Source organism: Archocentrus centrarchus, chromosome 17, assembly GCF_007364275.1.
Source record: "Archocentrus centrarchus isolate MPI-CPG fArcCen1 chromosome 17, fArcCen1, whole genome shotgun sequence".
NCBI lineage: Eukaryota > Metazoa > Chordata > Actinopteri > Cichliformes > Cichlidae > Archocentrus > Archocentrus centrarchus.
In genome coordinates this window covers 24,170,005-24,230,952 of record NC_044362.1, presented here as the reverse complement: position 1 = coordinate 24,230,952, position 60,948 = coordinate 24,170,005, and the positions used below count along the sequence as shown (strand labels likewise).

The window sequence follows — 60,948 nt, the reverse complement described above, 5'->3', positions numbered from 1 at the left end:
GGGATACTTAAGCACTTCATCAGGGTGAGCTGAGGCCTGGTTGACACACTTTAGCCAGTGGGTCCCCTTGCAGCAGGATCAGAAAAGCTGTAGAGATTTGCTTTGAAGTTGGCTTCTGCCCAGAGAAGCATGGAAATTTGATTAGCTCTCGCATTTTTTTTTTTTTTTTGACACCACCCCTCTTTGAGGATTTTGGGTGACATTTGGGGCTAAAGCTCAATCCCTTATAAATATCTGAGGCAGAGCAGAGGGGCACTCAGGATCTGGAGGTTGAGGAGCAGATTTGGACTAAAGCCATGGATATACCCCAACCTTTCCTCCTCTGTCTGTGTGTCCTCCACTTGACATGTAAGTACTGTTTGCGTTTTCTATTTCACTGCAGCTGTGATATGTGGAGCAGAAGATATTTGCTGACTTAAACACAAATTTGCAACAAATCTGCTCAAATATACTAATAATTGCCTTTTAAATGCAAGTAGTGGAGGATGTGATGCTGAGTTCATGGAGGGATCAATTCACTTACAATGTAACCACATGTAACCAAATTTTAAAGTTTTTTATGATTGAGAATGATATTTCTTGTAAAAAAAATTTATTAATAATGAGTGTCTTATAATAATTAAAACAAAACTTAGAAGAAAACTGATGACTGTAAATAAGTTTTAACCAAAGTGCAGTTCCACTTTGAATCACCAGGGGAAATGTTATGTGCTACTTCTTGTGTTTTCCAGTGACGGGAGCATTGAGCAAACACACAGACCACAGAAACCTGTTTACACAAAGAGCGTGCTGCAAGAGGCAGAGCCACTTTGTATACATTGGACAAGGCAAGGAAGCACATTCATCTACACGTTCAAGAATCCACTTATTGGGTTCACATGCTTTCCACTGTGCCCTCTATAGAAATTAAAGGTTTCAAGATTTCTTTTGATATTTCATCACACTGATGCTTAACGTGTTAAAACAGGATTAAAAGTTCAATGATGAGGTTAAAGTTTTGTAGTTAAAAGAATAAACGTGTTTCAGCGTCTGCCTTTAAATCTGTTTTCCACTCTTCAGACATTTTAGGGAGTCATGTCAGCGTAGATGTAGGCATGTGCAGATCACATTGTGGGGGCCCAACAACACCACCGTACGAAGCTGGGAGGCAACAATACTCAAAATATTCTTCAATGCTGGACTTTCTCAGGAGCAAAAAAGTAAGTGAACTGTTGCGTCGTAATGAGATCAGCTGCAATGACAACACAGAAAAAGTGATGCTTTGTAAATCTGCGGGGTCACCTTGCATAAACTGTTTAATAAATCCGAGGCTACTTCAAATGCATCAGGTAAAAACACGGGAACGTGTTTCTCCCCGTCTGATTCAAACAATAATTTCTCCTTGACTTCATAAAAGAGGACGATTGGACCCGCTACTTCAGAGAGCGCGGGTCCGCTGAACCAGCTGCCTTCATGCGGCGCGACTCATGTGTGCGAGCCGACTGGGATGCGCGTGGACCGGCTTCTTCTGTTCGAGGGACCCCGAGAGGTGGAGGTCATCGAGGACTGTCATTGTGAGATCAAGTTAACCCAGTGCATACGTGTCCCCGGACTGAGGACTTACTACTCCGAGACACCGTACGAGACAGTCATCGACGTGGGAGGATGCTCCCAGTCGAAAGGCTCGCCAGGTGTGTGTGTGTGTGTGTGTGTGTGTGCGTGCGTGCGTGCGTGTGCGCGCGCGCGCGCCTAATACAAAAGGCTAACAAAGTAAGGAAGACGTGTGTAAGTGAGCATGAAGCAGCCAGTACAATTACAAATGATTGACAGTCGGTTTACTTTGTATTTAGTACATAATAAACCAGTTCGTGGTATTAATATTCATCATCAGCCAGACACAAATCTATACTATTAATAGGTAACCTAACAGGTACAGTTTGATTGGCATTGGCTGTGTACTGCTGAGTTTAAAGGGTTTTCAGAAGCTCTGCAAAACACGTGGTTGATCAAGAGACTTTTCATCATTAATAAACTTATCAAAAAAGAAATATTTCACACATCATAATTAAGTTGTTGTTACTATCAATCGTTCACAGATGGCTTCTCCTGTGTCCCCACAAAGTTTGAATCAGCCTTGGTGGAAACCCCCAACAAAGTGGATCTCATACAGACTGTGGCAGCCTGTGAGCTGAAGGAAAGCTGCTACAGGGTCCGATACGTGGAGTATTATTATGAAGTAGTCTACCATGCAGATGGAGTCAAAGAAGAGAAGCTCAAAGTAAGTGTAATCTAGAAACTCTTACTAAATCTGTTCATTTTTCGGCCCCCTTCAATTTTATTTTTAAAGCCAGCCCTTCACAATAAACAGAGTTTCTTCTCTTTGATTAGCATGACATGGTTAACACAGCAAGAAGGATTCACGCTTGGTTGCAGTTTCACACTACTGTAGTGAGGTCGAGAGGAAATGGCGCTCCACCAGGTGCCAGACAATAATTAAGTATCTTTGTTCACTGTAGACAAGTGGAAGACAGCACTTAATCAAAACAACACACTGCCCAGCTCCGTGCATCCTGGGTGCGAAGTACATCAACATGTTCTGCATGCTATTTATGCACAAGCACAGACTTGAGGCTTTTATTGTAGCAGAAGTAGAGCAGGAATTTCTGGCACAATTTTGATTTCTTTTAAGGCGAATAAGTCTAACCAGGTCAATCCTCTCACAACACTTTATTGTTCAAACACGTTCCATTGCACCACCAAAGATGTTTCCCCTTACAGCTACTTATTTCATTCCCAGCCCTGCTTATAAGATTTGAAAGCACAATTAAATCAAATTTGCACAGTATATTGAAGCCCGTAAGGACTAAACAGGATTCTTCCCTCATCATTTTAAACAATTCACAAAACTTCATCGTAAAAGAAACTTTCCACAAGCTGTATGACTGCAAAGTAAGCCAGTATTTGCGATTTTGACATGTGATTTATCCAATAAATAGTAAGAATTTAAGTTGAAGTATTCAGCTCAGTTTTGGTGGTCTGCTATGTCCCTGAAACAAAGGTGTGAATGGCGCCCCAACACAAATGGCCTTTGCAGGTGTTGAATCAAAGCGGTGCTAAACATGCTAAACAGCAGCTGGAACCCAACGCAACTGGGTAAATATTTGTGAGCAGCTGTGAGCTGATTCCTCTCTCTCTGTGTTGCTAATTTTCCTCAGGAAATAGATGTGGGCAGATGTTTAGGAAGCTGCACTACAGGAAACCGATGTCTTCTCAGGTATGTATGAACACAGCTGCTCCACACTGCCTCATGCACACCTCATGACAATTACTTGTGAGCTCTCACACCTTCTGCTCTCAGCATGTTGGCTTCTGGGTAAATTCCTACACCAAATGTTCTTTTTACACCCTTGGCTTTGTTTTGAGATGCTCGCAGACACCCAGTGTTATTGCCTCATCTTAATGATATCAAAATAAATGAACAGAAATTTTTGTTTCAGTGGTAATTGCTTGATTAATTTCTGAATTCTCGGAGAAGTCCAGTGTGCTTAAGTGAATTTGCCTAATAAGTAGTAATATAATTTTTACTTTTAAACAAGTTTTTGGCAATTTTTTTTAATATATTTGTGTTTTCTTGTTTTTATAACAGATGGTCTAATAAATTAGCTCAGCACTAAATGCAACATGTGTAAAAATTACATATTTGTAAATTAATTTAATTCAATAATTGATTGACTTACAGTTGACTTGTAATGATACTATAATACAAACTATGCAGAGGTCCACATTCTAAATTTATCTTTCAGATTCTTTACTGTATCTTGATTTCACAGATAAGGAAGAAAAATGCTGCACAAACAAAAGCATAAATGCATATATTTTGACAGATTTCATTCTGTATCAGTGGGATTTATTTAACTTGTCTTTAATGTAAATATTGCTATCTTGCATGAATTGCATTGATGTGATGCAAATATAGGCATGTTTATTAGTATCACATACAATGCTTATGCAGGAGTTATCCTTCTGTAACTTCCTTACCATGTTGGTATAACATTGTACCACATACTTGTAGCTGTATAGTTACATTAACAATGATGATACATTAGATACAGAAACTATAGTTTCTGTACATTTTCCTATTTGAAAAAAATGTTTTGAGAGATGAATGAAATGCTGCTTGTAGTAATAAAGTGAATTTAATCTTCTTATGCTTTTATATTTTTTGTTGTAGGAGTCCAACTGATCCAGAAATCTGCCACTTGTGGTCTGAGAGGCATTCCAGTTCCTGTGTTCCTCAGGGATATGAGAGCCACAGCTTCATCAACCAGTATGGGCAGATTCGTACAATCCTGTCCATCACTTCCTGCCATTGTCGAAACTAAACGCAGCGCCCTCTGCTGGAAAATAACTTGAAAGACTTTCAGGGGCTCCCAAAATTTGGCCCATAGTGGCTGTAGCGCATTGTGATAGCGGATTTTAAATGGAACTTGCTGCCCAAAGTATTATTGTATTATATGTAATATATGTAAGATGGTAAATTTGTAAATAAATTTAATACAACAATGTCTGAGGACTTGTGCCACTGTACAAAATTTACTAAGAATGCAAATGAAACATGATGGGAAAACGTTTAAGATTTAGATCTGAGATCCGAGATCTAACATGAAAAATTAAGAAAAATGTGACGTGAGTGTGTGAGCCTTTTTAAATGCGTGTATATTTCACAGAATTAAAAAAAAGAAAACTATGCAAACTAAGAAAACAGTCTTTAGGATTTACTGTAAGTCAATAAATTCAGGAGGAAAAAAAACTGAACTAATGTCATGATCAAATATAAAGATATTTGGGTGTGTGTTTCTCTCCAGATTCATCATAAAACACAAAAATTGAATCTCTTTTTTTAAATGTTTTGACCAGTCTAGACATTTCTACCTCCCCATGCAATAGAATAAAATCACTGCATCGCTGAAGTTTCCATTAAGAAACTTTGAAGAAGGTCTGAAAAGAGGAAAACAAAAAGAAAACCAACTTTGCAAATGTGCCTTTGAAAAAACACGTGCAAGCCTTATTTCGATACCAGCATGTGAACACTTAACTTTGTCATCTAAAGGCACGTTTTATGACTTTCCTGCAAGGTAGAAATACTTTGATCTTTTAAGTGTTTATTACAGTTTGCTTTTTGTGCCTGCTTAATTGTGCATAAAGATCAAAGACAGCAAATGGTTACTTCCGAGTTTTCAAGAAATGGTTTTGAAATATGATTAACGCACGATTTACATACAGGCCTGAATCCATCCATAACTGAAGTATTTAAATAGTATTTCTTTGTGGAAGTGGATGATATTGCTATGATATTATTGTTCCTAAATGTAATATGAGGAAATTTAATTTAATTTCCCTTTTTTATTTAATTTAATGTTAAGGCTCATTTGCCTCACAGTGAGGCGGGAGAGATAAAGAAAAAATAAATAATAACGTTGTAGAGATTAATTAATTTGTGCAAGAGAAAAAAGATTCCGATCGGTGTGATGGGCCCAGCTGGATGCTGTGGTTCTTTCAAAAACTAAACTGCAAATTTGATGATTATCCAGCTGAACCACCGCTTATGTAAATCTCACTGAGTGTTCCCAGCAACACTTGTCTCTTTGTCAAAGTAATGGGTTTCATCTAAGACACTGTGCCCGCTATTCCAAATTAACTGATTCATTTAGGCGCAGTTAGCCTCCCGCTGTGAGAGGATGTCCTCAAGAGATCAGCTCCAAGCTTTTTCTATCTTCAGCTTTACATTTTTGTCTCTTAGAAAAATCATCAAGGCTCCTCATTATTAAATATGATTAACAATAATGCACAGGATTTCACTACAATATGGTCTCGTATCAATAAGAATTTAGATTTTCATAGGCTGATGGTAGTTTATTCGAGGTCCTATTGCCAGACGCAGGCTGTATAGAAAGCCACAGTCATGTTCACACCTTTTAACGCCCCCATTAGACTACGTTTACATTCGCTCATTGGTGATTTACATTTGCGACCAAATAGCATCTTTACTACTGTTTACCGAGGGACTGGCGGCACTGAAGAGGGAACGGGGGCATTAGATATAAAAGTCGTCCTTCCAGGATCCCAGTGTCGCTCCACGCAGCTGCGGAGTTCGGAAACTTTGGCTCACCAGGAATTTACTGACACAACAAATATGCTGAAATTCGTCATCATCGTTGCCACTCTGCTGTGCACGGCTGCTGCACGACCTTCGCTTCACTACCTGGAGAATCCTTTTATCCCCGTGAAAGGGTCAGAGGAAGTCCGCTCAGCTGCCATAAAGAGACTTTTGGAAGTTTTCGGGATGGAGGACCCTCCTGCCTTTCATGGGTACAAACAGCCACCTCAGTACATGCTTGATTTGTACAACGCGGTTGCTGATGTGGACGGTGTGACCAAGGACCCACATCTTCTGGAAGGGAACACTGTGCGCAGCTTCTTTGACAAATGTAAGATCCGATTTGTCACCGCTTGTGTGTGCGAGGAGGGCTGCTATGGAAGACAGAATATACGCCTATTAAGGTCTGTTTTAATCCCTAATTATTCACTTTCCTTTTACAGTGCACAGTGATCAGGTGGAGTTCAGGTTCAATTTGTCCATGGTTGCAAGAACAGAGAAGATTCTCACTGCAGAGCTCCATCTTTATAAACTGAGACCTCAGGCAACCTTGACATTCAACAGGCATCACTTCAGCCAGGTATGTAAACCAACTGTAAACCAGTTATCAAATCTGAATGGCTGAACAGCTGTTTTTAATACCGTCTGCATTCATTCGGCTCTTTCAGGTCAGTGTTTATCAGCTGCTTGACACCAGCAAAAACTTCACACAGAAGAAGCTGCTTTCTTCTCGACTCATCCCAGTCCACTCTTCTGGTTGGGAAGTGTTCACAATCACACAAGCAGTAAGTAACACCTTCTGTTTATAGCCCACAAAACAAAACAAGAAAACTTCCTGAAGCTAACACTGGACAGTGTAGACTGCTGTGTTTTAATTAACTTATGAACTTCTTTTTGAAGGTCCGCTCCTGGATGGTTGATGAGGGTACCAACCTGGGACTTCAGGTGGTGGTTCGGACACTGGGAGGGAGCCAAATGGATAAAAAACTGATCCGCTTTGCTTCAGGACGCCACCACCACCACAGCAAACAGCCCATGTTGGTTCTCTTCACTGATGATGGCCGCTACTCTAATCCTCTCGAGAGCAAAGGTGAGATTTCCACTTTAATGTCAGTTATTCCCAATGATAGTGATATTCCAAGTGCAGATTTTATTTTATTTTATTTTATTTTATGTGGCCTTACTGTTGAAAGTAGCAGTGTGGATAAGAATTATAGTGGTTAAAGTGAAACCAGTCTCGAGTCTCCAGAATCATAAGCACAGTGATAATTCACTGAAGTCAGAGCTTACAATATTTGTACATGCATGCGGCACATCCAGCAGCTTTGTCCATCCTTGCGTGGGTGTATCTGAATGAAATATTCACATGAATGTGGCCTATGGCAGAATGCTCATAATTTAACAGATTGATGAAGCCATTGTTTTGTGTGTCCCATTTCCTGAAAAGGTTTAAAGTGGAATGCTTCACATCAAACTCTGCTATAGCTGCTTGATAGCTTCCTTTTCTGTTTAAGGAACATGTCAAACATTGCATTTTTGAAACCTTGGTGAATTTCTCTCTCCAGATCTAGATGATACCACTGCCACTTCTGACCTGCCCCAGGTCCCAATGTCAGGTCCACCTTCCCGTAGCGCTCGCTCTCTGGGCTCTGATGCAGAAGGTGTGCCCATGCACTGCCAGCGGTTGCCCCTGAATGTAGACTTTGAGGAGATCGGCTGGTCGGGCTGGATTGTATCACCCAAAAGTTACAACGCGTACTACTGCAAAGGCTCCTGCCCCTTCCCTCTGGGTCAGACCATGAAACCAACCAACCACGCCACTGTCCAGTCCATCATCCACGCCTTGAAGCTGGTCAAAGGCGTTGGCACGCCGTGCTGTGTCCCCGACAAGCTCTTTTCCATCAACTTGCTCTTCTTTGATGATGATGAGAATGTGGTGTTAAAACAATATAATGACATGGTGGCTGGAAGCTGTGGGTGCCAATAACATCAACTTGTCACTGGTATCGGACTGTGAAGGTTAAAAAACAAAAAACAAACAAACAAAAAAAAAACAACAGCAACAATGTAAATAGAGTTTGGTCAGCTGACCCTGGAAACGTCAGTTGCAACTAGTGAATACTGTGCCCAGTCCTACATGTGACATTGTAATATATGTAAATATTAATAAATTATAATATATGACAGTAATGGAATGGATATTAAATAATGGAAGGGATATTGAATAAATATGTAAATGTGTATTTTTTATGTTTTGTGTTAAATAGTCTGATTACATATTGTAAATGAAAGTCTTGTTTATTATGGAAGAACAACAATTAAAACGGCCCTTGTATCAATCTCATGCCCTTGTAATCTTCAGTGACCACAGTTTTCACCCCACAGTAAATTGTGGGTTGAAAAGCATAAATGCATTTTTACCATCCTGATCTTGGTTTCCTAACTTTTGTTAGCTTGTTAACTTGTTTTCCCAGGTATGATTACAGTAATTTCTTGTGTTTCTTAGTGTTCACCTTTTTATCCTGCTCTGTCTTTCCTTGCTTATGTCTCTCTCTGTTTTGTCAGTGTGCCTTGTGTTTCTAATACTTCATGTTTTTTTTTGTTTTGTTTTGTTTTGTTTTTTTGGGTGATAAGTCCTTATGTTTTCCAGCTCTGTGGACTTTTGTAAATTTTTCTTATTAGCTTATTAAAGCTCACCTGTTGCCTGTCAGAAGTGTCTCTGTGGTCTGCATTTGGGTCCTCTTTGTCAGAAAAATAATCTCCCAAATTTTGTCTAAAATATTCAAGAAAAAGACTCCAGATCCTGCTCACATTAGACATAACCATAACAACAATTTGATAACCTAGATCGGATCAGAATTTTAACATGCATTGTAACATATACATTTTTTCCCTTAAAACCTTAATTTCCAGTAACTAGAAATTAAAACTTAAAAAATAAAATTAAAAAGGAAGCCAGAGAATAGTGATCCTGGATCTGAAAATTCTCCTGGGTGGAAGCCATGTCATCCTTCTCAAACAATCCATGTCTACATAAATATAGGAATTACTGAGGATGGAGGGACATGAGCATTAGCGAACGAAACCACAGCTTCTTTTAGTTTTTGTTCCTCACAGTATTTCCTTACAGTAGTTTCCCCAAATATAATATATAAAAGCATCTGCAATACTCAGCAGAATGTTGGCAGTGCACATTTTAGACTTCTAAATTCATCAGATAGTAAAATAATGAATATTTAGGTGACAAACTTCTTTAACCTCAGAGCATCATAAAGGACATTTCTCACCCCGGTCGTCATCTTTTTTTAACTTCTGCCCTCAGGGAGGTGATAACAGTCCATACCCTTAATCAGGGATTCTATAACACACTTTACAACTTTATGTCATTATTTGTGCAATATTCTTTTACAATTTGTGCATTTTTTATATTTATTTTAATGGATGTAATGTGTTTTTAATGTCACTACTAGAGCACCCACAGTTTTGCTGTATCACTGGAAACAATGACAATAAAGGCATCTTATCTTTGGATTTATTAAGAGTAAAGTGATGTGACCATGGATATTTTGTTTTTCCATCCATCCATCCATCCATCCATCCATCCATCCATCCATCCATCCATCCATCCATCCATCTTCTTCCACTTATCCTTGTCAATTTTTTAACTCCCTGAATGAAATTGAACTGCACCATCATAACCTCTCACTCATGTACACTGACTATGTTCAGCCTCTTTGAATCACAACTTTTAAAGTGACAGGCATCCACAGTCTCTCTGAACATCTTCCACTTTACCACTAGAGGTCCCTTTTGTCCAGTGGGATCTGGGCTGAGATTGGTTGAGAACAGTTCGGATGAGTACAGTGAGCGTAACCACGAGGGCACTCATTCTGTAGTAGCAAATGTCCTGAAGCCCCGTCTTCCTACAACACATTCTCTTGATTTTTTTTTTTTTGGTATCTATACTTCTTGATATTTGAATGCAATCTAGCACCAGAGCCTGTTAATACAAAGCCCCTCTTGTGAAGGTTATAAGAAGAAACAGCCTTTATTGTTCCACAGAGGGGAAATTTGGGTACAGAGTTTATCATAGTTATTGTTTATCATATAATGTTTATCATAGGCCCCAGTTTTTAGTGGTGTTATTTTGGAATCGGTTTTACAAAGTTACAATGTTTCTAATGTCTGACAGGTCTGAATTTTTCATCATATAAACACAATAAACATATAACAAAATATTTTACATAAGTAGCATGGTAATATAATATGACCAAACATATATCTTAACCTCTTATTGATAAAAACAAATTTAGATTTAAAAAAATTAAAGTATACATTAAAAGACCAATATAAATGTACTCATATAATAAAGTAAAATATCTCAAATTCAACAAAGCAAAAGCAAAAATCAGATGACATTAAGTGCCTCAGTATAACAAAGTGTAAACTATAAACCTGATGTTCCAAATGTGCCTCTTAAATTAAAGCGAATCTGATCATGACTGTTAATGCGACTAAAAGAAGTGATAAGAGAGAAGTTTAAGACATAATAAACCATAAGAATTAACAGTTAAATAAAAATTCCTCTGCAAAGATTAATTCTTGTGAAGCACAGCACCCTTTGCTTTTCTTGTTAATGTCAGTAAACAAACTGTTGATTCAAATAAATTCCTCTTGCCATCAAATATTCCTCACTTAACTAGTTTTATATGCTTGTCAGTGCCTTGAGCCCTGAGATTCACCTTATAAACTCCATAGAATATAACAAGAATTAATTCAGGAGTAGAAGGAACAAATAAAAATGGAACACACTCCTACTGACCACGCAAAGCACTTTACACTAAAAGCCACAGTCAGTTGTATTTGGTGTAATGAAAGTATCATTGAAATTGTTCTTTGGGCTCCTTAAAAAGGACCAAAGAACCCTGGGTTTTTACAGACAGACTTGTTGATTTTTCTAAATAAAATATATAAAATCAAACTTTTTACCTTTATTTAACCTTTATTTTTATGACTAAAATCATTGGTTATTCTGGCAAATGACATCCTTATCACTCCTTTTATGTAGAATAGAGCGAGGTAAAGGTGATACCGTACCCTTTCTGTTATAAATTATAATGGCAGGATCAAAGAAAAGGTTTTTTGTCGGTGCCTCGAGGTGTTTCTGTGCTCAGTTTGTGTGCATACAAGTCAGTGCAAGTACAGAATTTTAGGTGAGATATGTAACACTTGACCTAAACCTGAACCTGAAAACTTGCTTGAATATTATATATAAATACACAACAACTGAATTCTCAACTGAAACACAACTTGTCTCCCATCAAAAACTCTATTTGCCCACTACAAAACCCTGTCTCTGAAGAGTGTAACCTGAGCGGTGAACAAGGCGTTGGCCATAGAGTGGCACCAAAGGGGGTTGATACCGCTTGGCATGATGCTGGACGACAGCCCTTATTCACTATCAAAGGGGCTGCTATTCACAATGGATAAAACGATGAAATGCCTCCATTATAGTGGGGACCAAAGGGCCTCGGTGCAGCCAGACACCTGATCTCCTCTTTGGCTCTGGCTTCCCTTTGTGAGAGTATTTCATAACTGACATACCCACTTTAAAAAAAGCACTTCGCGTTTGAGCAGCGATGGACCTGAGACTTAGCTTTTCCACGCTCAAACATGGGGAATAAACAAACCATCTTCACGGCACAGCAGCTAGATGCCTATCAGGTTGGTATCAGTCCTGTTTCTTTATGAATTAATTAACCATCCTCGCTCAGAATGAATGGCGCTTCTCTTATCAGCATTAGCTTAACATCTATGGACAGGATTAATCAGACTTCTTTACACTTTTTTATTAGCAAAAAAAAAAGTCAGTGTTTTCCTGATAATATGCAATGGCTGGTCTTGCTTGTCACTTTGCTTCCTTCAGCATTACTGTGCAAAAAAAGTCTATCACAGTCTAACTCTAAGAAGTAATTTGGTGAAGTTAGTGATGGTATGCCCAGAGTTAACAGCATTTCTAAAACAATGCCTTAAAATGTGGACTTAAGGTAAATCCGTTTACGCTAGTATTTAATTAGATTTTTGGTGCTCCTCTAAAGGGGAAATGTTGTGCCTCTTACTTCCATATTTACACATTTGTCATGGCAAAAGCATTGAATTTGATTGGATTTTAAAACTTGGTCCTGTCTTGACCAACTGCAACATACAACACAGTATATACAGTATAAGACAGGCAGAGATCATTCTGTGCAGTGACATCAAAAGTCCTTCATAATTTGTTGCCAAAAATCTGTGTGTTTACTTCTGTGTTTTACTAACTCAACTGTTATTATTACAGTTTTACAAATATAGGGGTTTTCATAGTGCTGTATTGCTATTATTGGGTAAACTCACACCCATCACTGTACAAACACTACTTATTTTTTCCCTGCTTTGATCTGATTGTATTCACAGGACTGTACATATTTTACAAGAAAGGAAATTCTAAGGTGAGCCTACAATTATTTTGTTTATAATTTCATATCTGCCCTCCAGTGTAGAAAAGCTCAAATATGGAGCATTAAAAATGTCCTTGGAATGAAATTGTGTTAAATCTCATTAATCTCCTGACTCACTGCTGATGCAGCATGTCTGACAGAGCTGAATTTTGTTCTATTCTACACAATACCATACTGTAACTCTAAACTAGACTATCAGGACACCTGTCTTACTGTGAGGCAGGCTATTCAAAATCTTCCCTGTGCTGGAAAGTGTGTAAGTTTTGAATGTTTTCAGTTTTCAAACTGGTGGCGTTCAAAATAGTTAACTTTTCCTTTCTAGTGACTGCCCCTTCAGAGTACAAATCTACATAATATAGAAGATATCATGTAATTCAATATTGATAGTAAATTTTTTAAACCTTTCCTAGACTCTTCTACCGCTATCGGGATTTGGCACCGCAGCTCGTTCCTCTTGACTACACCAACCACCCAGATGTGAAGTTACCATATGAGCTGATTGGCAGCATGCCAGAGCTGAAGGTAGACCCACTGCACTGGTCCGCACACACCCTGCAGACCCGCTCTCTCTCCCTGTGTTCCCAATCCATAATTAATGGCCAATTAATCGACAGAATTCTTTGAAAGGTTATATGTTACCCGACTCCTTTAAACTTGAAGGATGTTGGTGGGTCCCAGAGACACTTGTTGGAAATGGGTCAATTATATGCCTCTTTACTCAATGACAGCAAGGTAAACAGGTGTGTAAACAAGCTGGTCCCTGACATGCCCCAAGAAAGGGAGAGTGAGTCGGTCAAGATCAGGGTTACCCTCGGGGTTACCTCTTATTCCAAGCTGTTGCAATTATATAGACAGTTACATAACTGTATTGGATTCCCATTAGAAAAACAAAACTAGAGTTTAAGTTAAAAAAAAAAAAAAACACAAACAATATAATTTTGTTATAACTGGACAGCATATTGGAGCACAGGCAAGACATCACATCCAACAAACGTTAGCTATGCTGCACTTCTGTGTGTTCACACTCTGACTCTCTATTAGACTGCTGTGGTGTCCCATTTGTTTAGGACAACCCATTTCGACAGAGGATTGCTGAGGTTTTCTCTGAGGACGGAGAGGGAAACATGACACTGGATGACTTTTTGGACATGTTTTCTGTCCTCAGCGAGATGGCTCCACGGGACCTCAAGGCCTACTATGCTTTCAAAATTTATGGTAAAATATCCTCATAAATCAAGCATGTTTATCATTGTGAGACTGAGACTGGCTTCAATTCCTCTAAGTTTTTGCAGTTTCACAAATACAGTGCACATATTATTACACCCAGTATTTTGTAAAGTATGCAAATAACCCCTCCTGCTACCACACGTTGAAAACACAATAGAAATATTAACATTATTGCAACAAATAAGGAAAAATGTCATGTTAAACCTGTTCCTCACAAGCAAGCATGCAATATTTATATTTTGCTTGAAAGAAGTACATGGAGCTGTAAACATGGCAGATGGTGCATGGAAAATTTTAAATCATATACCAGCCCACTTTAGCGGCAACAAGCTCATCAAAGCCTCTAAGAACCTACATGCATGTCATGGGTGGAGAAAACATTTCATTCACTATTCAGACTAGCAAAGAAGGTGAAAGATAGGAGGGTGATGTAGTTGTACTATGGTGAAAAGGATTGATGACCATTAGAAAACACTGCATTTTACAGGAATGTTTTTAAGCTTTGTTCTTTGTCCCCCATTAAAACACTGTATATCTCAGCAAAATTAAAATCTAAGGTGTAAATATAAAACTGGCAATTTTACTAATTCACACCTGTAAAGAAGGCATATATTTTTAAATGAAAAAAAAAAATGAAATGTCCAACAATATTAGCGTTCAATTCATAATGAATGAAGATTTAAGAAAAAAAAAAGCCTTAAGCCTTCATTAAATGAAGGTTTATTTCAACTGTTAATTTCTTTTTTTTTTTTTTTTGCAAGATTTCAATAACGACGACTTCATCTGTAAGTCAGACCTGGAGAAGACACTGAACAAACTGACTCGTAACGAGCTGACGGAAGACGAGGTGAGGATGGTGTGCGAGAAGGTGATCGATGAGGCTGACCTGGACAACGATGGACGTCTGTCACTCGAAGATTTTCAGCACATGATTGTCAGAGCTCCAGACTTCCTCAGGTAAGCCAGCAGTAACCATTTACAAAGACATATGAAACATGTAAACTCACCAGCATGGAATACAAGTGTCATTCTGTTATAAATGACTGTAATATAGTATATTGTGCTTTTACTTTTGTATTTCTAATGAGAAAAATTTCTGTTCACAGCACCTTCCATATAAGGATATAACCAAATGACGCAATCTTCTACATTTCTTACCTCCAGTAGCCCCAAAGGATGGACTGAAAATACTGCAGAATGAAATCCTGCCATCTTGGCCAAAAACTATTGCATCTTTTATTTAAAAAAAAATGTAATTACCAAAAACATTTTTCTTTCATTCTTTAAGAGTGACTCTTCTGTTATTCCTCTGACTGCAGATATCATCAGGTGGAGGCATCAGCCAATCCATCAAGTCAAGGCTCATTAGTTATGATTACCAACAGTGGATTTGTGTCTTGTATCAAAAGGTGTTCAGTTACACCGGACAATAAAGAAAATACACACCCGAATATTCCAGTGGGCCAATAATAGGAGAGCCATTTGTCATGAAAGCAGTCAGTGGGTAAACTGATAGCTGCCTCTAATATCCAGCCAATAAAACCACTCAATCAAAACACACAAGTTGAGTTTTATAGCCTTATTTTATTAAATCAAAGTACACATATCTACAAAATTGTAGATACATTTTATAGGGGTTTAGAAAGTACAGTACAATTTAAGTAACCTATTTTTAAGTGATATTTACAGTGTGTACCCCCCCAATGTATTATTCTCCCTGTGTACTTCACACTACATGGAATAAAATATGGCTGTAAAAAGGGATGAAGGTTAAGAAAAAGATATGATTTAAAAACAAAAATCAAAGAGGAAGTATCATTTCAGGAAAGAAAAATGATACAGCTTGAGTCCCATAAAAGTTTGCTCCCTATGCTTCTGTTTATGACTTAAAGCTACAGAGTCACTCGGAAAAACAAAAAGAAAAGCACCGTCTTCACATTTCAACATCTATACCCTTTCAGCTCAACAGTACTCCATTGTGCTCAATTTGACCTGCACTGATGCACCAATGCAGCTTTAAATAAACAGTGTGTCCTCTTTTTTGGCTCAGTGAATGACACAAAACAAAAACAACAAAAGCCCATACATTCAACTGTACAGGTCTATAGGTACGTCTGGAAAAAAAAAAAAGTACATTACACGAACACGCAAAGGTCCATGATTCACGATGCATAGCTCAACTATGACAGAACAGAGTACTAGTGGTTAAGACAAATGGCCATGGTATTCATGAGGTCCCAAATTATTTGATATTAAGAAGGTGCAAGAAGAAGAAGAAGAAACATATTCCCCTTCAATACTGTGCATGTTGGAATTTTCAGACTAGCATAAAAAGTAGAACCAATGGAAACTAAGACTGACTGAGACTGACTGAGAATCCACATTAAAGTTCAACACAGGTGGAGTGTACATATTTGCATCACATACTCCAAATTAGCTGTCCCTAATAAAATACTGATCAATATTTGAGTTTTGGCAGTCACCTAAGACGCACCCTGTGCGTCTGGCGCCACCTAGCAGTCAAATCTAAGGTCCACAATAGAAAAACCAACCTATGACAAAATGCAGAATACCCCAGAGTCATCTTTACGCTCAAGCCAGGTCAGCTCTACTTAAACCGATAAAATATTACTTTTAAACTACAAGTTGGCAGCACAGTAGTACAAAAACAGAGGTTTAAAAAGTAATTTTTTTTTTAAACGCGCAGATATACTGAAGTAACTCGCTGTGAACTACCCAAGGAGATCAAGACCTTTAGGTGTTGTAAAATTTTGCTATTATATGTCCATTATATTACCAAGAGTCAAAAGAGAAAAAGAAATTTATGACTGCACTGTATTGCAAAACTATCACTTGGCACAGACTACACACAAACCATAATTTATTGGTAAAGTGCAAGGAGAGCTGCATGATAGCAGGGAAGGGGCAGAAGGGGTTTACAGTGTGAAACTTCAAGTGATTTTAACTGCTCATCAAACAACCAGAGACATCATTAAACTCGACTGCGAAGTAGAGCTGATACAAAAACTTCAGACATCAAATAGAATCCATTTTACTTCAGAGCTGAGGCGACTGGCCAGTGGAGAGAAACTAATTTAAATAATAAACTGTTTTAAATTTGTTTTAAATTTTCAAGTTAAATACCAATAATTTCAGCATCTCAAATGAAATATTTTGCTGCTTTTCTGCCTCGTGTGACTCTAAACTGAATATTTAAAGACTTGAGGACATCTTTAGTGGCTTCAAACAGGTTGTGATTTTAAACTACAAATTAAGCATTAACTTTGGGAATCTTATTATACCAAACTTAAGAGTGGTTAATTGCTGCATCCAGAAACACTCCAAAATACTGTACTTACATTCTCACTTCCATAGGTTATTGCCACCCAACATAAAATGTTCAGCCAAGCTTCTGACAGCAGAATGCAATCTATAGAGACAAAAATCTATACTGTAGTTTAAGATGTTATATTGCTTTTAATCACTTGCTCAACAGAAGTGAATGCACTGATGGTGGCGTCATCGTTTTCAGTCACATCAAGTGATTGTCAAGGACAACATGCAAACCCAAGAGCAGAGCTCAAGAGAAAAATCTTTCATCCCATTCTCTCTCTGACCCTTGACTGATATGATTCTCAGCTGCTGCAATGAAAATGTACAGCTCTGTTTCACAGGAGTTCAAGCTCATCAGCCTCTGGTTGAAATTTGTCACATAAAAAAAGGGAAAGAGCGCTATTAAAAATAGATCTAAATATCACATTTAAAATCCAGTCCTCGAGCTATTAATGGTTTCTCATCCCTGGTTCTGCCACCAGTTGTGTGACTTATGAGCAAGGATAATGAAGAGACTAACATCTGGAGTAAGAACCCATCATTTCTGTGAAATGGAACATCTGGATAATGCTCTTGGCTGAGTCCTCCACCAGTAGAGCACTGTGACCCATGAAGCCAACAGTTATCCTTAAAATGGAAAAGATGCAACTCTGGAAGCTTTCAGAAGAGGAAGCGAGGAGGGGAAGTCCTCCATTTACTGACAATATAATGGCTTATGTGGGCTGAGAGGACTGACCATAGCTGGAGAGAAAGGGGGAGGAAGTGCTCAGAGGAAGAACAGTCCATTTATGTCCAGTCAGTGTGAAAGGCCTCATTCCTCAGAGTAAGCTACAGCGGAAAAAGCTGGTCTTTTTCTGAGGCTCTGAGATCTTTACTCCCTGACTGCTTCCTTGCGGTGTGTTGCCCTCCTACAGCAAAAACAAAGAAAACAAAAATCAGGTCACCGCACTGTCATTTGCAGCACAGTTTTCCACAAGTTGGAAAAACTCAAAAACGTTTCATAAAAATTTAAGAGCTGATGATGATTAGTTTTGTTCTTACCAATTTTGTGTCCATTTTTGATTTGATGTCTCTGGCGAGCGTCAAAAACGCCTTTGAGAAAACAAAGAAAAACACATTTTAAAAATTGTAACCAGCATCTGCTGCACATACAACTCAAGCAGTTAAGGCAGCTGGTCCAGTTATAACCAAGAAAGTTCCTTCTTAATTTTGTACCTATGGGAGCTTCATTTTCAAACAGAGAAAGAAGACATCAATGTTAGGTATAAGCAGAGGGCACGTGCTGGGATATCACATCAAATTAACTGTGCCTTGCTTTCATAATTTATCATGCACCTAAGCTGACAAAGTGCTTACATTTTCCACGTTGATGTTGGACTTTGCACTGGTCTCCATGAACTTTATTCCATACTCTAGTGCAAGCTGAAATAAATGGGAGAAAACACATTACACTTTTACCAAGTCTGCTGATATGTTTGTTTATTCATATGTGCACCAATTACATTAAATAAACATTAAAATACAGATTTAACAATGGCAAGTTTCTTCTTTTTGTACAGCAGCATGTAATCTCAGCCTGGCACCTTTTACTTAGCACATATGTCATAATTACTGTCACCTCCTGGCAGTAGAAGCACATTACAGCGAACCAGGCACTGGTTAAAAATAAGGAAACCTAGCTGCATAAATGATTTGGTTTTTTTGTTTGTTTGTTTTTTTTAAACCATGACCATCCATGATTTGAATGCGCACACACACTGTCCATACTCCTGAATCTTTACATATTGAAATAACCTGTGTGCCGGGAGCAACACAGACATGAGAAAACACAAAGAGAGCATTTCTTTCTGTTGGATTGGTTTTAAACACTAGTTTCTCTTCTCTCCTCTGAGTTTCATTGTGTGTTTGTGCTGGTGAAACTGAAACTCCAAGAACTGCCAGGCGTTCCTCCCCACAGAGCGATCTTGCTGTGTTACAGGAAAATCATAGTCTGGAGAAGATTATCTGAAAATATGCATCTGTCAAGCTTCTCACCTTTTCCCCTCTCTCTTTGGACACCTGCCGCTTGTCATTGATGTCACATTTGTTGCCAAGAACCATCTTCTCAACGTCTGCTGATGCATGCTGGATTAGGAGAGTTTTAATTTTTAAAAAGTTTATACTATGCCATTCAGACTTTTTAAGGGTAGAAAGTAAGAGGATGGGTTTATATTTAGACCAGAACGTACCTCTTCTATATTCCTTATCCAGTTCTTGATATTCTCAAAGGATTTTTCATTGGTGATGTCGTAGACGAGCATGATGCCCTGTAAAAAGGAGTAAAATTACATGTAAATGCAGGTGAAGAGCTGCAGCTTCCACAGAAAAGAAGATTTAAATCACATTTTTTCTGTCAGCATGTGAAGATACCCACCATTGCTCCTCTGTAGTACGCTGTTGTGATTGTTCGGAAGCGCTCCTGACCAGCTGTGTCCCTGAAAAGGACAAAATATCAAATTCACTGTTTGAGGAGATTGTTAGGAAAGTTAACATTGATTTCTAACTGTTGTCAATCATGCCATCTAATAGGTTAGTTTATCTTAGACTAGTTGAATAGGCTGATATAGTGCTAGCAATAGTTATCAATACATACAATAAACAATATTACAATTACAAATTTGAACGGCCAATCAGCATGCTGGGTAATCCTAGCTAGCCAGGTAGAGTAACAGTGTTTTAAAACAGTGGCAACAAAAAGTGGTATAAAATCTAGAAGTGTAACAGGTTGTCTGTTAATAGCAGACTTTAGCCCCGCACCCAATTTTAAATTTTTATTTTAACAACATTTTATTGTTCATTTGTTTTTTGTTGTGTGATTTTTTTTTATTCTATATACTCCTATCTGAAGTCGTCTTCAGATAAGAGTCTGTAGTCATCTGTACTGAGAATAGAAGAGCAGGTGGAAAAGAGCCTGGAGAGGTGGAGGTATGCTCTGAAGAGAAGAGGAATGAAAGTCAGTAGAAGCAAGACAGAATACGTGTGTGTGAATGACAGTGAGACGGGTGTAAAAGTGAAGACGCAAGCAGGAGAAGTAATGAAGGTGGGCAAGTTCAAATAGCTGGGGGTCAACCATCTAAAGCAACAGACAGTGTACACGAGAGGTGAAGAAGAGAGTGCAGGCAGGGTGGAATGGGTGGAGGCAAGTGTCAGGGATGATTTGTAACAGAAGAATAGCAGCAAAAGAGAAAGAGAGGGTTTACATGGCAGTGAGACCTGTTATGATATATGGTTTGAATACAGTGGCACTGACAAAAGGACAGGAGGCTGAGCTGGAGGTGGCAGAGCTGAAGATGTTCAGATTTTCAATGGGAGTTACTAGAAATTAGAATATCAGAGAGACAGCTCAAGTTGAGCAGTCTGGATACAAAGTTATGCTGCATTTCATTTGCCTTAGAAGTGGGATGTCAGAGCTGGGAGTGACATTGAGCGTGACATGTACAGCAGAGGTATAGTGGATATACTGGACAAAAGACGTAGAATATAGAGCTACCAGGCAAAAGGAAAAGAGAAAGACCTGGATGTAGTGAAGGAGGACATGCAGAGGGGTTGATGTGACAGAGGAGGATGCTAGAGATAGGGTGAAATGGAGGCATTTTGTCACAGATAATAGAGTGTGAGTGTGTGTATACACACGCTCAAAAACATTGTGTACATGGTGTTAAAACTTCAATAAAACACTTGTATATTGCCCCAGCACGCAGTGTAAAAATACCGAAACAAACAAACAAACAAAAAAAAATATATCAACCAATACTAAATGTTTATTAAAACTTAAGAAAAACAATGACAAAGACAAAACTTTGGCGGGCACTCCTAACCTATAAGGAACCGTAAATGGTAAGCATACGCCACCCATGCTTTATTAGGCAAATAGTTACTAAACGCTACCATTATGTCACATGTCATGCATTAAACTTACCATATTTGTAACTTTATCTTCTTGCCGTCAAGCTCTATTGTCCTAATCTTGAAATCAATGCCTGCAGGGATAAAGAAGGATCATGAAATGTCAATCATATCGTTAGCTTACTTAGCTCTTTCTGTCAAAAACTAGCTAAACCTGGTTTTACATTAAGTAAATTACCCTTACGGGCTGTCAATAAGCTACAGCAATATGGTAATAATTAACCATTACGTCGTCAAATAGCGGGCTATCTGGTGTCTCGCCAGAGTGTAGACGGGGCCTAATTGCTAATGTTACTGCTATTCGGCTAACCGCTAACCTTAGGGTAAGCAACCCGGCATGTTTAAAATACAATCCAAACATTTCAGCTTACACATGCGTCACAAGCAAAAACAAGAATTAGCAAAGCTTCACTTCACCGCGTTGCATTAACAAGTTAATTGTATTACTGCTACTCGACCAAATGCACATTTAGTTAAATAAATATGAAAGAGAAACTAGTTACTTCCGTTGAAATCCGGGAAGTAGACGGCCCCAGTCAGAAGCCCACTGACGTATTGTAAACAGAGAATGACTCAGTTTTTGTGTCCCCCCGCAATAAAACTCACCTATAGTTGAGATAAACGTTGAATTGAAGGCGTCTTCTGAAAACCTGAACAGGACGCAGGTCTTCCCGACACCAGAATCTCCGATTAACAGTAATTTAAACAAATAGTCGTATGTTTTCGCCATACTTGATATTATTGCGGAAATCCCGCCGGCGAGGAAACATGTAAATGATTAGGAATGACGCCCCCTGCTGGCCCGGAATTCAACAGCTTCTCTAACTGTGACCAGTAGCAAACAAGTAGTAGTAAATTGGTTAACTTCTGGTAACCCTATGCTACTTTAAGCTTTTTAAATATACTATACTTCTTACTCTACTACAACTACTACTATTATTAATATACGGGTATAGCCTAAAAAATACAATGTAGATTTTGATTTTACTTGCTAAATACTTTATTAGGCACACCTTGCTAGTACAGATTTGGACTCCCTTTTCCCTTCAGAATTGCCTTAATTCTTTGTGGCACAGATTCAACAAGGTGCTTTTTTAAAAAGAAACAAACAAACAAAAAACAAGGTGCTGAAAACATTCCCCAGAGATTTCAATTCATACTGACATAATAGCATCACACAGTTGCTGCAGATGATGTGAATCTCTTGTTCCACCACATCCCAAAGGTGCACTATTGGACTGAGATCTGTGACTGTGGAGGTCATTTGGGTACAGTGAATGCAATGTCATGTAAAAGAAAGGGGCCCAAAATGTCCCCCACACCATTACGCCACCAGCCACAGCCTGAACCATTGATACAAGGCAGGTTCAAGCCCTACCATCTGAGTGGTGCTTGAGACTCATCAGACGAGGCAACATTATTCCAATCTTATGTTGTCCAATTTTGGTGAGCCCATGCAAACTGTAGCCTCAGTTTCCTGTTCTTAGCTAAAAGAAATGGCACCCAGTGTGGTCTTCTGCTGCTGTAGCCCATCTGCTTCAAGGTTTGGTGTATTGTGCTCTTCTGCATGTCTTAGTTTTAATGAGTGATTGAGTTACTCTTGCCTTCAGCGTGAAGCTGTCTGGCCAATCACTTCTGGCCTCTGGGTATACATTCAATTTATTAAATATGATGCCACTTGACATCAATAGTCAATATCTACTTTTTAATATCTACAATATTAAAAAGTTTTCTTTTTGTTTTTTTGCATGTCAGGCATGTTTGATTATGTAAAAATAATCACAATTATTCAGTATTATGACCACAATTATTTAACACACTTACAAATAAACTTTAGAAATCTAGGCAAATTTTGGAAGTTTAAAAGAAAAAGAAGAAAAATCTTCAATTAATGTAATTTTTCAATTACATTAATTGAAGCAAACAAAACCTCCCCAAAAACTAAACAATGAAATGGACATTTCTGGAAACCTGCCACAGCCCAGCAGGGGGAGAATTTGGGACTTTTAGGGAGGGGAAAAGTAGGGGAAAGTGGAAGGCTGAAAGGCAAAAACAAGCACATTATTCCAAAACAGAATGCAGCACATTGATTGTTTTATCTGGATTAACTTATTTTAATAATTGTTGGAAGCCAAAGTTGCATTTAAAATACAGTTAATTGAACAGTCATTTTACATATTCATCTGTTTGTGTATAAATATGTTTATATCGGTAGGTTTAAGAACATTTGTATCAGCAGTAAAAGCATATAGCATAAGGTAGGCGTCATGGTCCAATTTAGTAACCAGGACAGAGAAAAATAGATAAATCTTGTGTCTTAGAGGCGCTTGTTTATTAATTACATTAATAATGTTAAAGTACAGTAAATACTAATCTAGTTGTAGTTTTTTTTTTACTGGATTGTAGGACTTATTTTTTTAATACATTTTAAACCATCTTTATTTTTTAACAAGGAAATAAAAAACACCTTGAAGACAGTTGCTTCCAAAACTTTCAGTCACATCACACCACCTTCTTTAGTGCCTGTCGTGGTCTATTAGCAAAATGAGCATGATTGTGCAACACTTTGTGTTGAAGCAAATAAATTTTGATGCAGAGTTGGCTCATGTTCCTAATAGTAAGGCTGCACAATAGGTTATTGGTTTATAGTTGAGGATGCACTCTGGGTGAACTTCTCATTTACCTGTGGTTTAGTATTTATTGCTCAGTAATCATCTTTATTGTGTAGTATAATGCAATTGGAGTCATTTATTTTATAGCTCACAGTCACAAGAAGCTTGAAAAGAAGTTTGAGGACCCGCTTTTACTTAGATAACAATTTTTAACATTAACTCAATACAGTGGTATGTCATTTGTTGACCATTGTCTGTGATATGCTGTAGGTTTCATGTAAAAAAAAAAAATAAGCAAAACAAACAATAGCACTCAGTGGCATTACTGTTGTGATAGAATCAACATCTGAGAAAAGCTGCTGTCTTAGCACGGTGTGCATGTTAGCACACGCACACTGAAGGGTGAGCTCTTTTCCCCCGGTACGGTTTATGGATGTGTGGTGAAACTGGCTCGAGGACACGACACGACACGACATCAGCAGCAGCATTAATACTGTCATCATTGTTGGTTTTATTTGTGCTCAGAGTTTGGTCTACAACACAATTTCTAGCACCGATACTGAAATCATGTGGACCCAAAACCACTTTTTAAAAAAAAAAAAAGGAAAAGAAACAAAAAGAACCATAAATATATAAAAAGGGCTACATGTGTTTCACAAATTGGAGTGAAATTGCAGAAAATGGATGGCATGTAGAAAATATCTTTTACAAAACAAAGTTATTCCTTTTTTTTTTTTTTTTTTTTTTATTTGATGTTCTTCTTGGCATTTTACAAGCTATTGAGCTCCTGCAGTGTTTGGTCCAGGACTTGGTGCATTCCTATGTTTTCCTCTTTTGCGTGTGATAGGCTCTCTGTAATAAAAAGCAGCAGCAGATATATAACATAATTGTCAGTGAACAAGTAAATTGTAAGTATAAGTACAACAGGAAATAGGACCTTTTCATAGTGGGGAGCTGCAAAGCAGTGAACAGCAGATTTAAGTGAATGACAGAAGACAGTGTAAAAGAGAAAAAAGGTCTTTATTAAGCTTCATTTCAATGCAAAAAGAAAAGGGAGCACTGAATGCACAGGAATAAAAGGAGAGACAAAGTGCTACTAAAGATGCAAAGTCGGCTGAGTGCAGGGTTTACAAGGTGTTCATATCATTGAGGGCATGATCCAGCTCCTCGCTGATAGCCTTGTATTTCAGCTTCTGAGTATACAGTTCATCTGCAGGTCAAAGGGCAGATGGTAAACAGGCACAGGAGGGTCAGAGGAAAATGCAGAAGTGGGCAGACCACGAAGGGGAAATCAGAAAGAGAAATCACAGAGTAAGAAGTTAAAGATTTAGTACAAGATGATGTGTAGGGTTGAAAATGAGGGCTGAAGTAAAGCGTACCTTCTAAGTCATCTATGGTCTTTTCCAGCTTAGCCACTGTCCTTTCTGCAAATTCTGCACGGGTTTCCGCCTTTTTCAAACAGTAAACACATTAATGATCCAGGCAACGCTTACCTCAGAGAACACGGGTAACTCAAGCAGAATGAATGAATTTACCTCCTTAAGTCTGTCATTCAGGACTTTAATCTCCTCCTCGTATTTGTCTTCTTTCTCAGAGTACTACGCAGAGAGAAAAATACATGAACCACCAAATGCCATAATGCTTTTGTTTGTGAAAATGTCTTTTCCATCTCTACACATTCAAGACTGAAGTTGTAAGCCATGTCAGTATTTATGCACCATGATAATTTTAGAAAGATCATGTGAGAGCTTCCACAGTTTTTTTTAGGCTCATTCTGGTCGAGATGAGGATACAAGTTGTGAATGTGAGTATAAAGAAATGCACTGAATGTGCTGCTGCTCCTGCTGAGTAGCTGTACTGGGCTTACAGTGATGAGTGTGAACATGTGAAGCTGTCGAGCAGGAAGCTGGTAGCAAACGTACCTTCTCAGACTGAGCCTCTAGAGACTTGAGGTTGTTGGTAACATTCTTAAGCTCTTCTTCCAGGTCTCCACACTTACTGCAGGAAAGGAAAAGTGTTTGTTTTTTTTAATAACTGTTTTGCTTCGAATATGTTTAAAGTTCATATGTTGTGGTTGCCAATAACTGTACTAGATTTCTCCTTACAGTTCTGCAATTTCTGCCCTCTCTTCAGCCCTCTCCAGCTCTCCCTCAAGGATGACAAGTTTACGAGCAACCTGGAATGAAATCACAGTTGAGCAACAGAAGTGACATCGCATAGGCTTGAAAATAGAAAAATATGATCTCTGCGTTCACACCTCCTCGTATTTGCGGTCGGCCTCCTCAGCAATGTGTTTGGCTTCTTTGAGTTGCATCTCCTGAATCTCCATCTTCTCCTCATCTTTCATGGCTCTGTTCTCAATCACCTTCATGCCTCTAAGGATGGAAAAGATGCAGAGCATTTAGTTCAACAACACCACAAAGACACCCAGTAGCTTGACATTACAAAGGTAATCTCTGACTGCCAACATAAACCTCAGTCTCTCTTAAAAGGTGACTCCACTCAGTACCTGCCCACTTTGCATCTCCAACAGTTATTTTACCTGTCAAGTGTCACTGACACCCCACGGTATCTGTTCACTGCATTTCTGTAAACCTCTTTCCCTGTGTGTTTCCCATTGCATCAGCTAGACATCACTAGATTGCTTCAGTCCTAATACTGCCCCACGAGGTATTTAATAAGCCAAAATAACTCTGATTTTGACAGAAAATACAAGTTCGTAATCAAAAACAAACAAAAAAGAAAAACCAAACTCGAACAATATTACATAATTTTACCAGATTGTTCAAATCTCCAGTTTTTGTACTGTTGCTGTTTTTGACTTTTCATTGAAAAATAAGACTGTGCAGAACCAGCAGCTCCAAAGACTTTACAAAGTTTCCTTTTATTTTTTTATTTTTAAATTCAACAAACTTCCTTTTAACTGTGAGGGGATGAACAACACATTCCAATAGGCTTTCCTCACTGCTTCCAGCCAATGAAAATGAGAGTGATTTCAGCCAGTTCAGAGTGTGTGTGTGTGTGTGTGTGTGTGTGTGTGTGTGTGTGTGTGTGTGTGTGTGTGTGTGTGTGTGTGTGTGTGTGTGTATTTGCTCAGTTTTTTGTGCCACATAAAACAGGCTGAAGCCTATCTGAATGGTAACAGCAAATGCCTCTGATGGTCTGAACCAACTTTAAGCTTGTGGGCGGTGTAGAACGTTCACTTAACATTAAAACACACAGTGACTCACAACAGTAACAAATACGTCTGAATCTACAGATCTAAGCTGATTTTCACCTTTCGCTCTCATCTGCAGCCTTCTCAGCCTCCTCCAGCTTCTGGAGGGCTGTGCCCAGTCTCTCCTGAGCACGGTCCAACTCCTCCTCCACCAGCTGGATCCTGCGGTTCAGAGATGCCACTTCACCCTCAGCCTTTAGCCAGAGATTGAGAAAGATAAGGGAGGTCATAGGTCAAAGGCCAGGAAGGAAACATGAACGCAGCCAAAACAGGAAGGTTATCACTTGAGCTGAATGTTGAAAACTGGTTTTCATTTTGCATTTGCTTATTTTAAACCCCCCCATTTCATTCATGGCTTTAAGAGGATGTCAAAATCAGGTCATCGCATGCCTCTGTTTCTTCCTTTCAGCCTTGGTAACTTTAATGGGTTGTGGACTTTGCATCTTGACTACCTACTTAAAAAAAAAAAAAAATGCTGACACAGGATAACACAGTGAGAGTTTTTCATGCTGGCCTATCTGATATTTTACAGCCAGCTTCACTTTTGTAGCGTAAACCCAGGTATGTTTAGGGGGACAACAGATTTCCTTTCCTCAGCCTGTTTCCCATAGCACTGGTAGCTCAGATAACCATGCCTGCTCTCTCCTTCCTGTGTAGAGGCTGAAGAGGAAGGAGGAATGGGGATTGGCACCTAATTTTCAAACAAACTGTGTGTCAACTGTTATTCAATCAAAAAGCTCAAAGGGCGCAAGAGAGCAAAAGAAAATTTCTAGATTATTGACAAGAACTGTAACCATCTTCCAGCAGCTTTGCAGAAGATTCAGTTATCTAAAACCTTTCAAATCAGTGTCTTAACATTCAAACAACAACTGACAGTTAATACGACACCGGGGACGCTGGCTACATTTCTTGGGGTTTTAGGAGGTTTTTAATGGGGCGGCTTGGAGTTAGATAACACAGCCGAACAAATGTCTGCAAAGGAATGTCGCCACAGTGATGTCTCAACGTGCCTCTGAAACGACCGTAGAGAACATGAGAAGACAGAATAAAATACAGATTTCTAATTGGGATACGCACACAGAGGTTTCGCTTTTTCTTTGGTGCGTTACTATTGCCGCTACTTTGATGCCCAACTCTGAGACACTTCGAGTGTATCAACGCTTCAGTCCTCAGTAAAGATGCTCAGCGGGTATGCTGGGATTACAGATTTGGAGATAAAGAAAAAAGAGCGGACCCCAGGCTGGATTAAATAAAAACTCACTTTTTCGCGCAGCTCCCGTTCAGTGTCCAGCTCCTTTTGTACGGCCAGTGCGCGATCTTCTGCCTCATCAACTTGCTGTTGGAGGGCTTGAATTTTCTTCTTTACGGCCTCCATAATTCCGACTGTTTTGTTTCCTTACCTGGGTTCGTCTAAACTCACGATCTGTAGCTTTAAGTTATTGATTCGCGGTGCAAAGTTGCAGGCTCTGTAGAGATTTTTTTCTCGGGCAGGAAATCAGGGAGGTGCGGTGGTGGGACGGCGGAAAAAAAAAGGCTGGGAGTTTTCAGGAAATTTATGACGAGATCCTCCAATCATGTGAAGAAGCCTGTCTCAGATGACATCACAGGGTTTAGGAGGGGAATGTGCAGCTCTTTTTTCCTCCACAAAAGAGGTGTGTAAAGTCACTTTTTTTTTTTTTTTTTGTGCGGGTGGAAGCCAGGGTTTGCTATTATGGACTTATATGGCAAAGTGAAGGTGTTGCAACTCCTCCGATTGTGTGTGTGTGTGTGTGTGTGTGTGGGGGGGGGGGGGGGGGGGGGGGGGTCAGAGATATAGCATGAATCACATCTGAGGGGATCATCATGTGATTGGATCTGGTTGTCTGGGAGAGAAAAGGAAGTAAAGTAAATGTGTACGTGTGTGTGATTGTGTGTGTGTGTGTGTGTGTGTGTGTGGGGGGGGGGGGGGGGGGGGGGGTTAAACTGTATAGAAATCTAAAGTACAAAGATTTACTTCCTGAGGGGGAGGGTCAAAGGTGGGGTGGGGCCGTAATAATCCTATTCACTAGGGGTTGTTGACCTGCAGTGGCTTGGAATGTAAATTGATTTGGTTGCAGACATGACCTGCAGCCATCGGGTGGCGACAGCGCCCCCATTTTCCTGCTCCTCCTCCTCACTTTTGCGTCCTTTATATGTATCAGCATCTCCCTCAAAAGCAGTGTGAAGCACATTAGAAGAAAAGAAAGAAGTGAGGCGACCTGCAAAAAGTATTTGTGGGCCATAGGCCATCCATCACCTTTAACCTTTGAGGTCATCTCACCTGCTTTAGCTCATAGTTTTTTTTTACCTTCACTCTGCTATATATTCAACTCAGCTGTGCAATAATAATTACAGATGAAATGCTTTCCAGATCCACTTAAAAATTTACAAACTCAAGGGAAGATGAGAATCTCTATGAGCCACTTTCCAAACCATTAATGTTATTATATTGGTCAAAGCAAACTGAGCCAAGTCTGTGTCTGTGTCCAGATTTATTTTGCTTTTGATAAGGGATAATCCCCAGTCAGATCCACAACATTTTCCTGGAAGGGTATGTTTAAGCAATAAATACACGACACAAATGTAGATGCTCTCCAAAGGTCAGCGGTCATTCAGCATTGCACATTGGCTAGGTATGTTACTGTAAGGCCAGACTGAGGAGAGAATAATAGCTCAGCCCCAAAAAAGGCCAAAGCATTGATTTCATTAGAAACTGCAGTACGGGGTTCTCTGTTTGCTTAGGCTGCATTCCTGAAATTCTTTGGTCGGCAACAGGCTGGCCAAGTTGTGTCTGTGCTTGAGAAATAGCTCAGCTACAGACCTCAGTGAGCCACCAATAACTTGTTGATTCTCAACACTGTCTGGATTAAAAGATGGAAGATATTCAATTCAGGATTTCTGGGTTATTAGTCCTACATTAGGGTGTTTTTTGTTTGTTTATTTTTTCAAATTTACTCTCAAGGTAGTTCTTTAAAACAGGGTCCATTTGATTGTCTTCTTTTATTCCTGTCTTAATAGAATATGTATTATTTTATGTATAAGTGTCAGTGTTTTAATCACATCACACCCATATTTTGCCACCTTAGAAACTGTTATAAGTTATTACATGAGTCCAGAGATTGCTTTTTTGGGTTGTGTAAGCAGAAGAGGCAACTCTTCAACTAAGACAAGCACTTCATCCAATGATTTTGTTTAAATCGGTTTTGACAGAGAAGAACTTGTCTCCCTGTTACTGGTCTTTTTTTCCTCTCATGGAGTGATATCTATTTCAGTCCACATGAAGTATTTGACATTGATACTTTAGAAGCTGTGGTGTTCCACTGTAATAATGCCTTTCAGATGGAGTCTCGGCGGTGAACTCACGTCTGTGGCCTTCTTCTCCGACAGTTCCAGTTTCTCCTGAGCATCCTTCAGGGCCTCGGAGTATTTGTCCAGCTCATCTTCGGTTCCCTTTAGTTTCTTCTGCAGAGCGAGCAGCTCATCCTCCAGCTGAAAATAGGCAGATGGGAGAGAACATGTGAGGAACATGACATATGACAGAAATCACTAGTGGGTGATATATCTTTTGCAGAACACTTAAATGCTGTTTTGGAATATTCCTGATGTATTTGAGATGGTTTTGGACTATCGAGAAAGTGTAAGTACGAAAAGTCAGTAAAGTTTATTTATTAAGTGCTTTTCACAGACAAACAGTCACAAAGTGCTGTATACAAAAAAAAAAGAATAAAATAAGTGCCATAATTAAGTGACATAATAGCATATAAAAGACACATTAAGACACCATAGTATAAACAGGTATTTTAAAATTAAATAATAATAATAAAAAAATAATGACTCAACAGAAAGCCTGTTTGTCATATTGAGTCTCAACAAACACATGTGGTGTAATTTTAATATTCCTTCCACTGAAATAAGCTCCAGAGTCAAACATTCACCATGAAGCCTGTAGATTATGTGGGGTGAGTGGGACATTCCTTCTGAAAAGACACACAGCTGCAGAGTTTGGGTGGCCCAATCCTTTAATTGCTGCAGGAATCTGTGCCTGATGTTCTGTGTAATAGATATTGATTTTGCATGCAGCTTTGTGTATTTTCAGTGTCTTCCGTCAGCCTAACTGCACTCTGATGTTCTACTCATCGTGCCAAGAATAGCAAAGAAAGCCTCTCGTAGAACTGCTTGTACTGCAGCCATCCCAACAAACCAAAGAGCTCCGCATAATCTTCTAGGATTTCATGCTGACTGTTGTTTGCTCCTGAAGACATGCCGAGGGTCCATATATGCGGTGCCAGTGACAACTGCCACTCCTCGCTCTCTGGGGGAGTTATTAGGGCATTAACCACCAGAGTGGATCTTTCCACTTGCTTAAACCTGGATCCAGGCTTTGACTGAGCCTTTCTAACGCCCTGCTCTCCAGCATTCCTTTCATACCAATATAATGATGACACCACCCCCCACTGTGCAATAATTGCCTCTATTTAGAAACCTCACATATCCCATTGCATCTCCAGATTCTATTTTGTTTGTATCAAATGGAAGTACACTGTCATTAAGTTAGGCTGGGAAGCATCAGTCTGTGGCTCGAGCCACAGCTCGAACTGCAGCACCAAATATGGAGGTGCAGATATTTGTGAGGTTTTCTTTTATATTATACAGGCTTCACTTTCAAAAACAATTCTGGGAAACTCAGTCTACCAGAGTAAGACCATCAGATGCTATAGGTGATGTGTTTAAAGCTGGAAGCACTTGTCACTCTGCCGTTTGTTCTCTGCGTCTCTGAGGACCTGTGTCCACCTTCTCCTGCCTGAAACTCACTACCAACCCCTCCCTGTGATTCAGCATTTGGTGCTGTTGAGAATTAAATCTGCAGTCTGTGAATGTGCTTTGGGGGTTCTGATTTTGTGTTTTAGATTATCCGTGAACTTTAACAACAAAAATAACTAAAACTATCAAAGTAAAAGGAAAAAACAATTAGTTAACATCATAATGTTGCAATATGGCTGGTGCCAATAACCATACAAATACATTTTGATATGCAATCTGTATATCAGTATATTGAAAATGTGCACATCTTTCAACAACTGAGATAATTAAAATTAATTTAATTAATTTGTTGTAAATATACTGACATTTTAATATTCCTATATTAAATCAATAAGCTTCAAAAAAGTTCATCCAAGCTGTGACTTCCCATTGAAACCAATGAGCTACATCTCACCTGCTTGCTTTTATCTTCTGCCGCCTTCTTGTCGGTCTCGGCCTGTTCTGCCCTGTCGATGGCGTTCTCTTTGTCCAGCTTCAGCATCTGCATCTTCTTCTTGATGGCCTCCATGGTGACTGTTGTGTGTCAGTGTCTTGAGAGCTTTAGAAAATGAAGGCTTTAATTTGTAAGGGAGAAAAGCTGTTGCAGATGTTCAGAGGAAGACGCCTCACAGCAGCCCTCACAAGGTTGACAGGGAGAGCAACTGGCAGATGCAAAGAGGAGGAGAAAGAGACGGAGGGGAGCGAGTGAGCACAGGAGAGGAAGATGCAAACTGAGAGTCGGTGGAGCTGTATGTGATTTAAACTTGACAGGAGGTTTGGAGACAGCCCTAGTCCCCAGTGACAGCCCTTTCCCACCGGTTACCCCTTTCGCCACTCCCCACTTTGGCTCCTCTAGAACTTACTGTGCCCCCCCATCACCCCCCACCCCACCCCAATCTAAACTTCAACTCTCAAAGGCTCTTTGGAGGGACAACATGGTGTAGATGTTTCATTGCCAGGTCTATGTCCTTGTTTGGATTTTTATGCAGATAAGAAGCAGGAGAACGATCCAGAACTCAAACATCAAAGGGACATTGTTCGCATTAGTAATATATGTGACTCCCCCCACCTCTTTGGACAATCTATATGCCTGTGTTCTTACTTAGGAATGTTCAAATTGATGTTAATACCAGAGTTGGTTAGAAAAGGACATAGTTTTCATTCTACCGCTGAATGAAAAAGGGCTGTATGGAAAATGATCCAGCCAAAGAAAATTTTGGGGGGGAAAGAGCTGTCTGCATGTGATCCACACCAGGCAGTTAGAGCGTTGCAGTCAGGATACACAGACATAAGCCACAGGTCTGCTGCAATTATGGTCCACTTAATTGCTATTTGTTTGACAGATCCGTAATTAGATCTGTTTTCTCTGATTTGTAAAGCACACTAAATTAAAAAAAATATGTTGTTGACTGGGAGATATAACGCAAGACTGTTTCCAGGAATTAGGTTTTATGCACTTATGAGACATTTGAAAGACAAGGCATGCATGTTTTTTTGTTTTCAACTACTTTATTTGCAGAGTTTAAAAAAAATTAAAATTTTCAGGAAAGGCAAAGGAAAGCAAACTTAAGAATGAAAAGAAAACACGGATGTTAGTGATTTTAATTGTTGTTCTAGGGTTAATTTTTAAGTGGTAAACTCAAAATGGTTTTAGTAAGTGGGAGGTGCATACAGTATAGGCCTGTCTGTGTTTGCATTGACTACATCAGCACTGGTAGGCCCGTCTGCTTTCTTTCAGCTCCTCTCTGCCAGCTGCCTTGACTAAAAATAAAGATTACACTCAAACTCAAAGAACAGTGAGTCTTGCTGTGACCATTTACGTGACATCTGAAGATAAACTTGGACAAATGCATCTGTTGTTATTCATGTTGCACTGACACTGCTGCAGATCATCTTGGTTGATATTAGTCTTTATACAGACGGTATCTTGGCTGTGCTTTGGTAAAGATGGCACTGTACAACCCTGAGAGTCTGAGTCTTTCAGGCAGGTCATCTGAGTTTGAAGAGAAGCTGTACCCATCCAGGGAAAGCCTCGTGCTACCAAAAATATACATATTCTTAGGTATGCAGAAGGAATAGTGCTGAGTAATTCTGGGGCCCAAATGAACCATTCAGAAACATTTTTTTACTATGTGGAAAAAGGCGTTATCACAAAGCTGAAGTCAGAGCCAGTTAAACCCCAAATCACATCAACAGAGCAACCTAAAACAGTCAAATCCTGAAAAATATTTTTGTTTTTTTAAATTTGCCTTTTGGACTTTTTGGGAGTCACACTGAGGAAACTGGCCAAGTTGAAGAAATACAGTCAGAGAAATATAAAGCTTTTCTTTCCTTTCAAAGTAAGAGACCAGCAGAATATGACCATACTCTTTAACAAAAGAAGGAAGCTTTTTTGTTAAAGAACCTTTTTAGGGAGAGGTTTACAAATGTGGTGGCAGTTTGATAGCTTCAAGATCCTGGCATTAACACATGCTTACATCATTACATTCGGTGTTAGTTGTGACTGTGTGCCTTATTTGGTCTGTCAGGACGGTGGCTGCACCGTGTGTTATGGTTACAGAACTGCATGCACACTTGCAATTACTGATTTTGGAAAATTTTTAACTAAATGACATTCAGGGCACTGTTCATGTTTTTGTGTGATGAGAAAGCAGGTTTGGAGCAGGACCTGGACAGGGGAACAGAAAGAGAAAGATGAACAGGAGATATGAGAGAGAGAGAGAGAGAGAGAGAGAGAGAGAGAGAGAGAGAAATAGAAAGTGAATCAGAAGTGGAGTGAGAGAAATCAGAACCCTCCCACAGGAAACCCAGCTAAACTCCTCTTCTCCTTGTATGGTAAAAACTCCCCCAAAAGCCAGAGTATCGCCTTGGGAGTAGAGTCAAAGTCCTGCTAAGTATAAATCACAAAGCTATGGGAATGGTGGAACGGATTAGAGTTTACATGAGTGGTACCATGAAGAACACAAACTAGTAGTCACTGTTGTCTTAAGTGACTGATGTCATGGAAGGGGCTGTGTGGACTCATTTTACTCACAAAAGCAGTTGCACTTTATGTATTCCAGCTTCTGACACAGTAAAGAACATCTACTATTCATGTACTATTTACTGTGAGAATAATTGTACATCTGGGTAATCAAATGTAACACCTGTGTGATGCACTGACTCACAGTGTGGCAACTCTATTTGTCAGCCAGAGTAACCATATCAGCTGTGTTCATCTGCAAGGGTTCTGTACAAACATGTCTGCTAACTATACCGAGACACAAACACTGCGTAGAGAGTATGGAAGTGGTTGAGGGAAGCGGCGGTCTGTTATATTTGGCTGTGTAACTCAGTCCAGTCCAGTTGTATCTATGACTTCTGACAATGTGTACACTCCATCTTGCCAGCCAAGGCATAAAAGATTTGTGACTGTGAGGGTGCAGGGTGCAGGGTTCATGTACAAGGCCAGAGCTCAAAAAATGTTCACTCCAAGAAAGGGTGGTACGAATCAATAATAAAAAAAAAACTATCATTTTGGTTTGTTATTGTTATTGTTACTGTTACTGTGCAGCATCAGTTGCTTCTATTAAATGGAAATGCAAAGTTTTCCAAGTATGCTTATCACAAATACACTCAGCTCATACTGGACTTAAGTTATTTTAACGCTAAACTTGTAATACCTCCCTAATTAATCCTGCAGCTTTGTGGATTATAAAACACTGACATACTAATAAGCATTATTAATAAGCACTCATAATAAGCACTCATATTACTAATAAGCACTCATCCTTTTCATTTTTCTCTGTACTGAGCTGCTGTAATGCGCAAATTTCCCCGTCATGGGATCATTAAAGTTTTATCTTATCTTATCTCTTATCTTATATTTTACATGTACAAATCAGCAGCACTTCTACTTGTGTTTAACCTCTGATGATGTCAGCATTTGCTGCTTGGCTGCCATTTCAGCTTTGCACATCAGCAGTTATAATCAGCACGATGATTAATTGCATTAGACCGTTGTCTTGCTCAATCATAAAGTTGAGAGCTGTTTCACGCCAAAGGCAGAGGTGTGAAACAAGAAAAAAAAGTGGTACTGGGTAAGTTTTCAGCACACAGCACATATCTTTGAGTGTCCTCACTTCAGTTACCTCTATTAAATTGAAATGCAAATTTTGCCAAGTGTGTTTGTTTGGGTTAGCACACTTGAGCAAGCTCTTAAACTTCAGTTATTTTAACACTAAGCCTGTAATGCTTCCATAATTACTGCAGTAGTGTTGTGCATTATAACACACTGACATATTGAGTGTTATATTTTTAGATAGCAGGACTTCTTCTTGTGTTTCAGTGGTCTTGTCACCTCTGAGGAAGTCAGTATTTGTTTCTTGGATGCCATTTATATTCTGCACATCAGCATTTGGCAAGATTATCATTTGTATTAACGGGACTAGAGTTAAGGCCATCTCACATCAGTTTCTGTCTGTGAAGATTTGCACTGATTTAAATCATTTGAATGAACTTCAGTCACGTGAGTATTTAACGGTGCAGTGATTTAATTAGACTAACCATGCAAGACCGATAAGGAAAACTTTTAAACATAACTCACTGCTTCAAAAGATGGTCAAAAGTTCAATGCCACAATAAACATGCACGCATTAACTGGGGATTTAGCATCTTTTGCGTGCATGTTTTTCTGTATGAGAAACTTGATGAGAAAGCTGGAGAGAATCTACACAGATGCAGGGAGAACATGGAAACTCCACACAGAAAGGCCCCAGATGACCAGGGGATTTAAGCCAGAAACCTTCTTGCTGTGAGCTGACAGTGCTAACCACTGCATCACCATGCCGCCGTAAAATCCTAACTATGGCCAGTTATTGATTTATTTATGCACTTTATTATGTTAGAAATTTAAACAGTTGAAAATGGCGCTATCTTGTGGTGAACATCATGTATCTAAAAACATTTGTGGCGCACTCTCCCAGAAGGTGGCGCTGCGAGACAAAACAGCATAACACAACCCAGAAACTATGACAGGGCTAAGATGTTTTTATAGGTATTCATAATCAGCATTTAGCCATCTTTGTCAGTTTTAATGTTTTTCCTGATCTCTTTCTTGTGCGTCCTCAGATTTTATCAAGAATCTCATGGCATGGCAGCAGAAATGAGATAAGACACGAGAAGCAGTTTCTGTCATTGATGTGGGCATGATAATAATGACAGCAGGTGGCACGATAACTTTTGACACTGAACTGGTTTGCACTCAGTTATAAAGCACTGCTGAAAGCACTCCAGCCTATATTGCAGGAAGTGTAACAAAAACAACAGTTACCTCAAAGAGTACACATTATTTTCATGTGAGATCATTAAGCATGGGTCCTGTTTTAAAAGGTGCTATTTATGTTATTAATCTTATTACTATTATCATTCTTATGATTATAATTAGTATTATCTTTTCATTCATTTGATACTTAGCTCATGCATGTCCAACTGAGGTATACTGGCTTTTGTTCAAAACTAAAAATATTTGTTTAAACAACGTTTTTGGACAGAATACATTCTATGTATTATTACTTTATTTTTATTTCTTCATTGTAACTAATATTCATTTTTATTTTTGATCAGTTTTTTCAGCCTTTTCTTTTTTTTTTTTTAATCTAGTATTGCATTATTTTTATCACTGGTTAGAGAACATTCATTATTGCACATTTTCTCTATTTACTGAATATATTGTTAATATAGCTGATTTATTACGTTCTTGTCTTACTGACTTAACCATTACCAGAGAAACGTCCAGTACATTTTTGAGGAAAACAAATTGCCACTTGTAGTGCTTCATCCTGTTCCCCTGGGGGCGCTCCTTGCGTCATGAACAGTATTAAGAAAAAAGGAAGGGTTGTGTTCTTCTTTTTAGTATTATGAATGGAACCCTGTTCTGTGATTTTTAGTACTGAACTTGTGTTTGCCAACATTATCAGTAAGGTGTTGATAACGAGCTGAGCTGGGCTCGTGTGAATAAGTTCAAGATGTCTGCGAGCGCCGTGTACGTCTTGGATTTGAAGGGAAAGGTAAGGTAACGGGGGGGGGGGGCCTTTGCTAAGCTAACGGTAGTCTAGCTAGCACGTTCTTCCTTGTCAGATTATAATGCGGCTCAAAATGCAGCGAGCAGCTAGCGTATCTTCCGCGGTTCATATTGCTGTGTAAGGGTTTTAGTTTGTAACCAAAGTCAGTAAGTTTCACTTCGTGTCACCTGGAGAAAGATCAGGCGATACCGTTACGGAAAATATAACCAGCTCACTAACAGCCAAGGGACCAGCTGTTAGCAGCAGGGAGTTTTGCACAGAATTTAAAGCTGGAGGGCTTGTGATAATGCTTGAGGTTTTACACCTACAGCCGTTTTTTAAACCGAATAAATCGGTACAAAAGTTAAAAAGGCATCCATAAAATTCTTGAGGCACCAGGTTTACCTATTTTTAGTCTCCGCCCACATCGCTGCTTTAAGTTGCAGGTGCATTATAAACACGTGGATTCCTTTTAAAATACATTCAGTGTTTTGTATAAAGGTGTTTGCCAGCACTCGTGTGAGGAGCTAATGTAATTTTGTCTTATTTTAAGACATGTTTTGTTTACAATAGGGATGATAATGAGAGTAATTACAGCACATTATTATTATATGCTGCCCACAATGGCAGTACAGAAATTCTAAGATACATTACATATGATCATGCACCAATCCCCCCTCCCCCAATCTGATTACATTCTGATACATTTTTGTTTTGTAATTTTGCTTCTGTGCACCAGTTGTCTCAGTTTTTATCAGCATCTCTTCTTCTTCCTTTTTTTTTTTTAAACTCTCTTCCTCTCTTCTCCCCTTTAACTGTCCGAGGGTGACTTGTCTAATGTTAAGTGCAGAGAAGCAAATAGATATACTGGCAGACTCTATGCACATATGACTTTGGGGTTTTGCACCCACATGCCATGAAGGCTGTGACAGAGGCCCACCTGATGTGTTATGTTCTCCTTTTCAGTATTCTCAATGGAAGCCTGTTCTGTGATTTTTTAGCACTGAATTTGTTTGCCAACATTATCAGCAAAGTGTTGAAGTGGTCTGCCACCTCATCACTGCTTTTTAAAAATTTTGAAACTAATATTGTTTGGTTCTCCTGTGGCTCATCTGGTTGAGCAGATAACAGATGTGGTTCTCCCCCATAGACTATTTCCTGTAGTTTGCATACATACATATAAATGTTTCTGCAGAATATAAAAATATTGAAATCAGCACCAACAAAGTTGTTATTTTCAGCATCACTGCATCCCTTTTTTTTCAGTTTTAACATTGTTTTGCTTATGTTAATTAACTACTTTTCTTTGTCTTGATGTTTTCATCGCAACTTCTGTCCACTGATTGATTTGATAAGTGACATTGTGAGGAAATAGGACTTTAAAAATAAATTGGCAGTAAGAATTTGTTCAAAACAGCTGCATTTTTAGACAAAAATTTTAACATTTGGTGCCGGTGTCATGATTATGATAGTAGAATGATAGTAGTATGATATATTATAGTAGTAGTACATTGATGTTTCAATGTTTTGTTCTGCATCTAGGTTGTATAGAAAATATATATGGTAAAATTACACTTGATTTGATGCTGGTAGAGCAATATAAAATGTAATAGTATTTCATGAGCATAACTCAGTGACACTCCTCAGCTTTTTACTCCGATAATGCAAGCTGCACATGTCCTTCGCTTTCAGGTCCTGGTGTGCCGAAATTATCGGGGAGATGTGGACATGTCGGAGATCGAGCACTTCATGACCCTTTTAATGGACAAAGAGGAAGAAGGCACACTATCTCCAATCCTGGCCCATGGAGGAGTCCGTTTCATGTGGATCAAACACAATAATCTCTACTGTATCCTTATTTTTCCCGGCAGCACATCAGAGTTTACAGTCTCCATGTGTTGTACTGATTTCTCTCTCTTTTAGCTAAAATTCTTAACACACATCACATCAGTGGTTGCAACATCCAAAAAAATGCCAGCGTCTCCCTGGTTTTCTCTTTCTTGTACAAAATTGTTCAGGTATGACTGAATATTCCTCCATCTTCTTCACTTTTTTTGTAGTTTTTTTTTTTTAGAAATTTAACAATAACAAAGCCATATAGCCTGTTGAGAACAGTGCATGAACATGTTTATGTGTGGTGTTCTAGGTTTTTTCAGAGTATTTCAAAGAATTGGAGGAGGAGAGCATTAGAGATAACTTTGTTATCATATATGAGCTGATGGATGAGCTGATGGACTTTGGCTACCCTCAGACCACTGACAGCAAGATTCTCCAAGAGTGAGTATCTTTTTATGTTACCTGCATTAAGACAATGGCTGAAGGGTGTGCCTGGTTTTCAGGGTCACAGTTTGGTCAATTTTTTTTTGTTGTTGTTGTTGTTGTTCCACCACTGAATCTAAAGTGTATAAAATAACATATTAGTCATTTTGAAAGCAAAGTCACATTACTACTATAACAGATAAAAGAAACAAATTAGTACCACCTAGTGGTGAGACTGCAGATTGCAACCATCTGAATAATCTATGGTGGCCATTTAAAAATTCCTAAGGACATCTGTGTAAGCTGTGCAGATTCCCTGAAAGAGAACGTGCTCTAAGGTAACAAAAACAAAACCTTTTACATTTTGAGGTATTGATCCAAATTTGAAAACTACATTATGAATATTCTTTCTTTTTTACCAGTCGATACCCCTGAATCCTACACTTGGGAGGACCCTGAAGCTGGTATACTGGTGTCAAATACAACTGCAATTCCAAAACAGTTGAAATGTTGTGGAAAATGTAAAGAAAAACAGTATGCAGTGAATTGCAAATCTTCACAGTGGAACATAGAAAACATCAAATGTTTAAATTGAGAAAATCTTAAGAAAAAAAAAAAAGGTTGAAATTCCAATTTTGAATTTGATGGTGGCAATGTCTTAAGTTGGGACAGGGCCATGTTAACCGCTGTGAGACATCCCCCTCTTCTTTTAACAAAAGTCCATAAACATCTGGGAATTGAGGAGACCAGTTGCTGAACTTATGACAGAGGAATGTTGTCCTATCTGATTTCTTCTGATAGAGGATTCTATCTGCTCCGCAGTCCTGGTTTATTTGTCGTATTTTTTGTTCAATTCAATTCACCTCAGTCCATATTAAATGAGCACTGGCCCAGATAAGATGGTGGCATTTCTGGATCATGTTCACATATGGCTTCATCTTTGCATGACAGAGTTTTAACGGCAAACTGAGTTCACAGACGATGATTTCTGGGAGACTTCACCCCAGACAGGTTATCAGGGGGTAACACGGAGACACAGACACCTATTTATGTCCACACTTATGGCCAAATTAGAATCATTTACCTCACATACCTCTCATTTAGACTGTTGGAGGAACCTGGAGCACTCAGAGAAAATGCACACAGGCAAACTCCACACAGAAGGGCCTCAGCTGACCCACAACCAGCATTGCTATGATGCAGCAGCACTAACTGCTGAACCTCTGTGTAAGAGATTATTAAAAGTTAGCTTTAGGGTGCTTTCCAACTAACCCTACTAGAAAGCTGTAGGTGATAAACAACAACTGGGCTCCATACTGAAAAGGGAGTTTAGCATACCCAGGGTATCTTTCCGTTACCTGGATTCACTTACCCTAACATCAGCAATCAGAATAAGCAGTCACATGAAGGTGGTTATCAACTCTCTCAGTAAGCCAGGGTTTCCCTTACACGTTAACATGAAAGGGCTGATCTAACTGATTGCAATTATGCATAAGCTTACTGGCAGCAGAGAGGCTGATTTTACAGCGGAAGATAAAATGATACTATGGGAGAAATATGAAGACGTTAGACACTCAGTACAGACTGAAAGTAACACATCTGCTGCAGACAGGTCACCGGTCTGTCACAGAGCTAACTAAAAGAGACAGCCACATGAGTGTGTGTGAGGAAATGCACTGTGCAGTAGATTAGTATTCAAAGCACTGAATGCTAGAGCCCATTATGCACTTTGCACAATGCTTATTATATAAATAAAGTTGAGCCTATTTGAAGCCAGGAAAGAAAGCTGGATATTTGTCATTAAGACATAGGAGGATCTGATGGATTATAATTGAGTATTTCATGAAATTAATGTTTGAAGACATTTTTATTGTGTCAGCTGAAGCCCGGAGATGTTTAACACAACAAATAAATATAAAAATGAAATTCAAACGTAGACTTAGGTGGATGATATGAGGTCACCAAGTGCAAATAGGTGTCAAGTTTTAGGATCATCAAATGTTTTGGAGCCAACAGTGAAAAAAAATTAAGGAATAAAGTTACATGTTGTAGTAGAAGATTTGGTACCTGCTGATCCCTAATCTCAAACCTAACCTGTTCTGGAGCAGGTTAGGTTTGCAGCAGAAGTTACCATGGCTGTGCACCCTGAGAAGTAAGAAGTGATCCACCTTCGTAGAGTGGAAAACCCGGGTTTAGCCTAAATCCTGCTTCGTACTACAGGCCTCTGGTGCACTGCCAAAGCATTTCAGGGTGAACTCGTATTCTTTTTTTTTTTTTTTTTTTTTTTTATTCCCTGAGAATAAGTATGTGGATATGAATACTCTCCTGGCAGTAATCACTCAAATCATACAGTGCAACTAACCTCAATAGAAACAACAGTAGATGAGATCCAGCCAAGTTTCTGTTAACAATAACCACTGCTTTAACTGCTAATTTCCTGATGACATTTTCTCAATCAGTGCAGTACATTCTGCTAAAAAACATATTTGACTGCTGCAAAGTTTTTCTGTCACATTTTGCGTTTCCCCTTTATGCGGTATTGTCCTTTCTTTCCAATATACCTGCGAATCAAAACGAGCTTACTGTCATCACCGTGAACAACTGTAAATGACCGTTTAGTCGTTTGGGAGTGGGTGATGTAGACGTGCAGAAAGCTAACTCTGGATTTCCCCCAGATGAGTACAGTAATAAGTAAGACAATCCTCCCTTGTAAACTGTGAGAGTCTCTGTTCTTCTTTGATGCTTTCTGGGAACTCGCCACTACAGACAGTTCATTTCCCCTTTTCTCAGTTTTTCCTCCTGTTTATATTTTGTCTCTCAGATACATAACCCAGGAGGGCCACAAACTGGACACTGGGGCCCCGCGACCCCCTGCCACAGTCACCAACGCTGTCTCCTGGAGGTCAGAGGGCATCAAGTACAGGAAAAATGAGGTCTTCCTGGACGTCATTGAGTCAGTGAACCTCCTGGTAGGAACTCCTTGTTTTAGAAGGCCTGTGTTGCATAAGGAATGCTGGTCACAGTGTTTGTAAACTTCCTCCCTGTGTGCGTCACAGTGTACTCAGATTGTCCAGCTTGCTGTTTGGTGTACAGTGATATCTTTGATGGCGAACATGTATTTTGATCTGTTCTTCTTCGACTTATTGACTGATTTAATCCCCCTCTTAGGTTAGTGCCAACGGGAATGTTCTACGCAGTGAGATTGTTGGTTCCATAAAGATGCGTGTCTTCCTGTCTGGAATGCCCGAATTACGGCTCGGTCTCAATGACAAAGTTCTGTTTGAAAATACTGGACGTGAGTTCTTTCTTTGCTGAAAAGACGTGATTTGAGCTTAGCAAAAAAGTGGCCTGATGGAACTTCTGAGCAATTTTTCAGTGGAGAAAAAAGGATACAGTATAATGTTCTAGTATTGTTTTATCAAGCGTTATCCATATGATGCTTCAGACCATCTGGAAAAATAACATTTTAATTGCAAGAAATATTTAGTCTGTGTCTGATTCATGCTAGTTTAGGCAATCCGTCTAAATCGCCTTTGGTGTTTATTTATGCAGGAGGGAAGAGTAAATCAGTGGAACTGGAGGATGTCAAATTTCACCAGTGTGTCCGTCTGTCTCGCTTTGAGAACGACCGCACGATCTCCTTCATTCCTCCCGACGGGGAGTTTGAGCTCATGTCCTACCGCCTCAACACTCACGTGAGTAATATGTGGCAGAACAAATGGAGTAGTTGGAGAATCTAGACCAGAGGAAGGATCTGAAACGGTCTGACATACCTGCCTGCAGACAGCATGCAGGCCGCTGGAGCAGTCAAACAATTGGGTGTAAACTAAGGAAATCCAGACAGATAATCTGTAGACTGGATACATAAGAACATGTGAACCTGCTTAATACTTCAAATCGAATGGTTACAATTCACTGCTGAAATCTGAAGTCCCATTTAAACTGAATCTCAAAGCCACTTGTGGAAATTATAAAATTAAAACTACCCTGTAAAGCAGTGGTTCTCACACTGTGGGGTGTGGGTGGCCAAGTAGTGAAACTAAATTTGAATTTTTTTTTTTTGTGTGTGTAAACTAAAAGACAGAGTTTGCTGATGCTGTCGTGCTGACCATTATTGCAGTGAAATTGAGCTTGATTAAGAATTAAGGAGCATGAACTGTTTTCAGCTTCTGAAGTGGGAGCTTTGCAGAAAAACGTTTGAGCACCACTGCTATAAAGCATCTTAATGCCACCTTTTTAATCCCAAAAGGATAATGTGGTTGCTGGCTTCAAATGAGCATGTCCTTTTTAGGGATTTTCTTTCCATAATGGACCTTTAGGGGGCGACTATCTATGTAAACACAATTGTCCGCTTAGATTTAAGGCAGTAAATCTGTGTTACTTTATTTAACATAAGTCTTTGTGTTTTCCTGTTATTTCTGGTCATTTGATGGAAAAATATATATATATATATATATTTTAGTAAAGTAAAATGGAACCAGACCTAATAAAAAAAACGGTTAAAAATATTTTCATTAGAACTTTGGGAATTTTCCTTTGGGAGAAGGCCGTTTGCGGGGCTAGGGATAGTGGGGGTGGTATTTGTATTCAGAGATAAGCCGGTATTTATTTACCAGCAGCTTTGAGGAGTACCTCATCAGTTTATGGATGTTTTTAATAAACACAGTAAAAATGGCTGAAACACAACCACACAGTTCAGTACTGGGTCTGCGGTGGTGGTGCATGGCCACGTGTTATTCAGCGTGTTCTCTTTTTTTTTTTTTTTAAATTCACTAAACACCTGCTACTGAATTATAGATTGCTTCTATGGAACAGTTGCAAAACACCAAGTAAAAATGTATACACACAAACTCTCAACCATCATCCTCCGGTCCGAGAGCATTTTAAATAGCAAACTCTTTTATTTGATTGGCAAAGTCATGAGGTTCAGCCAGTTTAAACTGGGATTGTGGTTTCTATAAGCGTTTCACAACAGTTGCCAGTAAGCGTGCCGGAAAGGAAGTGGTATAGTAGAGCAGAAGTCTTTCGGTTGTAGCTATACAAAACTGAAATTGTTAACCCAAGAAACAGTTTTTTGGGGGGCTATTACTAAAGACTTTTTATTTGTTTTAATTCTCTATATTTTATTTTAGTTTTTTAAAAAGGCTTAAACATGTTGTAACCAATGTCAAAAACTATTAGAAGGTTTTTTTTTTTGTTTTTTTTAAAAAAATACTTTATTTCATACTTTAGTTATTCTACATTACACCTGCTTCTTTACTGTAGTATTCTTCCTATGCATCAGTATGGTTTGTTTGCGTATGGACAGAATAAGAATCCATTCCTTTTAAATCCTGCTCTCTTTGTTGGACATAATTCACATGGAAAGATTAAACTGATTAAGGGTTAGTCTCTTGTAACTCAGTGATGTAACTGTCTGTTTTAAAAGGGCATGCCAAGAAACACTCCAAACCTTTGCGCAATCTTTTTATCTCCCTAATTTTTCCTTTACATCATTTCACACAATACAAAACAAAACTGGAATATGATATGAGTATCTGTTTTTGCTGGTTGCTGTGGAATCAAAACAAATGTATGTGCTTGTCTCAAAATGACTTGATATTTGGTTGCTGTAATAACACTTGCCATCCACTAGGTGGTGGGCAAGTCATAGGTTATTTAAAGTGTTGTGTTCATGATCTTTGACAAATGTGTGCTTAAAATCAACGTGCTTTTTATATCCTAGGTGAAGCCTCTGATCTGGATTGAGTCTGTTATCGAGAAGCACTCTCACAGTCGGATTGAGTACATGATTAAGGTAGGATGCTTTTTCACCTGTTACATTAGCTGCTGTGTAATGTGGAGCTGAGCTTAATGCTGTCATAGCCAGTCATGTGATTCCTTTAAAAAATCTAAGTGGAGTAACAAATGATTGCGGCTCAGACTGGCTTAAGGTATTGTATGTTCAGTCAGGCAAAGTATACAGCAATTATTATCTGACTGTTTATGTTCTGTGTTTTGCTGTCATGCATGGTAACCCTCACAATTACAGTTTTAAATGAGCATTAAATTAAGTCCTGATTTAATACCTTGTTTAAGCAGCTCATCGTGTTAGGCTTGACCTGCTTGTTTTGGTTCTTAGGCAAAGAGTCAGTTCAAGAGGCGTTCCACAGCCAACAATGTGGAGATTCACATTCCTGTACCAACGGACGCTGACTCACCCAAATTCAAGACCACAGTGGGCAGCGTGAAGTGGGTGCCTGAGAACAGCGAGATCGTCTGGTCAATTAAGTCTTTCCCTGTGAGCAGAAACCGTGATTCATGACCTTTACACATACTGTTATAAAAATTGTGTAATATTACCTGTGGCTTTTGGAAGTTTGCTTATGTTATAAAACTACACAATTCTGGTTTTTATTGTTAATAAAAACAGATTATACACTTCTCTGAAACAATGAGGAGCAGCTGTGGACCTTCATAATATCTGGTTTTCCTTTTACAAGCTCAAACACAGTAGATTTATAGTTTGTTTTGGTCTATTATTAAAGAGCTTGTGTTGCAACTTCTCACAGGGTGGAAAGGAGTATTTGATGCGAGCCCACTTCGGTCTGCCGAGTGTAGAGGCTGAAGACAAGGAGGGGAAACCGCCTATCAGCGTCAAGTTTGAGATCCCATACTTCACTACCTCAGGCATCCAGGTATGATCTCCATCAAATGGTGGTTTCACAAATGATTTGTCAACCCTAAATAAGCGATGAGGTGTTAAACACAAGGAAACAGACTGAGCAGACAGCATAACTGTTTTCGTCATTCCTCTATGATATACGGTCTGTAAGCAGATTGAAGCAACCTGTTTATTTGCCCCTGTGGTTTTGATTATTATTTTGGATTTAGAATTCCTGGTATGCAGCAACATTACACAGCTGTCCTCTGTTTCCACAGCTGGAATTTAAACAATCCACTTCTGTCTTATTTTTGGCCAAAGGGGGCAGTAAGGGAGCACTGTTAAATAGTCAGCTTCCCCTGTGGTTGAGAAATTTCTAATGTTGAACCAAGCAAGACAGTGAGTTGAACTTGGCCCTCTGCTTTTATGTTAAGCACAGTGATATAAAATGTCAGCCTTGGTAGCAGGTAAGTAGATTCTTTGGATTTTTATTGCATTTTGACTTGAAACTTGAGACCGGAGCTGACTTTTAGGCTTCGTTTCTCCTCCGTGTTTAAATGAAATCTCTTGCTCGCCGCAGACTTACACAGATGTGCTCTGCTCATACTGTATAATCACAGTTGTCCTGTGATTATATGTGTAGCTTTTTCCCATGTCTTGATGTGAGGAAACAATGGCGACTTGACAAACTTCATTTGAAAATATCATATTATGGCCCTCCAATGAAAATAACAGTGTTTCCACAGGTACATTTGCACAATTACACCTCAGTTTTACACTAACCAGAGGTAATTTAGCATTGTACATTTTTTATCTAAAGCAAGAGCTCCTGAAATATCCTTAGAAATACTCTTAGGGGTCAGATGTTTAAGCTTGGCATGGTAAAAGCTGCTTTTAAAGAGCAGTAAGCCAGACATCAGTGCTGTTGCCTAACTGCCTTAGAAAATCATTTAAACAAAAAACACATGCACACTGAGTTTTTTTTAATGCCTTCGTGAGCACAACAGCTGTTTTCAGGTTGTGTGTCATGTTGTGTGAAACGGCCATCATTTCGATTTTTGCAGCTTCTTTGCACCCATAACTGAACTCATCTGTTGTCATTGCTGCACCTTCTTGTTCTCTCTGAGCCAGCTTCATCGGCCAAACATAAACATACTTACTCGCTCTCGTTTGATTCCTTCATAGTCATCAATACATGTCTGGACAGATATAAGCTCCTTTCACACATGCACTTCATCACGATAAACTGAAGCCATTTGAATGTGTTTGTTTCATCTCTCCAGTTTTTCATTCTGTGTAGGAAGGGGGATGGTAAATCTTGGTGAGGAAATAATATACGTACTACTCTTATAATATACGTACTACTCGCTTTTAAGCATCTAGTTAAACGTAAATCAAGGAAATGCCATCACTAAATCTGTAGAGCAAGCCGAACGCGGTTACAACTGGAAGCATTCAAAGCGTATGTAAACTTCCTACTTCAGAAAACCACAAGTGTATTCTTAACAATAAGCTCTGTTGTCAGCTTGTAGTTGACTCTTTACAACTGTTGGAGACACTCTTCTGCTAACACAGTCTCAATTACATCTTAACTTTTAATACTGTTTTCTCTGTGACTCTCATTAAAAGAGCTAAAAGGTCATATTTTCCAGCTTCTCCACATTTCCTATGGTGCTCGATAAAACTTTATTAAATTCTACGGATATTATGCAGCCCACTCGGAAACAAGAAGCTCAGCTTAATTGAAATACATGATACTTGTAATTGGGTTGCTTTTTGGCAGTATAAGAATGCTTGCTGTTTTCTGTGGTAATTGGGTAGCTGAAAGAAATAATCCACTTTTCATTCCTTCCTTTAAATTATTGCCCATCCATAAATGAACAGATGCTCGAATAAAAGCAAGTGCATAAATTGGTGCAATAACACGGGCAGTTTTGGATTGGTTTTGTATATTCATGGGATGAGGTCTTTTCCTACATTAAAAACTCACATCATCCGTAAGAATGGAAATTTATTGTTCCAGAATAAAAACCCAAAAACAAAACATACAAACAACATTTCAAGTCATAGGCTGTAATGGGCAGTAAGATTTTTGCAGCTACAGTGCAGATTTTCTGTGTTTTAGTGTAATAGTACATCAGTGTAGGAGATGAATCCTCTTTTTTGTGGTTTTCTTCAAACACTGATGACCTTTGGTGACTCAAACATGCATAAATAAAGTGTTTTCTCAATACTTTAATCTGTACACACCCTGGAGAAGTGAAATTGTGCTCAGCGATGAGAATAAAGCAGTCCGTGTCTGTGGCCTTTATTTTGCTTAAATTTCCGCAGTACATTTAAAGTCATATGAAGGAGTTGGAGTATCTTAGAATCTCCTTCACTAGTACAGAGAGAGTGGAGCAGGAGATTGCAAATGCGGTGAATCAATCTGTGGTGGATCAAGCGATATAACAGTGTGTTGTGGTGAAGCGGGCGCTGAGCCTAAAGCTGTTGATTAAAATGGCCGGTCTGTATTTCTAACTTCACCTGTGGCCACAAGCATTCGGTAGTGACCAAAAGAATAAAATCACAGATACAAACAGCAGAAAGGAGCTTCCTCTGTACGGTGTCTATTCCCACACTTTGAGTGAGGAACTCAGATATTCAGATAACTCAGAGTAGAACACCACTCATCCACATTGAAAGGAGCCAGTTGAGGTGGTTTAGTCATCTGCCTAGTATGCCATTTGGAGGCCTCCGACATGAAGTGTTAAGGGCATCCCTAACTGTTAGGAGACCGCAGGACATGCTGGAGAGATTACATCTCTCTGGGTGGTTATGATGAGGGAACTCTGCTTAGATTGGTGGATTTTCTTTTTTTTTTTTTTTTTTTTTTTTAATTGCTGGGCAGTATTTAGTTTTTCTATCTGGGTAAAAAAAAAAAATAGTAGCAAATTAACTAGAGCTGAACTGCAGCTCAAAAATATGATTGCATTTGAAACACCGCCATGGACAAATGACAAGATCGTTTTGTTCTTTTGTTTTTTGTTCAACTTCATTTGTAACTTCCTGGAAGGAAGCCACCTGAAAAGGTCTGAATCTGAAAGCCACAAATGCACCCCAGGGATTTTTGGCCTAACGTACTTCAGCTGAGTGCTACAGATTGCTCATTGGGGTTAAACTAATTATTTAAGCTTGTCTGCAAGGTAGGAGTGCGTACAGTGTTTCATTAAGCGACTTGGATGATCATTTAAGGGTCATTTTGTTTTCAGCTCAGTTTGTACCTTGGCTGATTTGTAATATTTAAAGAAAAAGGAAGTTATGTTCTAATTTGAGAAGTTATTGAGATTTATTAAAGTAATGTTATGAACTGCCTTTCACATCATAAGTATATAAATAAAGTATATCATAAATATAGTAAATAAAGTCAGAAAGAATTAGTGCTCAAATTGTTCCCTAGTTGTTCAAGGTCTTCACAGTACAGCAGTCAAATGGTTCTCTGATTTGGGGACCAGAAGCTCTTTTCCCCATGCTTGCATTGACATGGTGCTGCACCCATCATTTTAGAGGGAAGCTATTAAGAGCCGTATTCCCATCAAACTCTTGTCTCAAGACTGTAACCTTTCCCTTATTATAGGGCAACAGCAGACTGGGTCTCAGACCCAAATGCAGCCAGGAACACCACTCTCTACGTGTGAGAAGAAGCCGTGAAGTTTAATTAGACACATGTAAATATCAAAGCATGAGAAAGTTCCTCTTAACTCTACCACTAAGTGTAGGGGAGTGCACATGTGAAGTATGTATGATGCACGTAACGCCACCTTATAAACTTAACTAGAAAATGGAACTACCCCACACTTTGGCTGAGTGGCACTAAGAGCAGAGCTGTTGTTATATTTTCAAATTGTGCTTCTTTAGGTGATGTGGAGGGAACCCAAACAAGCTGGCAGATGGCTTTTGGGCTATAACTTCTACCAAAAGCCTGATAAGTGCAGACCACACATGTAGTCTGTACTTACCGAACGAGATACAACAAACATCCTCTTTTCCCCTTCTCATCTTACAAGCCATAATGATATTTTGCGGAGGATGGCTTTTGATGCCGTTTTGCTGACTGCGTACCCACGGTCAGGCCGACTGCATGTTTGGCTGCAGCGTTTGAGGAGAAGTGCTGTGCCGGCAGACTCGGTGATCCCATGTCTGTGTGTTTGTCGTCATGTCTCTGATGACCACGGCGCTCTCTCGCTCTGACCTCACTGTGTAGTGGAAGGTAATAACAAGGCGGCTGGTACCGAGGCCTCACCAGAGCCCTGCCACCACTTGACCAACAAATTCCTGTGCCGTTTATCCCGCTTCTAGCTGGGAACTGGCATGATAGAGACGTGACATGCTGACATCTCCCAGAGAGGGGTCATGTCAGCTTTAAAATGGCTTTGCTTTCATCCCTGCAAATTATGACACCACATATTGACTTTTTTTTTTTCTTTTTGTGATAAAGCTGGTACTGCTCAAGAACACGTAGGCACGACAGACCAATCTGCAGCCACTTTTGCAGGGTACACTTATATATTGCTATAACAATACAAAATTGCCATGCAATTACACGGTAATTACCATATAATTACCACAAAATTCTGCTTGTATTGTCATATGTTAACTGTGATATTATTCAAATAAGTGAAGCAAGATTTCAGCATTTAGAAACACTTCAAATACACACATTGTACAGCTAATAGTGTTATTTCCCCCACCTGACTGGGAAAAACATTGTGCAATCAAAGATGGCCATATGTTGAAGATGGTACTGTATTTTTAGAGTCTCTTCTCGAAATTCAGCTCTGTGGTAACACTGGGTTGGTGAAATATCAGTTAATGGCTTGTGAAAGTTGAATCTTGATAGTGCTGATATGCATTTTTTTTTTTAACACTCCCAGGGCTTAAAAAAATACAGTTATGTAAATTATTTTTGTGTGTCCCTTGAAAGCTGTTCTGTAGCTGCTTCCTTCTTCTGCGTCTGACTCATACTACAGCTTCCTCATCAACAACACTACTTTTACTACAGCTCGTAGCTCATTACAGGCTTAAAAGTGTATCTTTTGACTCTTGAATGCTTACCAACCTGCTGACTTGAGAGGTAACAGGGTGAAGAATTTTTAACTTGCTAATATGTAAAAGGCAGTTAAAATAAAGTCAAACTATTATTGTGAGTAAAAAGAAAATGCATTAAACTATAGAAACATATGTTTTATATGTTTCAGAGACCTTTAACTTAGCCATTAAACTCTTACTTCAGGAAGCCTAATAAGGAGCCATGAGGAGTTACTAGTGAGCAAAAAGTAGTGCAGCTGTTATGAGAAATAATTTTGTTACTAATTCATTTTTTAATACTATTTTTTGCAGTCAGGATTCAAGAAATAAACGTGTTACAGTTTTATACAAACAACAAATGGAACAATAAGTGCGCCTTGGGTGTAAATTAAGCTCATGGTGCTTCGGTGGTTAGCAGTTACAGTAAGTGTGAATAAGGCCCCGTTTACACAAGAGCGTTTTCAGTGGAAACGCTGTTGTTTTGCCGTTTTCGACAAGTAGTGCGTTCACACGGAAATGTCTCAGAAACGATCTACGTTTAGGGAAACGCAAGACGCTGAAAACGCTGCACTTTCTGTTGCCAGGCCACAAGTTGGCAGTGTGTATATAGGAGCCGCAACTATAGTGCGCATGTGCGAGTGCCCCCATTTTCAAAAAGCAGCATTTTCATCCATGTAGCGTTTTGAAAACGCTCCACTCTGGAGCCCGTTTTCAAAAGGTATCGTTTTCGCTCTGTTCTCGTGTAAACGGGACACCAAAACACATCAAAACGTAGCCATTTTCATCTGAAAACGTCCTCGTGTAAATGGGGCCATTGTCTTTCTCCCTGGTTCATGTCCTGTGACCTGTCCTGGGTGCACCTCAACTCTCACCCTATGACAGCTGGGATAGGCTGCAGCGCCCCCCCCCCCCCCCCCCCCCCCCCCCCCCCCCCCCCCCCCCCCCCCCCCCCCCCCCCCCCCGAAGTAGATAAACAGTTAATGGAAAGATAGATGGACTTTAGAACCCTAATTTTAAATAGTTTGTATTACAAAAGCAAAATGGTTTTTGAATATAAAGTATATATAGTTTGCCTCAACGCTATATTTAGTTTATTTTAACATGTGTGGGTACTATTCCTGTGTCCATTGTACATTAAACTGTTGTTGCATTGTATACACACACAGCAGACTTGGATATCAAGCAGGCAGCTTACTTAGTTTGGTCACTTTGCATTTTTCTTTTCAACGTTCCCTCTGAGTGTTCATGTTCTTACTACAGTCCAGATTTGCATGTTAGGTGAACTGTCGGCTGTAAATTTGCTGTCGGTGTGATTGTATCTAATTGTTTTGTTTGTTTGTTTTGTATGTATTAAAGCTGTTGTTGATTGCCCATCCCGGATTCATGCTGGAAAGTTTCCAAGTGCAGTTTAGACGATGGATGGGAAATGTGCACGATGATGTATTTTAGCTATCTCAAATAACTTGATGTGAGGAAATGACTCATGCAATATACTCATGAATAACATATTACTCTTGAACTCCGACACGAGATAATCTGAGATAGTACTGGAGATGACTTATTGACCCCTCTATGTACCCCCCTTTTTTTCATTTCAAGCATGTTTATATTAGCTGCTTTGTCTTTTTTTCCCTCGTAGGTGCGTTATCTAAAGATCATTGAGAAGAGCGGATATCAGGCCCTGCCGTGGGTGCGCTACATCACCCAAAACGGAGGTGAGTTAAAAATTCACTGGTACTATTGTGAAGAGTGCCCATATGTGCAGGTATTAGGCAACAGTTGGGTAATGCAGTGCAATGTGGTGGGAACTGACCTTGCACCGATGCAGTTCTATGAAAAGGGGATACGCTGCAGTACACGATGTCAATGTGGCAACGTCCTGCGAAATGTGAGAAAGTGAACTTTCTTTCTCGAGCTTCCCTGATCTTCACGCTGAGATTACCAAGGTTGCACATGTTGGTCTTTTTTCTAATGTTGCCAGTAATTGCCAAACATCCTCATCTCATTTCCTTCATATTCCATTCATTCTGGGTGGAAAGCATCAGCTGCCTCCATTTGATTTCTCTCAGATTCCCTTTTTTTTTTTTTTTTTTTTCCTTCTTTCCATTTGATTAAGTCCTGTTCATTTCCTCCCCAGATTATCAGCTCCGGACCCAGTAGGCAGCGCCTCAGCCGGCAGTAGGCAGGTGGAATTCAGACGGGGTGGAGTCAGGCCACTAATGTGCTATCAATGGCAGGTGGCAGTCGTAACACCAGAAGATTGCCAGTATCTCCTTTTTGTTTAGTTTTATATGTTTGAGTTACATTCGTTTATGATCAATGCAAATCTTAGACGGAGCCTTCAGCTAGACAAGGTTCGAAATTGATTGTTTTACTGCTGTGTGGCTCCTGATACAAAGGAGGTCAAGGAAAGCAGGGGGAATGTTTACATCACCCGATGCAGCACGGAGTTGTGTACAATCTATCACAGTGGGTGAGATTGTTAAAGTGTTACATTTCCCATTTAACATTACTGTAATCAGATACATACCGGTCAACATCACACTCAGCCTGAAAAGTTTTTTTTTTTATGAAGCTGCTTTGGTCTGCTACAATTCCTTTTTGTTGATTATCTGTATATATTTTGTTAAATGTTAACGATCAGTGTTATTAGTTAAAAAAAACAGTTGAAAACAAACTTGTTTTGTATTATCTTCTCCATGTGATGCCATTGATACGTGCCAGCGTATTGCCTTCCTGCTTTGCTGTTGTGCTGTTTGTTGGTCCGTTTGACTCCCTTGACATTAAGCTTTGCAAAAAAAAAAAAATAACACAAAAACCTAAATGTGGTTAGTTTCAGTTGCATGGTAAACAGCTAAAAATCCCGATGTTCCAGTCCAGCACCTGTTTTTCTTTCCTCTGTCTGAACCTACATGCTTTTGAACCATTAAATGTCTATTTAGAGAAAAATGTTCCATCATCTGCTTGCGTCACTTTGTATATAACATTACTGCGATCATCACAGTGAGCTTGTCATAGTGTCACATGCAAACACCTGTACTGCAGAACAGTGAGGATTGCTGAATGGAGGGAAAACTTTAGCGAGAGACACAGAGGAGGGGGTTTCCTGTATCAGACCTGTGGTTGTAGCTAACCCTGGATGGTTCTTTCCACACTAGTCCTGGAGGTCTTTTCAAACAGTGCGGCTCTTAATGTCCCGGCCGCCGTGATATCATAGGCAACTGAGTGCAAGCACTCCGTAAACAAGCAGGAGAGCTGGGAAGGATGTGACTCAAGCTGTGGTCAATGATCGCAGACGTGCTCAAGAGAAACGTAGAATGGACCGACACAGACTAGTTATTGTTCACACCAAGCCAGGCTGCAGTGGTGCAGCATGAGGTCACTGCTTAACTTTGGCTTGTAATGGGACTGTGATACTCCTAATTCATGTGAGTCACTGTGAGCAGGTGCCCAAGGTTGTGAGTCTGTCACAATGACCCAAATGGCCAAATTACCTATGGCATGGCTGGTCTTGATTTTATCATTTAGATTCCAGTTCTCTCTATTTTTCTTTAGCGCCGTCTGTTTTTGTTGAACACCTACACAGTCAGGTGCTCACAGGCTGGGAGCAAAACACGAATCACTATCCAAAGAGAACATTTTTGAGCTTTTAGTTTTTAGAAAGTTATCAAGATCAAGTTGAATGTTCACCTGTGGGAAACTAGAAATACAAGCTTATCTTCAGTGGTATCTTTTTTTCTCTCTCTCCAGACGTTTTGTTGCAAGAACATAAGATGACATCTTAAATGTCAAAATAATTCTTGACTTCAACTTGTGTTTTCCTTATGTGACAGTTTGTCTGTTACAGGTCTTGTTTTTCAGCAGATTTGATATCGGCATGAATTTTTTGCAGAAATCATTTTGCTGTATTCAAACGCATCCCCTATGCAGCAGTGACCTGAATGACAGGTATGTTACTGGTAATAACACCTACTCAGACCAGATTAAATTTATCTTCTCTGTATCTACTTCTGTCTGTGGTCGAGAAGGCTTACAATGGCATTCTACAAATTTTCCCATGATGGTTTTTTTCATTCAGGGACTATGGCAGCACTTACTCTCATAATAATTTAAGCACCTCCTACTCCAGGTCATGACATCTCTGCAGCGGAGCCGTTGGTAAAATACGCTTACCAGCCAACATGTGCGCTCCCTCACTGGGGAATGGTTTCTGCGATGCTTGGCAGAGCATATGAAAGTAGTGTTTGGCACATGATGAGAAGGCCACATTCATTAGGCAAATTCAGCTGCTGAGGAGTCAGAACGGAGTCGTGACATAACCTTTTTTTTTTTTTTTTTTTTTTGCAAGATTGCTTACAGAAGCTTTGGTTGAAGTAAAACAAAAAAATAAATCAGCATACCCTCATATGTTCACAAATATTTAATGCAAACATACTTTCTTCTCTAAGACTGACCGCAGAGTTATCAAAATATGTTCCTCAAATTGAAAGCTTCCTCATTCTTGTTTAAAAAAAAATTGTCATTTCAAGAAATTGTGAGAAGGCTAATTTGTAGAACGTAGAATATTGAGACTCAGTACATGCATGTAAATAAATATTTCCAGTTGTTACCTTTAAAATAAGAGACAAAAAACATTTGATATATCCATAGTATTAGTATTACTGCAGTATAGTACACTAGAGGTACTGCAGTTATTCAAACCAGCCCACCCAAAGGTAGATTATAACCACCTGGATAGCTTTGCAAAGTTCTAAATATATCTAATTGTTTAATACAACACACTGCTGGTGTTGCTGTGGTGATGCCAGGAATGTGAATGATAAATAAAATACTAGTTTATTAAGCACAAAAGTACTCCATGGTTGTGTTTTTTGGTATTGTAGATTCATTGTGATCTTTTAACTTTAAAACTGTGCTTATTTTGCATCCACTTCATTCTTTACACTAAAAAGTAATTTGGAAGTGTATTTTTTTATTATTATTTTATTAAGATTATTATGCATTGGTTTTACAAGTCTAACCCACTGAGGTCAAATTGGGCAATACGAGGCCCATGAACTAAAATTAGTTTGTCCCCACTCATAGGTGGACCTAATAATGCCTGCTTTATACACTCAGGGGCCACTTGGTCACTTTATTATGTACACCTGTTTAACTGCTCATTAACACAAATATCTAGGGTGCCAGGGTGGCTCAGGGTGTGAGCAGGTGACCATGTATCCCACGTGGCAGAGTGGTTGGCACAGGCTCAAGTCTCATCCTATTGTTGTTTACCGCGTCTTCCCCATCTCTCCTCCCGCCTTCCCGTCTCTCTCCACTGCAAGAACTGTCCAAAAAAGGTCAAAGAAATATCTTATGGCGAATCACATGGCAGCAATTCAATGCAATTCAATGCATTTAGGAACATAGTCGAGACGACTTACTGAAGGTCAAACTGAGCATCAGAATAGAGAAGAAAGCTGATTTAAGTGACTTTGAACGTGCCATGGTTGTTGGTGCCAGACAGACTGATCTGAGTATTTCAGAAACTGCTGATCTGCTGGGGTTTCCCCACATAACCATTTGTAGAGTTTGCACAGAATGTCTGCAAAAGAGAAAATACCCAGTGAGCGGCAGTTCTCTTGGCAAAAAATGGCTTGCTGATGAGCGAGGAGAATGGGCAAACTGCTTCAGGCTGATAGTTACATCCACAATATCCAGAAGGACATCTCTAAATGGGCTAAAGCAGCAGAAGACCAGACCAGGTTCAGCTCCTGTCTGCTAAGAACAGGAAACTGAGGCTGCAATTAACATGGCCTCACCAAAATTGGACAATAGACAATTGGAAAAGTGTTTTATGGTCTGATGAGTTTGATTTTCTGCTGCAAAATTCTGATGGTAGGGTCAGAATTTGGCATAAACAACTTGAAAGCATGGATCCATCCTGCCTTGTGTCAACAGTTCAGGCTGCTGGTGATGTAATGGTGTGGGGGATATTTTCTTGGCACACTTTGGGCCCCTTAGTACCAACTGAGCATTGTTTAAAAGGCCACAGCCTACACAAGTATTGTTGCTGACCATTTCCAACCCTTTATGACCACAGTGTACCCATCTTCTTATGGCTGCTTCCAGTAGGATAATGCACCATGTCACAAAGCTCTGATCATCTCCGTCCATTCTTGAACATGACAATGAGTTCACTGTACTCAAATGGCCTCCACAGTCACCAGACCTTAATCCAATAGAGCACCTTTGGAATGTGATGGAACATCAGGTTCACATCATGGATGTGCAGCTGATAAATCTGCAGCAAATGTATGATGATATCATGTCAATATGGACCAATATCTCTGAGGAATGTTTGCAGCACCTTGTTGAGCCTATTCCACAAAGAATTAAGGCAGTTCTGAATGAAAAAGGTAGTCCAACCCTGTACAGGCAAGGTACATAATAAAGTGGTGAGTCTATTCTGGAAAGAAAAATAAATATTTAATAACCTCAAACTGTATTACATTCCACCAATTGTTGAACACTGATTTTTATTTTTTGGTATTTAAAAAAAAAAAATGTAAATCTGTTGAAAGAAAAAAGAAATAATAATTAAAGGAGAAAAAATAAAAATCTTTCAAGGTTATGTAAACAATGTTTATATTTACAGATTAAGCTGCTTTCCATCTCTCAAGGCTGTTTTACAGTGCACTTGTGAAGGCTTCATCACAAACTCATTAGGGAGCACATGTAAGACATTATGATTAATGACAAATGTTTATTTATGGTATTTTCTCAGAACATTTCTTGAAACAAGAGCTGTCCAAGTCTGCACATCTCCACCAACTTTGACAATGTCCTTCATGCATACCAGAAGGATCTCTGATTTTAGATTTGGTTGTGATATTTTCATGAGTACATGTATGTATTTGTGAAGATATAATGTGAAAAATCATCCAGTTTTAATCTCGCATGATAAAAGACAAATCCACCTGGATCCAGACCATCTCCAAAAGTTCATTGCTTCAAACCTGGGCCATTATCACCTGCAGAAAAAAATATCATGCAGGTCCTGCTAACACATAGACAAACCAACAAAAACTGCATGATCTTTAACTTTCATCATCTCTGGCTTTGATACTTTGGATGATGAGATTACTGAGCTGAACAGGTGAATAAATGTAACTGTCAGTTCAAATAAGTGCATGCTTTAAAAATCCCGGGACTAAACCAATTAAATGAACCCTTGCGATACAAGCGTAATTAGAATAACGTGAATGAAATAAAACCTGTTCACCTTTCACCTCAGGTGTTTTTCGGTTGCCATGCCAGCATCAGACTATTGACACTGATTTTACAGCAATTACAGGCAATGGAAAATAACTATGGTTACTTAAGAGTGATGAAGCAACAGGTAGAGGTCTGACAGCGTGGCAGTGTCAACTTCAAACACAGGTGTGCCACGAGAAACCCCGTGTTTATCCACACACGGAAGCCCGGTGCCTAGCAACCGAAGGAAATCCTCTCATGTCACTTCAGTAGTCTGATCCTCGTGTGACGTCAAGACGAGGACGTTCCTTTCTCAGGCATCCAAAGTGCCCCTGTAATCTTTGGTGAAGTCTCTCACCTTCTGTTGTGAAATACAAAGAGCTGATTAGTCACTTTGAGACAGTAACTGGAGAAAAGGTATTTCACTACAGGAATGTGAGGGACGTCCTGCCACACAGACCAGAAATGGCTGTTACGCTGGATAAAAAGTGCCTGGGGCTTGGTGTGTGGTCCGCACTGGCTTTACAGCAGAGTATTCCTCCAGAAGAGGGAAATTTCCATCCTCCCGTGTAAACCTTGGAACAATATTATTTTAAAGAGCATATAGCTGAGTGTTCAACCTACTGGCCTTGACATGCTGTTGCAATCTCGGTGTCTGCAGCCCACACATCACTAGAGGACAGAGATGTTATCTCGGGGGGTGTGTGTGACTCGCGATCATATAACCTCATCAGGTTTTACACTGGGTCAGTCACTTATAATCTCACTGGGTCAGAGTGTAGATTTGGTATTGTTGCTATATTTGCTTCCCACTAAAGTGCTCATGTAACAAGGGTTTTGCTGTGTCTTTGTCTTGGAAACTGACTCATCAACAGTGGGGTCCAAAGTCTGATGATCAGTAAGGACAGCAGAGCACGTACAATCCTACTCATTTTACAATGCACGGATCATATTATTATAGACTCCCAGAGCAATGTTTCCCGGCATGCAGGTCAGACTTCTTCCGGAAGTCCCATGATACATCAGAGGGGTCAGCAAAAGACGAGAGGGATCTGAAAGAAAAAAAACTTTATCATCATCTAGATACTTTTCTTTGTTTTGCTCTCAACACAGCAAAGAATGACAGCACCTCTGTGATACACCCTCGGTATCAGCGTGTTCCTCTGCCAAGGCAAGTAGAACATCATGACACTTGGTGGAGATGTGGAGCACGGGCGAAGGAACAGCTCGTAATAATGTAGCCTCCAAGTGACCATCTAGTTGTAATACTGTAAAACTAGAAAGGAAACTAGAAACTAAACCTCTGTCATGGCAATCTCTCAAACCGTCATTTTGATATTTCATTCTAAAGTAAAGTGGGAGCCTAAAGGACTGATGAACCGCTACGTCACAGCATGCCTGGCCAAAAACAAAATCTAAATCCAGGAAAGAATCATATCTGTATTTCATCCTGTCTCCCTCTAACATCTTTATTAACCACGGGTTCAGCTATTTCTCTCAGAAGCATGTTTGGAAACAGACTGTAGCTACAGGTATTTCTAATATACAGTATGCGTCGACTGGAAGCGTGTCTTTGTTATTCATTCTTTCTCTTTCAGCCTTAGTTTCAGAGCTTTTCTGCTTTTATTCCTGGAAAACTACCCTGGAGACAGCCATGGCATCCACAGGGAAAAAGACACAAACCACTTACTGTCAGTGCAGCTCTGTTTATTTTGTCAGTTTGCAAGCACAGGCTCTTTTTACTCTTAACCAAAACTGAAAGTCAAGACAAGAGGCATGGCTTTCTAAATATGCCTCCTGGTTGTATGTTTGCTCTCTGTATTCATAAGTTTGCCTTTTCTCTATTGTGAGGAGTTCATGGTGCCACGACATGCCCCGCACTGCAGGAGGATTATGAGAAAATGACATATCTTTAAT

The 60,948-nt window shown here is 39.4% G+C and overlaps 6 protein-coding genes across 8 annotated transcripts; 4 read left to right on the top strand and 2 right to left on the bottom strand.

Moving 5' to 3' along the window:
• Positions 1-1,122: 1,122 nt before the first annotated feature.
• Positions 1,123-4,468, top strand: pnhd (pinhead). Its single transcript, XM_030750975.1, has 5 exons — positions 1,123-1,199; positions 1,397-1,670; positions 2,076-2,257; positions 3,195-3,253; positions 4,211-4,468. Exons 1-5 carry the CDS (start codon positions 1,173-1,175, stop codon positions 4,359-4,361), a joined length of 693 nt encoding a protein of 230 aa, XP_030606835.1. The 5' UTR covers positions 1,123-1,172; the 3' UTR covers positions 4,362-4,468.
• A 1,704-nt stretch (positions 4,469-6,172) lies between these two features.
• Positions 6,173-8,123, top strand: admp (anti-dorsalizing morphogenic protein). The gene is made up of 5 exons (XM_030752903.1): positions 6,173-6,467; positions 6,580-6,716; positions 6,805-6,921; positions 7,037-7,226; positions 7,702-8,123. The coding sequence occupies exons 1-5, from the start codon at positions 6,173-6,175 to the stop codon at positions 8,121-8,123; spliced, it is 1,161 nt and encodes a 386-aa protein (XP_030608763.1).
• A 3,616-nt stretch (positions 8,124-11,739) lies between these two features.
• Positions 11,740-15,445, top strand: cib3 (calcium and integrin binding family member 3). Its single transcript, XM_030751359.1, has 6 exons — positions 11,740-11,860; positions 12,590-12,624; positions 13,044-13,155; positions 13,701-13,848; positions 14,622-14,817; positions 14,967-15,445. Exons 1-6 carry the CDS (start codon positions 11,810-11,812, stop codon positions 14,986-14,988), a joined length of 564 nt encoding a protein of 187 aa, XP_030607219.1. The 5' UTR covers positions 11,740-11,809; the 3' UTR covers positions 14,989-15,445.
• Positions 15,425-21,918, bottom strand: LOC115795452 (ras-related protein Rab-8A-like). Its single transcript, XM_030751358.1, has 8 exons — positions 21,745-21,918; positions 21,152-21,212; positions 19,607-19,667; positions 19,422-19,499; positions 19,228-19,317; positions 18,550-18,615; positions 18,235-18,285; positions 15,425-18,101 (listed from the first exon to the last, which is right to left on the bottom strand). Exons 1-8 carry the CDS (start codon positions 21,866-21,868, stop codon positions 18,012-18,014), a joined length of 621 nt encoding a protein of 206 aa, XP_030607218.1. The 5' UTR covers positions 21,869-21,918; the 3' UTR covers positions 15,425-18,011.
• Positions 21,919-24,241: 2,323 nt separating this feature from the next.
• On the bottom strand, positions 24,242-32,537 carry tpm4b (tropomyosin 4b). 3 transcript variants are annotated; one of them, XM_030751224.1, is made up of 9 exons: positions 32,201-32,537; positions 30,349-30,474; positions 27,028-27,161; positions 26,008-26,125; positions 25,856-25,926; positions 25,673-25,748; positions 25,286-25,348; positions 25,130-25,199; positions 24,242-24,602 (listed from the first exon to the last, which is right to left on the bottom strand). In XM_030751224.1, exons 1-9 carry the CDS (start codon positions 32,312-32,314, stop codon positions 24,520-24,522), a joined length of 855 nt encoding a protein of 284 aa, XP_030607084.1. In that variant the 5' UTR covers positions 32,315-32,537; the 3' UTR covers positions 24,242-24,519. The 3 variants fall into 3 exon arrangements, with proteins under 3 accessions (XP_030607084.1, XP_030607085.1, XP_030607086.1); XM_030751226.1 differs by lacking the exon at positions 24,242-24,602 and adding an exon at positions 24,863-24,960; XM_030751225.1 differs by lacking the exons at positions 30,349-30,474; positions 32,201-32,537 and adding an exon at positions 28,229-28,516.
• A 5,082-nt stretch (positions 32,538-37,619) lies between these two features.
• Positions 37,620-54,746, top strand: ap1m1 (adaptor related protein complex 1 subunit mu 1). Its single transcript, XM_030752469.1, is given in 13 exon segments — positions 37,620-37,832; positions 39,519-39,675; positions 39,778-39,789; positions 39,792-39,844; positions 39,973-40,103; positions 42,907-43,054; positions 43,254-43,380; positions 43,638-43,780; positions 45,811-45,882; positions 46,207-46,365; positions 46,637-46,762; positions 53,435-53,510; positions 53,933-54,746. Coding segments are annotated over 13 exon segments (1,269 nt in total). The 5' UTR covers positions 37,620-37,790; the 3' UTR covers positions 53,956-54,746.
• The last annotated feature ends 6,202 nt before the right edge of the window (positions 54,747-60,948 follow it).

Bases quoted from the DNA above. Each gene is read 5' to 3' on its own strand.
- pnhd (XM_030750975.1), top strand. From the start codon at position 1,173: ATGCTGGACTTTCTCAGGAGCAAAAAA. The intron at 1,200-1,396 runs GTAAGTGAACTG...ACTTCATAAAAG, and splicing joins ACTTTCTCAGGAGCAAAAAA to AGGACGATTGGACCCGCTAC. The intron at 3,254-4,210 runs GTATGTATGAAC...TTTTTGTTGTAG, and splicing joins GGAAACCGATGTCTTCTCAG to GAGTCCAACTGATCCAGAAA.
- admp (XM_030752903.1), top strand. From the start codon at position 6,173: ATGCTGAAATTCGTCATCATCGTTGCCACTCTGCTGTGCACGGCTGCT. The intron at 6,468-6,579 runs GTAAGATCCGAT...TTCCTTTTACAG, and splicing joins GCGCAGCTTCTTTGACAAAT to TGCACAGTGATCAGGTGGAG. The intron at 6,717-6,804 runs GTATGTAAACCA...CGGCTCTTTCAG, and splicing joins ACAGGCATCACTTCAGCCAG to GTCAGTGTTTATCAGCTGCT.
- cib3 (XM_030751359.1), top strand. From the start codon at position 11,810: ATGGGGAATAAACAAACCATCTTCACGGCACAGCAGCTAGATGCCTAT. The intron at 13,156-13,700 runs GTAGACCCACTG...CCATTTGTTTAG, and splicing joins GCAGCATGCCAGAGCTGAAG to GACAACCCATTTCGACAGAG. The intron at 14,818-14,966 runs GTAAGCCAGCAG...TTCTGTTCACAG, and splicing joins AGAGCTCCAGACTTCCTCAG to CACCTTCCATATAAGGATAT.
- LOC115795452 (XM_030751358.1), bottom strand. From the start codon at position 21,868: ATGGCGAAAACATACGACTATTTGTTTAAATTACTGTTAATCGGAGAT. The intron at 19,500-19,606 runs GTGGGTATCTTC...TCCTTTTTACAG, and splicing joins CGTACTACAGAGGAGCAATG to GGCATCATGCTCGTCTACGA. The intron at 18,102-18,234 runs GTAAGAACAAAA...TTTTTGCTGTAG, and splicing joins CAAAAATGGACACAAAATTG to GAGGGCAACACACCGCAAGG.
- tpm4b (XM_030751224.1), bottom strand. From the start codon at position 32,314: ATGGAGGCCATCAAGAAGAAGATGCAGATGCTGAAGCTGGACAAAGAG. The intron at 27,162-30,348 runs GTGAGTTCACCG...CTCTGGCTAAAG, and splicing joins CGGAGAAGAAGGCCACAGAC to GCTGAGGGTGAAGTGGCATC. The intron at 25,749-25,855 runs GTAAGGAGAAAT...CCTTTCCTGCAG, and splicing joins AGGGCAGAAATTGCAGAACT to TAAGTGTGGAGACCTGGAAG.